Genomic DNA, 72,089 nt, shown 5'->3' with positions numbered 1-72,089 from the left:
TACAACAAGAACAACAAGAACAACAAGAACAACAAGAACAACAAGAACAACAAGAACAACAAGAACAACAAGAACAACAAGAACAACAAGAACAACAAGAACAACAAGAACAACAAGAACAACAAGAACAACAAGAACAACAAGAACAACAAGAACAACAAGAACAACAAGAACAACAAGAACAACAAGATCAACAAAAACCACAAGAACAACAAGAACAACAAGAACAACAAGAACAACAAGAACAACAAGAAGAACAACAAGAACAACAAGAACAACAAGGACAACAAGAACAACAAGAACAACAAGAACAACAAGAACAACAAGAACTACAACAACAACTACTACAACAAGAACAGCAAGAGCAACAAGAACAACAAGAACAACAAGAACAACAAGAACAACAAGAACAACAAGAACAACAAGAACAACAAGAACAACAAGAACAACAAGGACAACAAGAACAACAAGAACAACAAGAACAACAAGAACATCAAGAACAACATGAACAACAAGTACAACAAGAACAACAAGAACAACAAGAACAACAAGAAGAACAACAAGAACAACAAGAACAACAAGAACAACAAGAAGAACAACAAGAACAAGAAGAACAACAAGAAGAACAACAAGAACAACAACAAGAACAACAACAACAACAACTAGAACAAGAAGAACAACAAGAACACCAAGAACACCAAGAACAACAAGAACAACAAGAACAACGAGAACAACAAGAACAACGAGAACAACGAGAACAACGAGAACAACGAGAACAACGAGAACAACGAGAACAACGAGAACAACGAGAACAACGAGAACAACCAGAACAACAAGAACAACAAGAACAGCAAGAACAACAAGAACAACAAGAACTACAACAACAACAAGGACAACAACAACAACTACAACAAGAACAGCAAGAACAACAAGAACGACAAGAACAACAAGAACAACATGAACAACAAGTACAACAAGAACAACAAGAACAACAAGAACAACAACAAGAACAACAAGAACAACAATAACAACAAGAAGAACAACAAGAACAACAAGAAGAACAACAAGAACAAGAAGAACAACAAGAAGAACAACAAGAACAACAACAAGAACAACAACAACAACAACTAGAACAAGAAGAACAACAAGAACACCAAGAACACCAAGAACAACAAGAACAACAAGAACAACGAGAACAACGAGAACAACGAGAACAACGAGAACAACGAGAACAACGAGAACAACGAGAACAACGAGAACAACGAGAACAACGAGAACAACCAGAACAACAAGAACAGCAAGAACAACAAGAACAACAAGAACAACAAGAGCAACAAGAACAACAAGAACAACAAGAACAACAAGAACGACAAGAACGACAAGAACAACAAGAACAACATGAACAACAATTACAACAAGAACAACAAGAACAACAAGAACAACAAGAACAACAAGAAGAACAACAAGAACAACAAGAACAACAAGAAGAACAACAAGAACAACATGAAGAACAACAAGAACAAGAAGAACAACAAGAACAACAACAAGAACAACAACAACAACAACTAGAACAAGAAGAACAACAAGAACACCAAGAACACCAAGAACAACAAGAACAACAAGAACAACGAGAACAGCGAGAACAACGAGAACAACGAGAACAACGAGAACAACGAGAACAACGAGAACAACGAGAACAACCAGAACAACAAGAACAACAAGAACAGCAAGAACAACAAGAACTACAACAACAACAAGGACAACAACAACAACTACAACAAGAACAGCAAGAACAACAACAACAAGAACAACAAGATCAACAAAAACCACAAGAACAACAAGAACAACAAGAACAACAAGGACAACAAGAACAACAAGAACAACAAGAACAACAAGAACAACAAGAAGAACAACAAGAACAACAAGAACAACTAGAACAACAAGAACAACAAGAAGAACAACAAGAACAACAAGAAGAACAACAAGAACAAGAAGAACAACAAGAAGAACAACAAGAACAACAACAAGAACAACAACAACAACAACTAGAACAAGAAGAACAACAAGAACACCAAGAACACCAAGAACAACAAGAACAACAAGAACAACGAGAACAACAAGAACAACGAGAACAACGAGAACAACGAGAACAACGAGAACAACGAGAACAACGAGAACAACGAGAACAACCAGAACAACAAGGACAACAAGATCAACGAAAACAACAAGATCAACAAGAGCAACAAGAACAGCAAGGACAACAAGAACAACAAGAACAACAAGAACAACAAGAACAACAAGAACAACAAGAACAACAAGAACAACAAGAACTACAACAACAACAAGGACAACAACAACAACTACAACAAGTACAGCAAGAACAACAACAACAACAACAAGAACAACAAGAACAACAATTACAACAAGAACAACGAGAACAACGAGAACAACGAGAACAACGAGAACAACGAGAACAACGAGAACAACGAGAACAACGAGAACAACGAGAACAACGAGAACAACGAGAACAACGAGAACAACGAGAACAACGAGAACAACGAGAACAACGGGAACAACGAGAACAACGAGAACAACGAGAACAACGAGAACAACGAGAACAACAACGAGAACAACGAGAACAACAAGAGCAACAAGAACAACTAGAACAACAAGAACAACAAGAACAACAGGAACAACAAGTACACCAAGATCAACAAGATCAACAAGAACAACAAGAACAACAAGATCAACAATAACAACAAGATCAACAAGAGCAACAAGAACAACAAGAACAACAAGGACAACAAGATCAACAAGAACAACAAGAACAACAAGAACAACGAGAACAACGAGAACAACGAGAACAACGAGAACAACGAGAACAACGGGAACAACGAGAACAACGAGAACAACGAGAACAACGAGAACAACAAGAACAACAACGAGAACAACGAGAACAACAAGAACAACAAGAACAACAAGAAGAACAACAAGAACAACAACAAGAACAACAACAACAACAACTAGAACAAGAAGAACAACAAGAACACCAAGAACAACAAGAACAACAGGAACAACAAGTACACCAAGATCAACAAGATCAACAAGAACAACAAGAACAACAAGATCAACAAAAACAACAAGATCAACAAGAGCAACAAGAACAACAAGAACAACAAGGACAACAAGATCAACAAGAACAACAAGAACAACAAGAACAACGAGAACAACGAGAACAACGAGAACAACGAGAACAACGAGAACAACGGGAACAACGAGAACAACGAGAACAACGAGAACAACGAGAACAACAAGAACAACAACGAGAACAACGAGAACAACAAGAACAACAAGAACAACAGGAACAACAAGTACACCAAGATCAACAAGATCAACAAGAACAACAAGAACAACAAGATCAACAAAAACAACAAGATCAACAAGAGCAACAAGAACAACAAGAACAACAAGGACAACAAGATCAACAAGAACAACAAGAACAACAAGAACAACGAGAACAACGAGAACAACGAGAACAACGAGAACAACGAGAACAACGGGAACAACGAGAACAACGAGAACAACGAGAACAACGAGAACAACAAGAACAACAACGAGAACAACGAGAACAACAAGAACAACAAGAACAACAAGAAGAACAACAAGAACAACAACAAGAACAACAACAACAACAACTAGAACAAGAAGAACAACAAGAACACCAAGAACAACAAGAACAACAGGAACAACAAGTACACCAAGATCAACAAGATCAACAAGAACAACAAGAACAACAAGATCAACAAAAACAACAAGATCAACAAGAGCAACAAGAACAACAAGAACAACAAGGACAACAAGATCAACAAGAACAACAAGAACAACAAGAACAACGAGAACAACGAGAACAACGAGAACAACGAGAACAACGAGAACAACGGGAACAACGAGAACAACGAGAACAACGAGAACAACGAGAACAACAAGAACAACAACGAGAACAACGAGAACAACAAGAACAACAAGAACAACAAGAACAACAAGAACAACAAGAACAACAAGAACAACAAGAACAACAAGAACAACAAGAACAACAAGAACAACAAGAACAACAAGAACAACAAGAACAACAAGATCAACAACAACAACAAGAACAACAACAACAAGAACAACAAGAACAACAAGAACAACAAAAACAACAACAACAACAAGAACAACAAGAACAACAAGAAAAACAAGAACAACAAGCCCAACAAGAGCAAAAAGAGCAACAAGAGCAACAAGAGCAACAAGAGCAACAAGAGCAACAAGATCAACAAGAGCAACAAGAGCAACAAGAGCAACAAGAACAACAAGAACAACAAGAACAACAACAACAACAACAACAACAAGAGCAACAACAGCAACAAGAGCAACAAGAGCAACAAGAGTAACAAGAGCAACAAGAGCAACAAGAGCAACAAGAACAACAAGAACAACAAGATCAACAAGAACAACAAGAACAACAAGAGCAACAAGAACAACAAGAACAAGAACAGCAAGAATAACAACAACAACAAGAACAACAAGAATAACAAGAACAACAAGAACAACAAGTACAACAAGAACAACAAGAACAACAAGAACAACAAGAACAACAAGAACAACAAGAACTACAAGGACAACAACAACAACAACAATAACAACATGAACAGCAAGAACAGCAAGAACAGCAAGAACAACAAGAACAAGAACACCAAGAACAACAACAACAAGAACAACAAAAACAAGGACAACAACAACAACAAGAACAACAAGAACAACACGAACAACAACAACAAGAACAACAAGAACAACAAGAACAACAAGAACAACAAGAACAACAAGAACAACAAGAACAACAAGAAAAACAAGAACAACAAGCCCAACAAGAGCAAAAAGAGCAACAAGAGCAACAAGAGCAACAAGTGCAACAAGAGCAACAAGAACAACAAGAGCAACAAGAGCAACAAAAGCAACAAGAACAACAAGAACAACGAGAACAACGAGAACAACGAGAACAACGAGAACAACGAGAACAACGAGAACAACGAGAACAACATGAACAACAAGTACAACAAGAACAACAAGAACAACAAGAACAACAAGAACAACAAGAAGAACAACAAGAACAACAAGAACAACAAGAAGAACAACAAGAACAACAAGAACAACAAGAAGAACAACAAGAACAAGAAGAACAACAAGAAGAACAACAAGAACAACAACAAGAACAACAACAACAACAACTAGAACAAGAAGAACAACAAGAACACCAAGAACACCAAGAACAACAAGAACAACAAGAACAACGAGAACAGCGAGAACAACGAGAACAACGAGAACAACGAGAACAACGAGAACAACGAGAACAACCAGAACAACAAGAACAACAAGAACAGCAAGAACAACAAGAACTACAACAACAACAAGGACAACAACAACAACTACAACAAGAACAGCAAGAACAACAACAACAACAAGAACAACAAGAACAACAAGATCAACAAAAACCACAAGAACAACAAGAACAACAAGAACAACAAGGACAACAAGAACAACAAGAACAACAAGAACAACAAGAACAACAAGAACTACAACAACAACAACTACAACAAGAACAGCAAGAACAACAAGAACAACAAGAACAACAAGAACAACAAGAACAACAAGAACAACAAGAACAACAAGAACAACAAGAACAACAAGAACAACAAGAACAACAAGAACAACAAGAACAACAAGAACAACAAGAACAACAAGAACAACAAGAGCAACAAGAGCAACAAGAACAACAAGAACAACAAGATCAACAAGAACAACAAGAACAACAAGAGCAACAAGAACAACAAGAACAAGAACAGCAAGAATAACAACAACAACAAGAACAACAAGAACAACAAGAACAACAAGAACAACAAGAACAACAAGAACAACAAGGACAACAACAACAACAACAATAACAACATGAACAGCAAGAACAGCAAGAACAGCAAGAACAGCAAGAACAGCAAGAACAGCAAGAACAACAAGAACAAGAACAGCAAGAACAACAACAACAAGAACAACAAAAACAAGGACAACAACAACAACAAGAACAACAAGAACAACACGAACAACAACAACAAGAACAACAAGAACAACAAGAACAACAAGAACAACAAGAACAACAAGAAAAACAAGAACAACAAGCCCAACAAGAGCAAAAAGAGCAACAAGAGCAACAAGAGCAACAAGTGCAACAAGAGCAACAAGATCAACAAGAGCAACAAGAGCAACAAGAGCAACAAGAACAACAAGAACAACGAGAACAACGAGAACAACGAGAACAACGAGAACAACGAGAACAACGAGAACAACGAGAACAACGAGAACAACGAGAACAACGAGAACAACGAGAACAACAAGAACAACGAGAACAACAAGAACAGCAAGAACAACAAGATCAACAAGAACAACAACAAGAACAACAAGAGCAACAAGATCAACAAAAACAAATAGAACAACAAGAATAACAAGGCCAACAAGAACAAGAAGAACAGCAAGAACAACAAGAACAACAAGAACAACAAGAACAACAAGAACAACAAGAACAACAAGAACAACGAGAACAACGAGAACAACGAGAACAACGAGAACAACGAGAACAACGAGAACAACGAGAACAACGAGAACAACGAGAACAACGAGAACAACGAGAACAACGAGAACAACGAGAACAACGAGAACAACGAGAACAACGAGAACAACAACGAGAACAACGAGAACAACGAGAACAACGAGAACAACAAGAACAACAAGAACAACAAGAACAACAAGAACAGCAAGAACAGCAAGAACAGCAAGAACAACAACAACAACAACAAGAACAACAATTACAACAAGAACAACGAGAACAACGAGGACAACGAGAACAACGAGAACAACGAGAACAACGAGAACAACGAGAACAACGAGAACAACGAGAACAACGAGAACAACGAGAACAACGAGAACAACGAGAACAACGAGAACAACGAGAACAACGAGAACAACGAGAACAACAAGAACAACAACGAGAACAACGAGAACAACGAGAACAACGAGAACAACGAGAACAACGAGAACAACGAGAACAACGAGAACAACGAGAACAACGAGAACAACGAGAACAACGAGAACAACGAGAACAACGAGAACAACAAGAACAACAACGAGAACAACGAGAACAACGAGAACAACGAGAACAACCAGAACAACTAGAACAACAAGAGCAACTAGAACAACAAGAGCAACAAGAACTACCAGAACAACAAGAACAACAGGAACAACAAGAACAACAAGGACAACAACAACAAGAACAACAAGAACAAGAACAGCAAGAACAACAACAACAACAAGAACAACAACAAGAACAACAAGAACACCAAGAACACCAAGAACAACAAGAACAACAAGAACAACGAGAACAACGAGAATAACGAGAACAACAAGAACAACAAGAACAACAAGAACAACAAGAACAACAAGAACAACAAGAACAACAAGAACAACAAGAACAACAAGAACAACAAGAACAACAACAACAACAACAACAACAACAAGAACAACAAGATCAACATGACCAGCAAGAACAACAAGAACAACAAGAACAACAAGAACAACAAGAACAAGAACAGCAAGAACAACAAGAACAACAAGAACAACTAGAACAACAAGTACAACAAGACAAAATGAACAGCAAGAACAACAAGAACAACAAGAACAAGAACAACAAGAACAACCGGAACAACAAGAACAACAAGAACAACCAGAACAACAACAACAAGGACCACTAGAACAACAACAAGAACAACAACAAGAACAACATCAACAACAAAAACAACAAGAACAACAAGAACAACAAGAACAACAAGAACAACAAGAACAACAAGAACACCAAGAACAACAAGAACAACAAGAACAACGAGAACAACGAGAACAACGAGAACAACGAGAACAACGAGAACAACGAGAACAACGAGAACAACGAGAACAACGAGAACAACGAGAACAACGAGAACAACGAGAACAACGAGAACAACGGGAACAACGAGAACAACGAGAACAACGAGAACGACGAGAACAACGAGAACAACGAGAACAACAAGAACAACAACGAGAACAACGAGAACAACGAGAACAACGAGAACAACGAGAACAACGAGAACAACGAGAACAACGAGAACAACGAGAACAACGAGAACAACAAGAACAACAAGAACAACGAGAACAACGAGAACAACGAGAACAACGAGAACAACGAGAACAACGGGAACAACGAGAACAACGAGAACAACGAGAACAACGAGAACAACGAGAACAACGAGAACAACGAGAACAACGAGAACAACGAGAACAACGAGAACAACGAGAACAACGAGAACAACAAGAACAGCAAGAACAACAAGAACAGCAAGAACAACAAGATCAACAAGAACAGCAAGATCAACAAGAACAGCAAGAACAACAAGAACAACAAGGCCAACAAGAACAAGAAGAACAGCAAGAACAACAAGAACAACAAGAACAACAAGAACAACAAGAACAACGAGAACAACGAGAACAACGAGAACAACGAGAACAACGAGAACAACGAGAACAACGAGAACAACGAGAACAACGAGAACAACGAGAACAACGAGAACAACGAGAACAACGAGAACAACGAGAACAACGAGAACAACGAGAACAACAACGAGAACAACAACGAGAACAACGAGAACAACGAGAACAACGAGAACAACAAGAACAACAAGAACAACAAGAACAGCAAGAACAGCAAGAACAACAACAACAACAACAAGAACAACAATTACAACAAGAACAACGAGAACAACGAGGACAACGAGAACAACGAGAACAACGAGAACAACGAGAACAACGAGAACAACGAGAACAACGAGAACAACGAGAACAACGAGAACAACGAGAACAACGAGAACAACGAGAACAACGAGAACAACGAGAACAACGAGAACAACGAGAACAACGAGAACAACAAGAACAACAACGAGAACAACGAGAACAACGAGAACAACGAGAACAACGAGAACAACGAGAACAACGAGAACAACGAGAACAACGAGAACAACGAGAACAACGAGAACAACGAGAACAACGAGAACAACGAGAACAACGAGAACAACAAGAACAACTAGAACAACAAGAGCAACAAGAACTACCAGAACAACAAGAACAACAAGAACAACAAGAACAACAAGAACAACAAGAACAACAAGAACAACAAGAACAACAAGAACAACAAGAACAACAAGAACAAGAACAACAAGAACAAGAACAACAAGAACAACAAGAACAACCGGAACAACAAGAACAACAAGAACTACCAGAACAACAAGAACAACAAGAACAACAAGAACAACAAGGACAACAACAACAACAACAACAACAACAAGATCAACATGACCAGCAAGAACAACAAGAACAACAAGAACAACAAGAACAACAAGAACAACAAGAACAAGAACAACAAGAACAACAAGAACAACAAGAACAACAACAACAACAGGAACAACAAGAACCACAACGACAAGAACAACAACAACAAGAACAACAAAAACAAGAACAACAAGAACAACAACAAGAACAACAAGAGCAACAAGAACAACAAGATCAACAAGAACAACAACAACAACAGCAACAAGAGCAACAACAACAACAACAGCAACAAGAGCAACAAAAGCAACAAGAGCAACAAGAACGACAAGAACAACAAGAACAACAAGATCAACAAGAGCAACAAGAGCAGCAAGAACAACAACAACGGCAAGGACAACAACAACAACAACAACAACAAGAACAGAAAGAACAACAAGGACAACAAGAACAAGAACTGCAAGAGCAACAACAACAAGAACCACATGAACAACAACAACAAGAACAACAGGAACAACAACAACAACAGGAACAACAAGAACCACAACGACAAGAACAACAACAACAAGAACAACAAAAACAAGAACAACAAGAACAACAACAAGAACAACAAGAGCAACAAGAACAACAAGAGCAACAAGAGCAACAAGAACAACAAGATCAACAAGAACAACAAGAACAACAAGAACAACAAGGACAACAACAACAACAACAAGGACAACTAGAACAACAACAAGAAGAACAACAAGAACAACATGAACAGCAAAAACAACAAGAACAACAAGAACAACAAGAACAACAAGAACAACAAGAACAACAAGAACAACAAGAACAACAAGAACAACAAGAACAACAAGAACAACAAGAACAACAAGAACAACAAGAACAACAAGAACAACAAGAACAACAAGAACAACAAGAACAACAAGAACAACAAGAACAACAAGGACAACAACAACAAAAACAACAACAAGAACAACAAGAACAAGAAGAACAAGAAGAAGAAGAAGAACAAGAAGAACAAGAAGAACAACAAGAGCAACAAGAACATCTAGAACAACAAGAACAACAAGAACAACCGGAACAACAAGAACAACAAGAACAAGAACAACAAGAACAAGAAGAACAAGAACAGCAAGAACAACAAGAACAACAAGAACAACTAGAACAACAAGTACAACAAGACAACATGAACAGCAAGAACAACAAGAACAACAAGAACAAGAACAACAAGAACAACCGGAACAACAAGAACAACAAGAACAACCAGAACAACAACAACAAGGACCACTAGAACAACAACAAGAACAACAACAAGAACAACATGAACAACAAAAACAACAAGTACAACAAGAACAACAAGAACAACAAGAACAACAAGAACACCAAGAACAACAAGAACAACAAGAAAAACAAGAACAACAAGCCCAACAAGAGCAAAAAGAGCAACAAGAGCAACAAGAGCAACAAGAGCAACAAGAGCAACAAGAGCAACAAGAACAACAAGAACAACAAGAACAACAAGAACAACGAGAACAACGAGAACAACAAGAACAACAAGAACAACAAGAACAACAAGAACAACAAGAACATCAAGAACAGCAAGAACAGCAAGAACAGCAAGAACAACAACAACAACAACAACAACAACAACAAGAACAACAATTACAACAAGAACAACGAGAACAACGAGGACAACGAGAACAACGAGAACAACGAGAACAACGAGAACAACGAGAACAACGAGAACAACGAGAACAACGAGAACAACGAGAACAACGAGAACAACGAGAACAACGAGAACAACAAGAACAACAACGAGAACAACGAGAACAACGAGAACAACGAGAACAACGAGAACACGAGAACAACGAGAACAACGAGAACAACGAGAACAACGAGAACAACAAGAACAACAACGAGAACAACGAGAACAACGAGAACAACGAGAACAACCAGAACAACTAGAACAACAAGAGCAACTAGAACAACAAGAGCAACAAGAACTACCAGAACAACAAGAACAACAGGAACAACAGGAACAACAAGAACAACAAGGACAACAACAACAAGAACAACAAGAACAGCAAGAACAACAACAACAACAAGAACAACAACAAGAACAACAAGAACACCAAGAACACCAAGAACAACAAGAACAACAAGAACAACGAGAACAACGAGAATAACGAGAACAACAAGAACAACAAGAACAACAAGAACAACAAGAACAACAAGAACAACAAGAACAACAAGAACAACAAGAACAGCAAGAACAACAAGAACAACAAGAACAACAACAACAACAACAACAACAACAAGAACAACAAGATCAACATGACCAGCAAGAACAACAAGAACAACAAGAACAACAAGAACAACAAGAACAAGAACAGCAAGAACAACAAGAACAACAAGAACAACTAGAACAACAAGTACAACAAGACAAAATGAACAGCAAGAACAACAAGAACAACAAGAACAAGAACAACAAGAACAACCGGAACAACAAGAACAACAAGAACAACCAGAACAACAACAACAAGGACCACTAGAACAACAACAAGAACAACAACAAGAACAACATCAACAACAAAAACAACAAGAACAACAAGAACAACAAGAACAACAAGAACAACAAGAACAACAAGAACACCAAGAACAACAAGAACAACAAGAACAACAAGAACAACGAGAACAACGAGAACAACGAGAACAACGAGAACAACGAGAACAACGAGAACAACGAGAACAACGAGAACAACGAGAACAACGAGAACAACGAGAACAACGAGAACAACGAGAACAACGAGAACAACGAGAACAACGAGAACAACGGGAACAACGAGAACAACGAGAACAACGAGAACGACGAGAACAACGAGAACAACGAGAACAACAAGAACAACAACGAGAACAACGAGAACAACGAGAACAACGAGAACAACGAGAACAACGAGAACAACGAGAACAACGAGAACAACGAGAACAACAAGAACAACAACGAGAACAACAAGAACAACAACGAGAACAACGAGAACAACAAGAACAACAAGAACAACGAGAACAACGAGAACAACGAGAACAACGAGAACAACGAGAACAACGAGAACAACGAGAACAACGGGAACAACGAGAACAACGAGAACAACGAGAACGACGAGAACAACGAGAACAACGAGAACAACAAGAACAACAACGAGAACAACAAGAACAACAACGAGAACAACGAGAACAACAAGAACAACAAGAACAACAAGAACAACAAGAACAACAAGAACAACAAGAACAACAAGAACAACAAGAACAACAAGAACAACAAGAACAACAAGAACAACGAGAACAACGAGAACAACGAGAACAACGAGAACAACGAGAACAACGAGAACAACGAGAACAACGAGAACAACGAGAACAACGAGAACAACGAGAACAACGAGAACAACGAGAACAACGAGAACAACGAGAACAACGAGAACAACAACGAGAACAACGAGAACAACAACGAGAACAACGAGAACATCAAGAACATTAAGAACAACAAGAACAACAAGAACAACAAGAACAACAAGAACAACAAGAACAACAAGAACAACAAGAGCAACAAGAGCAACAAGAACAACAAGAACAACAAGAACAACAAGAACAACGAGAACAACGAGAACAACGAGAACAACGAGAACAACGAGAACAACGAGAACAACGAGAACAACGAGAACAACGAGAACAACGAGAACAACGAGAACAACGAGAACAACAAGAACAGCAAGAACAACAAGAACAGCAAGAACAACAAGATCAACAAGAACAGCAAGATCAACAAGAACAGCAAGAACAACAAGAACAACAAGGCCAACAAGAACAAGAAGAACAGCAAGAACAACAAGAACAACAAGAACAACAAGAACAACAAGAACAACAAGAACAACGAGAACAACGAGAACAACGAGAACAACGAGAACAACGAGAACAACGAGAACAACGAGAACAACGAGAACAACGAGAACAACGAGAACAACGAGAACAACGAGAACAACGAGAACAACGAGAACAACGAGAACAACGAGAACAACAACGAGAACAACGAGAACAACAACGAGAACAACGAGAACAACGAGAACAACGAGAACAACGAGAACAACAAGAACAACAAGAACAGCAAGAACAGCAAGAACAACAACAACAACAACAAGAACAACAATTACAACAAGAACAACGAGAACAACGAGGACAACGAGAACAACGAGAACAACGAGAACAACGAGAACAACGAGAACAACGAGAACAACGAGAACAACGAGAACAACGAGAACAACGAGAACAACGAGAACAACGAGAACAACGAGAACAACGAGAACAACGAGAACAACGAGAACAACAAGAACAACAACGAGAACAACGAGAACAACGAGAACAACGAGAACAACGAGAACAACGAGAACAACGAGAACAACGAGAACAACGAGAACAACGAGAACAACGAGAACAACGAGAACAACTAGAACAACAAGAGCAACAAGAACTACCAGAACAACAAGAACAACAAGAACAACAAGAACAACAAGAACAACAAGAACAACAAGAACAACAAGAACAACAAGAACAAGAACAACAAGAACAAGAACAACAAGAACAACAAGAACAACCGGAACAACAAGAACAACAAGAACTACCAGAACAACAAGAACAACAAGAACAACAAGAACAACAAGGACAACAACAACAACAACAACAACAACAAGAACAACAAGATCAACATGACCAGCAAGAACAACAAGAACAACAAGAACAACAAGAACAACAAGAACAACAAGAACAAGAACAACAAGAACAACAAGAACAACAAGAACAAGAAGAACAACAAGAAGAACAACAAGAACAACAAGAACAACAACAAGAACAACAACAACAACAACTAGAACAAGAAGAACAACAAGAACACCAAGAACACCAAGAACAACAAGAACAACAAGAGCAACAAGAACAACGAGAACAACGAGAACAACGAGAACAACGAGATCAACCAGAACAACAAGAACAACAAGAACAGCAAGAACACAAAGAACTACAACAACAACAAGGACAACAACAACAACTACAACAAGAACAGCAAGAACAACAACAACAACAAGAACAACAAGAACAACAAGATCAACAAAAACCACAAGAACAATAAGAACAACAAGAACAACAAGGACAACAAGAACAACAAGAACAACAAGAACAACAAGAACAACAAGAACAACAAGAACAACAAGAACAACAAGAACAACAAGAACAACAAGAACAACAAGAACAACAAGAACAACAAGAACAACAAGAAAAACAAGAACAACAAGCCCAACAAGAACAACAAGAACAGCAAGAACAGCAAGAACAGCAAGAACAACAACAACAACAACAACAACAACAAGAACAACAATTACAACAAGAACAACGAGAACAACGAGGACAACGAGAACAACGAGAACAACGAGAACAACGAGAACAACGAGAACAACGAGAACAACGAGAACAACGAGAACAACGAGAACAACGAGAACAACGAGAACAACGAGAACAACAAGAACAACAAGAAGAACAACAAGAACAACAAGAAGAACAACAAGAACAAGAAGAACAACAAGAAGAACAACAAGAAGAACAACAAGAACAACAACAAGAACAACAACAACAACAACTAGAACAAGAAGAACAACAAGAACACCAAGAACACCAAGAACAACAAGAACAACAAGAGCAACAAGAACAACGAGAACAACGAGAACAACGAGAACAACGAGAACAACCAGAACAGCAAGAACAACAAGAACAGCAAGAACACAAAGAACTACAACAACAACAAGGACAACAACAACAACTACAACAAGAACAGCAAGAACAACAACAACAACAAGAACAACAAGAACAACAAGATCAACAAAATCCACAAGAACAACAAGAACAACAAGAACAACAAGGACAACAAGAACAACAAGAACAACAAGAACAACAAGAACAACAAGAACAACAAGAACAACAAGAACTACAACAACAACAACTACAACAAGAACAGCAAGAACAACAACAAGAACAACAAGAACAACAAGAACAACAAGAACGACAAGAACAACAAGAACAACAAGAACAACAAGAACAACAAGAACAACAAGAACAAAAAGAAAAACAAGAACAACGAGAACAACGAGAACAACGAGAACAACGAGAACAACGAGAACAACGAGAACAACGAGAACAACGAGAACAACGAGAACAACGAGAACAACGAGAACAACGAGAACAACGAGAACAACGAGAACAACGAGAACAACGAGAACAACGAGAACAACGGGAACAACGAGAACAACGAGAACAACGAGAACGACGAGAACAACGAGAACAACGAGAACAACAAGAACAACAACGAGAACAACGAGAACAACGAGAACAACGAGAACAACGAGAACAACGAGAACAACGAGAACAACGGGAACAACGAGAACAACGAGAACAACGAGAACGACGAGAACAACGAGAACAACGAGAACAACAAGAACAACAACGAGAACAACAAGAACAACAACGAGAACAACGAGAACAACAAGAACAACAAGAACAACAAGAACAACAAGAACAACAAGAACAACAAGAACAACAAGAACAACAAGAACAACAAGAACAACAAGAACAACAAGAACAACAAGAACAACAAGAACAACAAGAACAACAAGAACAACAAGAACAACAAGAACAACAAGAACAACAAGAACAACAACGAGAACAGGAACAACAAGAACAACAAGAACAACAAGAGCAACAAGAACAATAAGAACAACAAGAACAGCAAGAACAACAAGAACAGCAAGAACAACAAGAACAACAAGAACAACAAGAACAACAAGCACAACAACAACAAGAACAACAACAAGAACAACAAGAACAGCAAGTGCAACAACAACAACAACAAGATCAACAACAACAACAAGAACAACAACAGCAAGAACAACAAGAACAACAAGAACAACAAGCCCAACAAGAAGAACAAGAACAACAAGAACAACAAGAACAACAACAACAACAAGAACAAGTAGAACAACAACAACAAGAGCAACAAGAACAACAAGAACAACAAGAACAACAAGAACAACAAGAACAACAAGAACAACAAGAACAACAAGAACAACAAGAACAACAAGAACAACAAGGACAACAACAACAACAACAATAACAACATGAACAGCAAGAACAGCATGAACAGCAAGAAAAACAAGAACAAGAACAGCAAGAACAACAACAACAACAAGAACAACAAAAACAAGGACAACAAGAACAACAAGAACAACAAGAACAACAAGAACAACAAGAACAACAAGAACAACAAAAACAACAAGAAAAACAAGAACAACAAGCCCAACAAGAGCAAAAAGAGCAACAAGAGCAACAAGAGCAACAAGTGCAACAAGAGCAACAAGATCAACAAGAGCAACAAGAGCAACAAGAGCAACAAGAACAACAAGAACAACAAGAACAACGAGAACAACGAGAACAACGAGAACAACGAGAACAACGAGAACAACGAGAACAACGAGAACAACGAGAACAACGAGAACAACGAGAACAACGAGAACAACAAGAACAACAACGAGAACAACGAGAACAACGAGAACAACGAGAACAACGAGAACAACGAGAACAACGAGAACAACGAGAACAACGAGAACAACGAAAACAACGAGAACAACAACGAGAACAACGAGAACATCAAGAACAACAAGAACAACAAGAACAACAAGAACAACAAGAACAACAAGAACAACAAGAACAACAAGAACAACAAGAACAACAAGAACAACAAGAACAACAAGAACAACAAGAGCAACAAGATCAACAAGAACAACAAGATCAACAAGAACAACAAGAACAACAAGAACAACAAGAACAACGAGAACAACGAGAACAACGAGAACAACGAGAACAACAAGAACAACAAGAACAACGAGAACAACGAGAACAACGAGAACAACGAGAACAACGAGAACAACGAGAACAACGAGAACAACGAGAACAACGAGAACAACGAGAACAACGAGAACAACAACGAGAACAACGAGAACAACAACGAGAACAACGAGACCATCAAGAACATCAAGAACAACAAGAACAACAAGAACAACAAGAACAACAAGAACAACAAGAACAACAAGAACAACAAGAACAACAAGAGCAACAAGAGCAACAAGAACAACAAGAACAACAAGAACAACAAGAACAACGAGAACAACGAGAACAACGAGAACAACGAGAACAACGAGAACAACGAGAACAACGAGAACAACGAGAACAACGAGAACAACGAGAACAACGAGAACAACAAGAACAGCAAGAACAACAAGAACAGCAAGAACAACAAGATCAACAAGAACAGCAAGAACAACAAGAACAACAAGAACAACAAGAACAACAAGAACAACAAGAACAGCAAGAACAACAACAACAAGAAGAACAACAAGAACAACAAGAACAACAAGAACAACAAGAACAACAAGAACAACAAGAACAACGAGAACAACGAGAACAACGAGAACAACGAGAACAACGAGAACAACGAGAACAACGAGAACAACGAGAACAACGAGAACAACGAGAGCAACGAGAACAACGAGAACAACGAGAGCAACGAGAACAACGAGAACAACGAGAACAACGAGAACAACAAGAACAACAACGAGAACAACGAGAACAACGAGAACAACGAGAACAACAAGAACAACGAGAACAGCAAGAACAACAAGAACAACAAGAACAACAAGAACAACCGGAACAACAAGAACAACAAGAACAACTAGAACAACAAGAACAACAGGAACAACAAGAGCAACAAGAACTACCAGAACAACAAGAACAACAAGAACAACAAGAACAACAAGAACAACAAGGACAACAACAACAACAACAACAACAACAACAAGATCAACATGACCAGCAAGAACAACAAGAACAACAAGAACAACAAGAACAAGAACAGCAAGATCAACAACAACAACAACAACAGCAACAAGAGCAACAACAACAACAACAGCAACAAGAGCAACAAAAGCAACAAGAGCAACAAGAACGACAAGAACAACAAGAACAACAAGATCAACAAGAGCAACAAGAGCAGCAAGAACAACAACAACGGCAAGGACAACAACAACAACAACAACAACAAGAACAGAAAGAACAACAAGGACAACAAGAACAAGAACTGCAAGAGCAACAACAACAAGAACCACATGAACAACAACAACAAGAACAACAAGAACAACAACAACAACAGGAACAACAAGAACCACAACGACAAGAACAACAACAACAAGAACAACAAAAACAAGAACAACAAGAACAACAACAAGAACAACAAGAGCAACAAGAACAACAAGATCAACAAGAACAACAACAACAACAGCAACAAGAGCAACAACAACAACAACAGCAACAAGAGCAACAAAAGCAACAAGAGCAACAAGAACGACAAGAACAACAAGAACAACAAGATCAACAAGAGCAACAAGAGCAGCAAGAACAACAACAACGGCAAGGACAACAACAACAACAACAACAACAAGAACAGAAAGAACAACAAGGACAACAAGAACAAGAACTGCAAGAGCAACAACAACAAGAACCACATGAACAACAACAACAAGAACAACAAGAACAACAACAACAACAGGAACAACAAGAACCACAACGACAAGAACAACAACAACAAGAACAACAAAAACAAGAACAACAAGAACAACAAGAGCAACAAGAACAACAAGAGCAACAAGAGCAACAAGAACAACAAGATCAACAAGAACAACAAGAACAACAAGAACAACAAGGACAACAACAACAAGAACAACAAGGACAACAACAACAACAACAAGGACAACTAGAACAACAACAAGAAGAACAACAAGAACAACATGAACAGCAAAAACAACAAGAACAACAAGAACAACAAGAACAACAAGAACAACAAGAACAACAAGAACAACAAGAACAACAAGAACAACAAGAACAACAAGAACAACAAGAACAACAAGAACAACAAGAAGAACAAGAACAACAAGAACAACAAGAACAACAACAACAACAAGAACAAGTAGAACAACAACAACAAGAGCAACAAGAACAACAAGAACAACAAGAACAACAAGAACAACAAGACAACATGAACAGCAAGAACAACAAGAACAACAAGAACAAGAACAACAAGAACAACCGGAACAACAAGAACAACAAGAACAACCAGAACAACAACAACAAGGACCACTAGAACAACAACAAGAACAACAACAAGAACAACATGAACAACAAAAACAACAAGTACAACAAGAACAACAAGAACAACAAGAACAACAAGAACAACGAGAACAACGAGAACAACGAGAACAACGAGAACAACGAGAACAACGATAACAACGAGAACAACGAGAACAACGAGAACAACGAGAACAACGAGAACAACGAGAACAACGAGAACAACGAGAACAACGAGAACAACGAGAACAACGAGAACAACGGGAACAACGAGAACAACGAGAACAACGAGAACGACGAGAACAACGAGAACAACGAGAACAACAAGAACAACAACGAGAACAACGAGAACAACGAGAACAACGAGAACAACGAGAACAACGAGAACAACGAGAACAACGGGAACAACGAGAACAACGAGAACAACGAGAACGACGAGAACAACGAGAACAACGAGAACAACAAGAACAACAACGAGAACAACGAGAACAACAAGAACAACAAGAACAACAAGAACAACAAGAACAACAAGATCAACAAGAACAACAAGAACAACAAGAACAACAAGAACAACAAGAACAACAAGAACAACAAGAACAACAAGAACAACCGGAACAACAAGAACAACAAGAACAACTAGAACAACAAGAACAACAGGAACAACAAGAACAACAAGATCAACATGACCAGCAAGAACAACAAGAACAACAAGAACAATAAGAACAACAAGAACAACAAGAACCACAAGAACAACAAGGACAAGAACAACAACTACAACAAGAACAGCAAGAACAACAACAACAACAAGAACAACAACAACAACAAGAACAACAACAAGAACAACAAGAACAACAAGAGCAACAAGAACAACAAGAACAACAAGATCAACAAAAACAACAAGAACAACAAGAACAACAAGAACAACAAGAACTACAACAACAACAAGGACAACAAGAACAACAACAACAACAACAAGAACAACTAGAACAACAACAACAAGAACAACAAGAACAACAAGAACAACAAGAATAACAAGAACAACAAGAACAACAAGGACAACAACAACAACAACCACAAGAACAACAAGAACAACAAGAACAACAAGAACAACAAGAACAACAAGAACAACAAGAACAACAAGAACAACAAGAACAACAAGAACAACAAGAACAACAAGAACAACAAGAACAACAAGAACAACAAGAGCAACAAGAACAACAAGAACAACAACGAGAACAGGAACAATAAGAACAACAAGAACAACAAGAGCAACAAGAACAATAAGAACAACAAGAACAGCAAGAACAACAAGAGCAACAAGAACAACAAGAACAAGAACAGCAAGAATAACAAGAACAACAAGAACAACAAGAACAACAAGAACAACAAGAACAACAAGAACAACAAGAACAACAAGAACAACAAGAACCACAAGAACAACAAGGACAAGAACAACAACTACAACAAGAACAGCAAGAACAACAACAACAACAAGAACAACAACAACAACAAGAACAACAACAAGAACAACAAGAACAACAAGAGCAACAAGAACAACAAGAACAACAAGATCAACAAAAACAACAAGAACAACAAGAACAACAAGAACAACAAGAACTACAACAACAACAAGGACAACAAGAACAACAAGAGCAACAAGAACAACAAGAACAACAACGAGAACAGGAACAATAAGAACAACAAGAACAACAAGAGCAACAAGAACAATAAGAACAACAAGAACAGCAAGAACAACAAGAACAGCAAGAACAACAAGAACAACAAGAACAACAAGAACAACATGCACAACAACAACAAGAACAACAACAAGAACAACAAGAACAGCAAGTGCAACAACAACAACAACAAGATCAACAACAACAACAAGAACAACAGCAAGAACAACAAGAACAACAAGAACAACAAGCCCAACAAGAAGAACAAGAACAACAAGAACAACAAGAACAACAACAACAAGAACAAGTAGAACAACAACAACAAGAGCAACAAGAACAACAAGAACAAGAACAGCAAGAATAACAAGAACAACAAGAACAACAAGAACAACAAGAACAACAAGAACAACAAGAACAACAAGAACAACAAGAACAACAAGAACAACAAGAACAACAAGAACAACAAGGACAACAACAACAACAACAATAACAACATGAACAGCAAGAACAGCATGAACAGCAAGAAAAACAAGAACAAGAACAGCAAGAACAACAACAACAACAAGAACAACAAAAACAAGGACAACAAGAACAACAAGAACAACAAGAACAACAAGAACAACAAGAACAACAAGAACAACAAGCCCAACAAGAGCAAAAAGAGCAACAAGAGCAACAAGAGCAACAAGTGCAACAAGAGCAACAAGATCAACAAGAGCAACAAGAGCAACAAGAGCAACAAGAACAACAAGAACAACAAGAACAACAAGAACAACGAGAACAACGAGAACAACGAGAACAACGAGAACAACGAGAACAACGAGAACAACGAGAACAACGAGAACAACGAGAACAACGAGAACAACAAGAACAAGAAGAACAACAAGAACAACAAGAACAACAAGAACAACAAGAACAACAAGAACAACAAGAACAACAAGAACAACAAAAACAACAAGAACAACAAGAACTACAACAACAACAAGGACAACAAGAACAACAACAACAACAACAAGAACAACTAGAACAACAACAACAAGAACAACAAGAACAACAAGAACAACAAGAATAACAAGAACAACAAGAACAACAAGGACAACAACAACAACAACCACAAGAACAACAAGAACAACAAGAACAACAAGAGCAACAAGAACAACAAGAACAACAAGAACAACAAGAACAACAGGAACAACAAGAACAACAAGAACAACAAGAACAACAAGAACAACAAGAACAACAAGAACAACAAGAACAACAAGAACAACAAGAGCAACAAGAGCAACAAGAACAACAAGAACAACAACGAGAACAGGAACAATAAGAACAACAAGAACAACAAGAGCAACAAGAACAATAAGAACAACAAGAACAGCAAGAACAACAAGAGCAACAAGAACAACAAGAACAAGAACAGCAAGAATAACAAGAACAACAAGAACAACAAGAACAACAAGAACAACAAGAACAACAAGAACAACAAGAACAACAAGAACAACAAGAACCACAAGAACAACAAGGACAAGAACAACAACTACAACAAGAACAGCAAGAACAACAACAACAACAAGAACAACAACAACAACAAGAACAACAACAAGAACAACAAGAACAACAAGAGCAACAAGAACAACAAGAACAACAAGATCAACAAAAACAACAAGAACAACAAGAACAACAAGAACAACAAGAACTACAACAACAACAAGGACAACAAGAACAACAACAACAACAACAAGAACAACTAGAACAACAACAACAAGAACAACACGAACAACAAGAACAACAAGAATAACAAGAACAACAAGAACAACAAGGACAACAACAACAACAACCACAAGAACAACAAGAACAACAAGAACAACAAGAACAACAAGAACAACAAGAACAACAAGAACAACAAGAACAACAAGAACAACAAGAACAACAAGAACAACAAGAACAACAAGAACAACAAGAACAACAAGAACAACAAGAACAACAAGAACAACAAGAACAACAAGAACAACAAGAACAACAAGAACAACAAGAACAACAAGAACAACAAGAACAACAAGAACAACAAGAACAACAAGAACAACAAGAACAACAAGAGCAACAAGAACAACAAGAACAACAACGAGAACAGGAACAATAAGAACAACAAGAACAACAAGAGCAACAAGAACAATAAGAACAACAAGAACAGCAAGAACAACAAGAACAGCAAGAACAACAAGAACAACAAGAACAACGAGAACAACGAGAACAACGAGAACAACGAGAACAACGAGAACAACAAGAACAACAAGAACAACAAGAACAACAAGAACAACAAGAACAACAAGAACAACAAGAACAACAAGAACAACAAGAACAACAAGAACAACAAGAACAACAAGAACAACAAGAACAACAAGAACAACGAGAACAACGAGAACAACGAGAACAACGAGAACAACGAGAACAACGAGAACAACGAGAACAACGAGAACAACGAGAACAACGAGAACAACGAGAACAACGAGAACAACGAGAACAACGAGAACAACGAGAACAACGAGAACAACGAGAACAACGAGAACAACGAGAACAACGAGAACAACGAGAACAACGAGAACAACGAGAACAACGAGAACAACGAGAACAACGAGAACAACGAGAACAACAACGAGAACAACGAGAACATCAAGAACATCAAGAACAACAAGAACAACAAGAACAACGAGAACAACGAGAACAACGAGAACAACGAGAACAACGAGAACAACGAGAACAACGAGAACAACGAGAACAACGAGAACAACGAGAACAACAACGAGAACAACGAGAACATCAAGAACATCAAGAACAACAAGAACAACAAGAACAACAAGAACAACAAGAACAACAAGAACAGCAAGAACAACAAGAACAACAAGAACAACAAGAACAACAAGAACAACAAGAACAGCAAGAACAACAACAACAACAACAACAACAACAAGAACAACAATTACAACAAGAACAACGAGAACAACGAGAACAACGAGAACAACGAGAACAACGAGAACAACGAGAACAACGAGAACAACGAGAACAACGAGAACAACGAGAACAACGAGAACAACGAGAACAACGAGAACAACGAGAGCAACGAGAACAACGAGAACAAGGGGAGCAACGAGAACAACGAGAACAACGAGAACAACAAGAACAACAACGAGAACAACGAGAACAACGAGAACAACGAGAACAACAAGAACAACAAGAACAACAAGGACAACAACAACAACAACAACAACAACAACAACAACAACAACAACAACAAGATCAACATGACCAGCAAGAACAACAAGAACAACAAGAACAACAAGAACAAGAACAGCAAGATCAACAACAACAACAACAACAGCAACAAGAGCAACAACAACAACAACAGCAACAAGAGCAACAAAAGCAACAAGAGCAACAAGAACGACAAGAACAACAAGAACAACAAGATCAACAAGAGCAACAAGAGCAGCAAGAACAACAAGAACAGCAAGAACACAAAGAACTACAACAACAACAAGGACAACAACAACAACTACAACAAGAACAGCAAGAACAACAACAACAACAAGCACAACAAGAACAACAAGATCAACAAAATCCACAAGAACAACAAGAACAACAAGAACAACAAGGACAACAAGAACAACAAGAACAACAAGAACAACAAGAACAACAAGAACAACAAGAACAACAAGAACTACAACAACAACAACTACAACAAGAACAGCAAGAACAACAACAAGATCAACAAGAACAACAAGAACAACAAGAACGACAAGAACAACAAGAACAACAAGAACAACAAGAACAACAAGAACAACAAGAACAACAAGAACAAAAAGAAAAACAAGAACAACGAGAACAACGAGAACAACGAGAACAACGAGAACAACGAGAACAACGAGAACAACGAGAACAACGAGAACAACGAGAACAACGAGAACAACGAGAACAACGAGAACAACGAGAACAACGAGAACAACGGGAACAACGAGAACAACGAGAACAACGAGAACGACGAGAACAACGAGAACAACGAGAACAACAAGAACAACAACGAGAACAACGAGAACAACGAGAACAACGAGAACAACGAGAACAACGAGAACAACGAGAACAACGAGAACAACGGGAACAACGAGAACAACGAGAACAACGAGAACGACGAGAACAACGAGAACAACAAGAACAACAACGAGAACAACAAGAACAACAACGAGAACAACGAGAACAACAAGAACAACAAGAACAACAAGAACAACAAGAACAACAAGAACAACAAGAACAACAAGAACAACAAGAACAACAAGAACAACAAGAACAACAAGAACAACAAGAACAACAAGAACAACAAGAACAACAAGAACAACAACGAGAACAGGAACAACAAGAACAACAAGAACAACAAGAGCAACAAGAACAATAAGAACAACAAGAACAGCAAGAACAACAAGAACAGCAAGAACAACAAGAACAACAAGAACAACAAGAACAACAAGCACAACAACAACAAGAACAACAACAAGAACAACAAGAACAGCAAGTGCAACAACAACAACAACAAGATCAACAACAGCAAGAACAACAAGAACAACAAGAACAACAAGCCCAACAAGAAGAACAAGAACAACAAGAACAACAAGAACAACAACAACAACAAGAACAAGTAGAACAACAACAACAAGAGCAACAAGAACAACAAGAACAAGAACAGCAAGAATAACAAGAACAACAAGAACAACAAGAACAACAAGAACAACAAGAACAACAAGAACAACAAGAACAACAAGAACAACAAGAACAACAAGAACAACAAGGACAACAACAACAACAACAATAACAACATGAACAGCAAGAACAGCATGAACAGCAAGAAAAACAAGAACAAGAACAGCAAGAACAACAACAACAACAAGAACAACAAAAACAAGGACAACAAGAACAACAAGAACAACAAGAACAACAAGAACAACAAGAACAACAAAAACAACAAGAAAAACAAGAACAACAAGCCCAACAAGAGCAAAAAGAGCAACAAGAGCAACAAGAGCAACAAGTGCAACAAGAGCAACAAGATCAACAAGAGCAACAAGAGCAACAAGAGCAACAAGAACAACAAGAACAACAAGAACAACGAGAACAACGAGAACAACGAGAACAACGAGAACAACGAGAACAACGAGAACAACGAGAACAACGAGAACAACGAGAACAACAAGAACAGCAAGAACAACAAGAACAGCAAGAACAACAAGATCAACAAGAACAACAACAAGAACAACAAGAGCAACAAGATCAACAAAAACAAATAGAACAACAAGAAGAACAAGGCCAACAAGAACAAGAAGAACAACAAGAACAACAAGAACAACAAGAACAACAAGAACAACAAGAACAACAAGAACAACAAGAACAACGAGAACAACGAGAACAACGAGAACAACGAGAACAACGAGAACAACGAGAACAACGAGAACAACGAGAACAACGAGAACAACGAGAACAACGAGAACAACGAGAACAACGAGAACAACGAGAACAACAACGAGAACAACGAGAACATCAAGAACAACAAGAACAACAAGAACAACAAGAACAACAAGAACAACAAGAACAACAAGAACAACAAGAACAACAAGAACAACAAGAACAACAAGAACAACAAGAACAACAAGAGCAACAAGATCAACAAGAACAACAAGATCAACAAGAACAACAAGAACAACAAGAACAACAAGAACAACGAGAACAACGAGAACAACGAGAACAACGAGAACAACAAGAACAACAAGAACAACGAGAACAACGAGAACAACGAGAACAACAAGAGCAACAAGAACAACAAGAACAACAAGAACAACAAGAACAACAAGAACAACAAGAACAACAAGAACAACAAGAACAACAAGAGCAACAAGAGCAACAAGAACAACAAGAACAACAAGAACAACAAGAACAACGAGAACAACGAGAACAACGAGAACAACGAGAACAACGAGAACAACGAGAACAACGAGAACAACGAGAACAACGAGAACAACGAGAACAACAAGAACAGCAAGAACAACAAGAACAGCAAGAACAACAAGATCAACAAGAACAGCAAGAACAACAAGAACAACAAGAACAACAAGAACAACAAGAACAACAAGAACAGCAAGAACAACAACAACAAGAAGAACAACAAGAACAACAAGAACAACAAGAACAACAAGAACAACAAGAACAACAAGAACAACGAGAACAACGAGAACAACGAGAACAACGAGAACAACGAGAACAACGAGAACAACGAGAACAACGAGAACAACGAGAGCAACGAGAACAACGAGAACAACGAGAGCAACGAGAACAACGAGAACAACGAGAACAACGAGAACAACAAGAACAACAACGAGAACAACGAGAACAACGAGAACAACGAGAACAACAAGAACAACGAGAACAGCAAGAACAACAAGAACAACAAGAACAACAAGAACAACCGGAACAACAAGAACAACAAGAACAACTAGAACAACAAGAACAACAGGAACAACAAGAGCAACAAGAACTACCAGAACAACAAGAACAACAAGAACAACAAGAACAACAAGGACAACAACAACAACAACAACAACAACAACAACAAGATCAACATGACCAGCAAGAACAACAAGAACAACAAGAACAACAAGAACAAGAACAGCAAGATCAACAACAACAACAACAACAACAGCAACAAGAGCAACAACAACAACAACAGCAACAAGAGCAACAAAAGCAACAAGAACAACAACAACAACAAGAACAACAAAAACAAGGACAACAAGAACAACAAGAACAACAAGAACAACAAGAACAACAAGAACAACAAAAACAACAAGAAAAACAAGAACAACAAGCCCAACAAGAGCAAAAAGAGCAACAAGAGCAACAAGAGCAACAAGTGCAACAAGAGCAACAAGATCAACAAGAGCAACAAGAGCAACAAGAGCAACAAGAACAACAAGAACAACAAGAACAACGAGAACAACGAGAACAACGAGAACAACGAGAACAACGAGAACAACGAGAACAACGAGAACAACGAGAACAACGAGAACAACAAGAACAGCAAGAACAACAAGAACAGCAAGAACAACAAGATCAACAAGAACAACAACAAGAACAACAAGAGCAACAAGATCAACGAAAACAAATAGAACAACAAGAAGAACAAGGCCAACAAGAACAAGAAGAACAACAAGAACAACAAGAACAACAAGAACAACAAGAACAACAAGAACAACAAGAACAACGAGAACAACGAGAACAACGAGAACAACGAGAACAACGAGAACAACGAGAACAACGAGAACAACGAGAACAACGAGAACAACGAGAACAACGAGAACAACGAGAACAACGAGAACAACAACGAGAACAACGAGAACATCAAGAACAACAAGAACAACAAGAACAACAAGAACAACAAGAACAACAAGAACAACAAGAACAACAAGAACAACAAGAACAACAAGAACAACAAGAACAACAAGAGCAACAAGATCAACAAGAACAACAAGATCAACAAGAACAACAAGAACAACAAGAACAACAAGAACAACGAGAACAACGAGAACAACGAGAACAACGAGAACAACGAGAACAACAAGAACAACAAGAACAACGAGAACAACGAGAACAACGAGAACAACGAGAACAACGAGAACAACGAGAACAACGAGAACAACGAGAACAACGAGAACAACGAGAACAACGAGAACAACGAGAACAACGAGAACAACTACGAGAACAACGAGAACAACAACGAGAACAACGAGACCATCAAGAACATCAAGAACAACAAGAACAACAAGAACAACAAGAACAACAAGAACAACAAGAACAACAAGAACAACAAGAACAACAAGAGCAACAAGAGCAACAAGAACAACAAGAACAACAAGAACAACAAGAACAACGAGAACAACGAGAACAACGAGAACAACGAGAACAACGAGAACAACGAGAACAACGAGAACAACGAGAACAACGAGAACAACGAGAACAACGAGAACAACAAGAACAGCAAGAACAACAAGAACAGCAAGAACAACAAGATCAACAAGAACAGCAAGAACAACAAGAACAACAAGAACAACAAGAACAACAAGAACAACAAGAACAGCAAGAACAACAACAACAAGAAGAACAACAAGAACAACAAGAACAACAAGAACAACAAGAACAACAAGAACAACAAGAACAACGAGAACAACGAGAACAACGAGAACAACGAGAACAACAACGAGAACAACGAGAACAACAACGAGAACAACGAGACCATCAAGAACATCAAGAACAACAAGAACAACAAGAACAACAAGAACAACAAGAACAACAAGAACAACAAGAACAACAAGAACAACAAGAGCAACAAGAGCAACAAGAACAACAAGAACAACAAGAACAACAAGAACAACGAGAACAACGAGAACAACGAGAACAACGAGAACAACGAGAACAACGAGAACAACGAGAACAACGAGAACAACGAGAACAACGAGAACAACGAGAACAACAAGAACAGCAAGAACAACAAGAACAGCAAGAACAACAAGATCAACAAGAACAGCAAGAACAACAAGAACAACAAGAACAACAAGAACAACAAGAACAACAAGAACAGCAAGTGCAACAACAACAACAACAAGATCAACAACAACAACAAGAACAACAGCAAGAACAACAAGAACAACAAGAACAACAAGCCCAACAAGAAGAACAAGAACAACAAGAACAACAACAACAACAAGAACAAGTAGAACAACAACAACAAGAGCAACAAGAACAACAAGAACAAGAACAGCAAGAATAACAAGAACAACAAGAACAACAAGAACAACAAGAACAACAAGAACAACAAGAACAACAAGAACAACAAGAACAACAAGAACAACAAGAACAACAAGAACAACAAGAACAACAAGGACAACAACAACAACAACAATAACAACATGAACAGCAAGAACAGCATGAACAGCAAGAAAAACAAGAACAAGAACAGCAAGAACAACAACAACAACAAGAACAACAAAAACAAGGACAACAAGAACAACAAGAACAACAAGAACAACAAGAACAACAAGAACAACAAGAACAACAAGAACAACAAGCCCAACAAGAGCAAAAAGAGCAACAAGAGCAACAAGAGCAACAAGTGCAACAAGAGCAACAAGATCAACAAGAGCAACAAGAGCAACAAGAGCAACAAGAACAACAAGAACAACAAGAACAACAAGAACAACGAGAACAACGAGAACAACGAGAACAACGAGAACAACGAGAACAACGAGAACAACGAGAACAACGAGAACAACGAGAACAACGAGAACAACGAGAACAACAAGAACAAGAAGAACAACAAGAACAACAAGAACAACAAGAACAACAAGAACAACACGAACAACAAGAACAACAAGAACAACAAAAACAACAAGAACAACAAGAACTACAACAACAACAAGGACAACAAGAACAACAACAACAACAACAAGAACAACTAGAACAACAACAACAAGAACAACAAGAACAACAAGAACAACAAGAATAACAAGAACAACAAGAACAACAAGGACAACAACAACAACAACCACAAGAACAACAAGAACAACAAGAACAACAAGAGCAACAAGAACAACAAGAACAACAAGAACAACAAGAACAACAGGAACAACAAGAACAACAAGAACAACAAGAACAACAAGAACAACAAGAACAACAAGAACAACAAGAACAACAAGAACAACAAGAGCAACAAGAGCAACAAGAACAACAAGAACAACAACGAGAACAGGAACAATAAGAACAACAAGAACAACAAGAGCAACAAGAACAATAAGAACAACAAGAACAGCAAGAACAACAAGAGCAACAAGAACAACAAGAACAAGAACAGCAAGAATAACAAGAACAACAAGAACAACAAGAACAACAAGAACAACAAGAACAACAAGAACAACAAGAACAACAAGAACAACAAGAACCACAAGAACAACAAGGACAAGAACAACAACTACAACAAGAACAGCAAGAACAACAACAACAACAAGAACAACAACAACAACAAGAACAACAACAAGAACAACAAGAACAACAAGAGCAACAAGAACAACAAGAACAACAAGATCAACAAAAACAACAAGAACAACAAGAACAACAAGAACAACAAGAACTACAACAACAACAAGGACAACAAGAACAACAACAACAACAACAAGAACAACTAGAACAACAACAACAAGAACAACACGAACAACAAGAACAACAAGAACAACAAGAACAACAAGAACAACAAGAACAACAAGAACAACAAGAACAACAAGAACAACAAGAACAACAAGAACAACAAGAACAACAAGAACAACAAGAACAACAAGAGCAACAAGAACAACAAGAACAACAACGAGAACAGGAACAATAAGAACAACAAGAACAACAAGAGCAACAAGAACAATAAGAACAACAAGAACAGCAAGAACAACAAGAACAGCAAGAACAACAAGAACAACAAGAACAACAAGAACAACAAGCACAACAACAACAAGAACAACAACAAGAACAACAAGAACAGCAAGTGCAACAACAACAACAACAAGATCAACAACAACAACAAGAACAACAGCAAGAACAACAAGAACAACAAGAACAACAAGCCCAACAAGAAGAACAAGAACAACAAGAACAACAAGAACAACAACAACAACAAGAACAAGTAGAACAACAACAACAAGAGCAACAAGAACAACAAGAACAAGAACAGCAAGAATAACAAGAACAACAAGAACAACAAGAACAACAAGAACAACAAGAACAACAAGAACAACAAGAACAACAAGAACAACAAGAACAACAAGAACAACAAGAACAACAAGGACAACAACAACAACAACAATAACAACATGAACAGCAAGAACAGCATGAACAGCAAGAAAAACAAGAACAAGAACAGCAAGAACAACAACAACAACAAGAACAACAAAAACAAGGACAACAAGAACAACAAGAACAACAAGAACAACAAGAACAACAAGAACAACAAGAACAACAAGAACAACAAGAACAACAAGCCCAACAAGAGCAAAAAGAGCAACAAGAGCAACAAGAGCAACAAGTGCAACAAGAGCAACAAGATCAACAAGAGCAACAAGAGCAACAAGAGCAACAAGAACAACAAGAACAACAAGAACAACAAGAACAACGAGAACAACGAGAACAACGAGAACAACGAGAACAACGAGAACAACGAGAACAACGAGAACAACGAGAACAACGAGAACAACAAGAACAACAAGAACAACAAGAACAACAAGAACAACAAGAACAACAAGAACAACAAGAACAACAAGAACAACAAGAACAACAAGAACAACAAGAACAACAAGAACAACAAGAACAACAAGAACAACGAGAACAACGAGAACAACGAGAACAACGAGAACAACGAGAACAACGAGAACAACGAGAACAACGAGAACAACGAGAACAACGAGAACAACGAGAACAACGAGAACAACGAGAACAACGAGAACAACGAGAACAACGAGAACAACGAGAACAACGAGAACAACGAGAACAACGAGAACAACGAGAACAACGAGAACAACGAGAACAACGAGAACAACGAGAACAACGAGAACAACGAGAACAACGAGAACAACGAGAACAACGAGAACAACAACGAGAACAACGAGAACATCAAGAACATCAAGAACAACAAGAACAACAAGAACAACGAGAACAACGAGAACAACGAGAACAACGAGAACAACGAGAACAACGAGAACAACGAGAACAACGAGAACAACGAGAACAACGAGAACAACGAGAACAACGAGAACAACAACGAGAACAACGAGAACATCAAGAACATCAAGAACAACAAGAACAACAAGAACAACAAGAACAACAAGAACAACAAGAACAGCAAGAACAACAAGAACAACAAGAACAACAAGAACAACAAGAACAACAAGAACAGCAAGAACAACAACAACAACAACAACAACAACAAGAACAACAATTACAACAAGAACAACGAGAACAACGAGAACAACGAGAACAACGAGAACAACGAGAACAACGAGAACAACGAGAACAACGAGAACAACGAGAACAACGAGAACAACGAGAACAACGAGAGCAACGAGAACAACGAGAACAAGGGGAGCAACGAGAACAACGAGAACAACGAGAACAACAAGAACAACAACGAGAACAACGAGAACAACGAGAACAACGAGAACAACAAGAACAACAAGAACAACAAGGACAACAACAACAACAACAACAACAACAACAACAACAACAACAACAACAACAACAACAAGATCAACATGACCAGCAAGAACAACAAGAACAACAAGAACAACAAGAACAAGAACAGCAAGATCAACAACAACAACAACAACAGCAACAAGAGCAACAACAACAACAACAGCAACAAGAGCAACAAAAGCAACAAGAGCAACAAGAACGACAAGAACAACAAGAACAACAAGATCAACAAGAGCAACAAGAGCAGCAAGAACAACAAGAACAGCAAGAACACAAAGAACTACAACAACAACAAGGACAACAACAACAACTACAACAAGAACAGCAAGAACAACAACAACAACAAGAACAACAAGAACAACAAGATCAACAAAATCCACAAGAACAACAAGAACAACAAGAACAACAAGGACAACAAGAACAACAAGAACAACAAGAACAACAAGAACAACAAGAACAACAAGAACAACAAGAACTACAACAACAACAACTACAACAAGAACAGCAAGAACAACAACAAGAACAACAAGAACAACAAGAACAACAAGAACGACAAGAACAACAAGAACAACAAGAACAACAAGAACAACAAGAACAACAAGAACAACAAGAACAAAAAGAAAAACAAGAACAACGAGAACAACGAGAACAACGAGAACAACGAGAACAACGAGAACAACGAGAACAACGAGAACAACGAGAACAACGAGAACAACGAGAACAACGAGAACAACGAGAACAACGAGAACAACGAGAACAACGGGAACAACGAGAACAACGAGAACAACGAGAACGACGAGAACAACGAGAACAACGAGAACAACAAGAACAACAACGAGAACAACGAGAACAACGAGAACAACGAGAACAACGAGAACAACGAGAACAACGAGAACAACGAGAACAACGGGAACAACGAGAACAACGAGAACAACGAGAACGACGAGAACAACGAGAACAACGAGAACAACAAGAACAACAACGAGAACAACAAGAACAACAACGAGAACAACGAGAACAACAAGAACAACAAGAACAACAAGAACAACAAGAACAACAAGAACAACAAGAACAACAAGAACAACAAGAACAACAAGAACAACAAGAACAACAAGAACAACAAGAACAACAAGAACAACAAGAACAACAAGAACAACAAGAACAACAACGAGAACAGGAACAACAAGAACAACAAGAACAACAAGAGCAACAAGAACAATAAGAACAACAAGAACAGCAAGAACAACAAGAACAGCAAGAACAACAAGAACAACAAGAACAACAAGAACAACAAGCACAACAACAACAAGAACAACAACAAGAACAACAAGAACAGCAAGTGCAACAACAACAAGAAGAACAACAAGAACAACAAGAACAACAAGAACAACAAGAACAACAAGAACAACAAGAACAACGAGAACAACGAGAACAACGAGAACAACGAGAACAACGAGAACAACGAGAACAACGAGAACAACGAGAACAACGAGAACAACGAGAACAACGAGAGCAACGAGAACAACGAGAACAACGAGAGCAACGAGAACAACGAGAACAACGAGAACAACGAGAACAACAAGAACAACAACGAGAACAACGAGAACAACGAGAACAACGAGAACAACAAGAACAACGAGAACAGCAAGAACAACAAGAACAACAAGAACAACAAGAACAACCGGAACAACAAGAACAACAAGAACAACTAGAACAACAAGAACAACAGGAACAACAAGAGCAACAAGAACTACCAGAACAACAAGAACAACAAGAACAACAAGAACAACAAGAACAACAAGGACAACAACAACAACAACAACAACAACAACAAGATCAACATGACCAGCAAGAACAACAAGAACAACAAGAACAACAAGAACAAGAACAGCAAGATCAACAACAACAACAACAACAACAGCAACAAGAGCAACAACAACAACAACAGCAACAAGAGCAACAAAAGCAACAAGAACAACAACAACAACAAGAACAACAAAAACAAGGACAACAAGAACAACAAGAACAACAAGAACAACAAGAACAACAAGAACAACAAGAACAACAAAAACAACAAGAAAAACAAGAACAACAAGCCCAACAAGAGCAAAAAGAGCAACAAGAGCAACAAGAGCAACAAGTGCAACAAGAGCAACAAGATCAACAAGAGCAACAAGAGCAACAAGAGCAACAAGAACAACAAGAACAACAAGAACAACGAGAACAACGAGAACAACGAGAACAACGAGAACAACGAGAACAACGAGAACAACGAGAACAACGAGAACAACGAGAACAACAAGAACAGCAAGAACAACAAGAACAGCAAGAACAACAAGATCAACAAGAACAACAACAAGAACAACAAGAGCAACAAGATCAACAAAAACAAATAGAACAACAAGAAGAACAAGGCCAACAAGAACAAGAAGAACAACAAGAACAACAAGAACAACAAGAACAACAAGAACAACAAGAACAACAAGAACAACGAGAACAACGAGAACAACGAGAACAACGAGAACAACGAGAACAACGAGAACAACGAGAACAACGAGAACAACGAGAACAACGAGAACAACGAGAACAACGAGAACAACGAGAACAACAACGAGAACAACGAGAACAACGAGAACAACGAGAACAACAAGAACAGCAAGAACAACAAGAACAGCAAGAACAACAAGATCAACAAGAACAACAACAAGAACAACAAGAGCAACAAGATCAACAAAAACAAATAGAACAACAAGAAGAACAAGGCCAACAAGAACAAGAAGAACAACAAGAACAACAAGAACAACAAGAACAACAAGAACAACAAGAACAACAAGAACAACGAGAACAACGAGAACAACGAGAACAACGAGAACAACGAGAACAACGAGAACAACGAGAACAACGAGAACAACGAGAACAACGAGAACAACGAGAACAACGAGAACAACGAGAACAACGAGAACAACGAGAACAACAACGAGAACAACGAGAACAACAACGAGAACAACGAGACCATCAAGAACATCAAGAACAACAAGAACAACAAGAACAACAAGAACAACAAGAACAACAAGAACAACAAGAACAACAAGAACAACAAGAGCAACAAGAGCAACAAGAACAACAAGAACAACAAGAACAACAAGAACAACGAGAACAACGAGAACAACGAGAACAACGAGAACAACGAGAACAACGAGAACAACGAGAACAACGAGAACAACGAGAACAACGAGAACAACGAGAACAACAAGAACAGCAAGAACAACAAGAACAGCAAGAACAACAAGATCAACAAGAACAGCAAGAACAACAAGAACAACAAGAACAACAAGAACAACAAGAACAACAAGAACAGCAAGAACAACAACAACAAGAAGAACAACAAGAACAACAAGAACAACAAGAACAACAAGAACAACGAGAACAACGAGAACAACGAGAACAACGAGAACAACGAGAACAACGAGAACAACGAGAACAACGAGAACAACGAGAACAACGAGAACAACGAGAGCAACGAGAACAACGAGAACAACGAGAGCAACGAGAACAACGAGAACAACGAGAACAACGAGAACAACAAGAACAACAACGAGAACAACGAGAACAACGAGAACAACGAGAACAACAAGAACAACGAGAACAGCAAGAACAACAAGAACAACAAGAACAACAAGAACAACCGGAACAACAAGAACAACAAGAACAACTAGAACAACAAGAACAACAGGAACAACAAGAGCAACAAGAACTACCAGAACAACAAGAACAACAAGGACAACAACAACAACAACAACAACAACAACAAGATCAACATGACCAGCAAGAACAACAAGAACAACAAGAACAACAAGAACAAGAACAGCAAGATCAACAACAACAACAACAACAGCAACAAGAGCAACAACAACAACAACAGCAACAAGAGCAACAAAAGCAACAAGAGCAACAAGAACGACAAGAACAACAAGAACAACAAGATCAACAAGAGCAACAAGAGCAGCAAGAACAACAACAACGGCAAGGACAACAACAACAACAACAACAACAAGAACAGAAAGAACAACAAGGACAACAAGAACAAGAACTGCAAGAGCAACAACAACAAGAACCACATGAACAACAACAACAAGAACAACAAGAACAACAACAACAACAGGAACAACAAGAACCACAACGACAAGAACAACAACAACAAGAACAACAAAAACAAGAACAACAAGAACAACAACAAGAACAACAAGAGCAACAAGAACAACAAGATCAACAAGAACAACAACAACAACAGCAACAAGAGCAACAACAACAACAACAGCAACAAGAGCAACAAAAGCAACAAGAGCAACAAGAACGACAAGAACAACAAGAACAACAAGATCAACAAGAGCAACAAGAGCAGCAAGAACAACAACAACGGCAAGGACAACAACAACAACAACAACAACAAGAACAGAAAGAACAACAAGGACAACAAGAACAAGAACTGCAAGAGCAACAACAACAAGAACCACATGAACAACAACAACAAGAACAACAAGAACAACAACAACAACAGGAACAACAAGAACCACAACGACAAGAACAACAACAACAAGAACAACAAAAACAAGAACAACAAGAACAACAACAAGAACAACAAGAGCAACAAGAACAACAAGAGCAACAAGAGCAACAAGAACAACAAGATCAACAAGAACAACAAGAACAACAAGAACAACAAGGACAACAACAACAAGAACAACAAGGACAACAACAACAACAACAAGGACAACTAGAACAACAACAAGAAGAACAACAAGAACAACATGAACAGCAAAAACAACAAGAACAACAAGAACAACAAGAACAACAAGAACAACAAGAACAACAAGAACAACAAGAACAACAAGAACAACAAGAACAACAAGAACAACAAGAACAACAAGAACAACAAGAACAACAAGAACAACAAGAACAACAAGAACAACAAGAACAACAAGAACAACAAGAACAACAAGGACAACAACAACAAAAACAACAACAAGAACAACAAGAACGAGAAGAACAAGAAGAAGAAGAAGAACAAGAAGAACAAGAAGAACAACAAGAGCAACAAGAACATCTAGAACAACAAGAACAACAAGAACAACCGGAACAACAAGAACAACAAGAACAAGAACAACAAGAACAAGAAGAACAAGAACAGCAAGAACAACAAGAACAACAAGAACAACTAGAACAACAAGTACAACAAGACAACATGAACAGCAAGAACAACAAGAACAACAAGAACAAGAACAACAAGAACAACCGGAACAACAAGAACAACAAGAACAACCAGAACAACAACAACAAGGACCACTAGAACAACAACAAGAACAACAACAAGAACAACATGAACAACAAAAACAACAAGTACAACAAGAACAACAAGAACAACAAGAACAACAAGAACACCAAGAACAACAAGAACAACAAGAACAACAAGAACAACGAGAACAACGAGAACAACGAGAACAACGAGAACAACGAGAACAACGATAACAACGAGAACAACGAGAACAACGAGAACAACGAGAACAACGAGAACAACGAGAACAACGAGAACAACGAGAACAACGAGAACAACGAGAACAACGGGAACAACGAGAACAACGAGAACAACGAGAACGACGAGAACAACGAGAACAACGAGAACAACAAGAACAACAACGAGAACAACGAGAACAACGAGAACAACGAGAACAACGAGAACAACGAGAACAACGAGAACAACGGGAACAACGAGAACAACGAGAACAACGAGAACGACGAGAACAACGAGAACAACGAGAACAACAAGAACAACAACGAGAACAACGGGAACAACAAGAACAACAAGAACAACAAGAACAACAAGAACAACAAGAACAACCGGAACAACAAGAACAACAAGAACAACTAGAACAACAAGAACAACAGGAACAACAAGAACAACAAGATCAACATGACCAGCAAGAACAACAAGAACAACAAGAACAATAAGAACAACAAGAACAACAAGAACCACAAGAACAACAAGGACAAGAACAACAACTACAACAAGAACAGCAAGAACAACAACAACAACAAGAACAACAACAACAACAAGAACAACAACAAGAACAACAAGAACAACAAGAGCAACAAGAACAACAAGAACAACAAGATCAACAAAAACAACAAGAACAACAAGAACAACAAGAACAACAAGAACTACAACAACAACAAGGACAACAAGAACAACAACAACAACAACAAGAACAACTAGAACAACAACAACAAGAACAACAAGAACAACAAGAACAACAAGAATAACAAGAACAACAAGAACAACAAGAACAACAAGGACAACAACAACAACAACCACAAGAACAACAAGAACAACAAGAACAACAAGAACAACAAGAACAACAAGAACAACAAGAACAACAAGAACAACAAGAACAACAAGAACAACAAGATCAACAAGAACAACAAGAACAACAAGAACAACAAGAACAACAAGAACAACAAGAGCAACAAGAACAACAAGAACAACAACGAGAACAGGAACAATAAGAACAACAAGAACAACAAGAGCAACAAGAACAATAAGAACAACAAGAACAGCAAGAACAACAAGAGCAACAAGAACAACAAGAACAAGAACAGCAAGAATAACAAGAACAACAAGAACAACAAGAACAACAAGAACAACAAGAACAACAAGAACAACAAGAACAACAAGAACAACAAGAACAACAAGAACAACAAGAACAACAAGAACCACAAGAACAACAAGGACAAGAACAACAACTACAACAAGAACAGCAAGAACAACAACAACAACAAGAACAACAACAACAACAAGAACAACAACAAGAACAACAAGAACAACAAGAGCAACAAGAACAACAAGAACAACAAGATCAACAAAAACAACAAGAACAACAAGAACAACAAGAACAACAAGAACTACAACAACAACAAGGACATCAAGAACAACAAGAGCAACAAGAGCAACAAGTGCAACAAGAGCAACAAGATCAACAAGAGCAACAAGAGCAACAAGAGCAACAAGAACAACAAGAACAACAAGAACAACAAGAACAACGAGAACAACGAGAACAACGAGAACAACGAGAACAACGAGAACAACGAGAACAACGAGAACAACGAGAACAACGAGAACAACGAGAACAACAAGAACAACAAGAACAACAAGAACAACAAGAATAACAAGAACAACAAGAACAACAAGGACAACAACAACAACAACCACAAGAACAACAAGAACAACAAGAACAACAAGAACAACAAGAACAACAAGAACAACAAGAACAACAAGAACAACAAGAACAACAAGAACAACAAGAACAACAAGAACAACAAGAACAACAAGAACAACAAGAACAACAAGAACAACAAGAACAACAAGAACAACAAGAACAACAAGAGCAACAAGAGCAACAAGAACAACAAGAACAACAACGAGAACAGGAAGAATAAGAACAACAAGAACAACAAGAGCAACAAGAACAATAAGAACAACAAGAACAGCAAGAACAACAAGAGCAACAAGAACAACAAGAACAAGAACAGCAAGAATAACAAGAACAACAAGAACAACAAGAACAACAAGAACAACAAGAACAACAAGAACAACAAGAACAACAAGAACAACAAGAACAACAAGAACCACAAGAACAACAAGGACAAGAACAACAACTACAACAAGAACAGCAAGAACAACAACAACAACAAGAACAACAACAACAACAAGAACAACAACAAGAACAACAAGAACAACAAGAGCAACAAGAACAACAAGAACAACAAGATCAACAAAAACAATAAGAACAACAAGAACAACAAGAACAACAAGAACTACAACAACAACAAGGACAACAAGAACAACAACAACAACAACAAGAACAACTAGAACAACAACAACAAGAACAACACGAACAACAAGAACAACAAGAATAACAAGAACAACAAGAACAACAAGGACAACAACAACAACAACCACAAGAACAACAAGAACAACAAGAACAACAAGAACAACAAGAACAACAAGAACAACAAGAACAACAAGAACAACAAGAACAACAAGAACAACAAGAACAACAAGAACAACAAGAACAACAAGAACAACAAGAACAACAAGAACAACAAGAACAACAAGAACAACAAGAACAACAAGAACAACAAGAACAACAAGAACAACAAGAACAACAAGAACAACAAGAGCAACAAGAACAACAAGAACAACAACGAGAACAGGAACAATAAGAACAACAAGAACAACAAGAGCAACAAGAACAATAAGAACAACAAGAACAGCAAGAACAACAAGAACAGCAAGAACAACAAGAACAACAAGAACAACAAGAACAACAAGCACAACAACAACAAGAACAACAACAAGAACAACAAGAACAGCAAGTGCAACAACAACAACAACAAGATCAACAACAACAACAAGAACAACAGCAAGAACAACAAGAACAACAAGAACAACAAGCCCAACAAGAAGAACAAGAACAACAAGAACAACAAGAACAACAACAACAACAAGAACAAGTAGAACAACAACAACAAGAGCAACAAGAACAACAAGAACAAGAACAGCAAGAATAACAAGAACAACAAGAACAACAAGAACAACAAGAACAACAAGAACAACAAGAACAACAAGAACAACAAGAACAACAAGAACAACAAGGACAACAACAACAACAACAATAACAACATGAACAGCAAGAACAGCATGAACAGCAAGAAAAACAAGAACAAGAACAGCAAGAACAACAACAACAACAAGAACAACAAAAACAAGGACAACAAGAACAACAAGAACAACAAGAACAACAAGAACAACAAGAACAACAAGAACAACAAGCCCAACAAGAGCAAAAAGAGTAACAAGAGCAACAAGAGCAACAAGTGCAACAAGAGCAACAAGATCAACAAGAGCAACAAGAGCAACAAGAGCAACAAGAACAACAAGAACAACAAGAACAACAAGAACAACGAGAACAACGAGAACAACGAGAACAACGAGAACAACGAGAACAACGAGAACAACGAGAACAACGAGAACAACGAGAACAACGAGAACAACAAGAACAGCAAGAACAACAAGAACAGCAAGAACAACAAGAACAGCAAGAACAACAAGAACAACAACAAGAACAACAAGAGCAACAAGATCAACAAAAACAAATAGAACAACAAGAAGAACAAGGCCAACAAGAACAAGAAGAACAACAAGAACAACAAGAACAACAAGAACAACAAGAACAACAAGAACAACAAGAACAACAAGAACAACAAGAACAACAAGAACAACAAGAACAACAAGAACAACAAGAACAACAAGAACAACAAGAACAACGAGAACAACGAGAACAACGAGAACAACGAGAACAACGAGAACAACGAGAACAACGAGAACAACGAGAACAACGAGAACAACGAGAACAACGAGAACAACGAGAACAACGAGAACAACGAGAACAACGAGAACAACGAGAACAACGAGAACAACGAGAACAACGAGAACAACGAGAACAACGAGAACAACGAGAACAACGAGAACAACAACGAGAACAACGAGAACATCAAGAACAACAAGAACAACAAGAACAACGAGAACAACGAGAACAACGAGAACAACGAGAACAACGAGAACAACGAGAACAACGAGAACAACGAGAACAACGAGAACAACGAGAACAACGAGAACAACAACGAGAACAACGAGAACATCAAGAACATCAAGAACAACAAGAACAACAAGAACAACAAGAACAACAAGAACAACAAGAACAGCAAGAACAACAAGAACAACAAGAACAACAAGAACAACAAGAACAACAAGAACAGCAAGAACAACAACAACAACAACAACAACAACAAGAACAACAATTACAACAAGAACAACGAGAACAACGAGAACAACGAGAACAACGAGAACAACGAGAACAACGAGAACAACGAGAACAACGAGAACAACGAGAACAACGAGAACAACGAGAACAACGAGAACAACGAGAACAACGAGAACAACGAGAGCAACGAGAACAACGAGAACAACGGGAGCAACGAGAACAACGAGAACAACGAGAACAACAAGAACAACAACGAGAACAACGAGAACAACGAGAACAACGAGAACAACAAGAACAACAAGAACAACAAGGACAACAACAACAACAACAACAACAACAACAACAACAACAACAAGATCAACATGACCAGCAAGAACAACAAGAACAACAAGAACAACAAGAACAAGAACAGCAAGATCAACAACAACAACAACAACAGCAACAAGAGCAACAACAACAACAACAGCAACAAGAGCAACAAAAGCAACAAGAGCAACAAGAACGACAAGAACAACAAGAACAACAAGATCAACAAGAGCAACAAGAGCAGCAAGAACAACAACAACGGCAAGGACAACAACAACAACAACAACAACAAGAACAGAAAGAACAACAAGGACAACAAGAACAAGAACTGCAAGAGCAACAACAACAAGAACCACATGAACAACAACAACAAGAACAACAAGAACAACAACAACAACAGGAACAACAAGAACCACAACGACAAGAACAACAACAACAAGAACAACAAAAACAAGAACAACAAGAACAACAACAAGAACAACAAGAGCAACAAGAACAACAAGAGCAACAAGAGCAACAAGAACAACAAGATCAACAAGAACAACAAGAACAACAAGAACAACAAGGACAACAACAACAACAGGAACAACAAGAACCTCAACGACAAGAACAACAACAACAAGAACAACAAGAACAACATGAACAGCAAAAACAACAAGAACAACAAGAACAACAAGAACAACAAGAACAACAAGAACAACAAGAACAACAAGAACAACAAGAACAACAAGAGCAACAAGAACAACAAGAACAACAAGAACAACAAGAACAACAAGAACAACAAGAACAACAAGAACAACAAGAACAACAAGAACAACAAGGACAACAACAACAATAACAACAACAAGAACAACAAGAACAAGAAGAACAAGAAGAACAAGAAGAACAAGAAGAACAAGAAGAACAAGAAGAACAACAAGAGCAACAAGAACATCTAGAACAACAAGAACAACAAGAACAACCGGAACAACAAGAACAACAAGAACAAGAACAACAAGAACAACAAGAACAAGAACAGCAAGAACAACAAGAACAACAAGAACAACTAGAACAACAAGTACAACAAGACAACATGAACAGCAAGAACAACAAGAACAACAAGAACAAGAACAACAAGAACAACCGGAACAACAAGAACAACAAGAACAACCAGAACAACAACAACAAGGACCACTAGAACAACAACAAGAACAACAACAAGAACAACATGAACAACAAAAACAACAAGAACAACAAGAACAACAAGAACAACAAGAACACCAAGAACAACAAGAACAACAAGAACAACAAGAACAACAAGAACAACAAGAACAACAAGAACAACAAGAACAACAAGAACAACAAGAACAACAAGAACAACAAGAACAACAAGAACAACAAGAACAACAAGAACAACAAGAACAACAAGAACAACAAGAACAACAAGAACAACCGGAACAACAAGAACAACAAGAACAACTAGAACAACAAGAACAACAGGAACAACAAGAACAACAAGATCAACATGACCAGCAAGAACAACAAGAACAACAAGAACAATAAGAACAACAAGAACAACAAGAACCACAAGAACAACAAGGACAAGAACAACAACTACAACAAGAACAGCAAGAACAACAACATCAACAAGAACAACAACAACAACAAGAACAACAACAAGAACAACAAGAACAACAAGAGCAACAAGAACAACAAGAACAACAAGATCAACAAAAACAACAAGAACAACAAGAACAACAAGAACAACAAGAACAACAAGAACAACAAGAACAACAAGAACTACAACAACAACAAGGACAACAAGAACAACAACAACAACAACAAGAACAACTAGAACAACAACAACAAGAACAACAAGAACAACAAGAACAACAAGAATAACAAGAACGACAAGAACAACAAGGACAACAACAACAACAACCACAAGAACAACAAGAACAACAAGAACAACAAGAACAACAAGAGCAACAAGAACAACAAGAACAACAACGAGAACAGGAACAACAAGAACAACAAGAACAACAAGAGCAACAAGAACAATAAGAACAACAAGAACAGCAAGAACAACAAGAACAGCAAGAACAACAAGAACAACAAGAACAACAAGAACAACAAGCACAACAACAACAAGAACAACAACAAGAACAACAAGAACAGCAAGTGCAACAACAACAACAACAAGATCAACAACAACAACAAGAACAACAACAGCAAGAACAACAAGAACAACAAGAACAACAAGCCCAACAAGAAGAACAAGAACAACAAGAACAACAAGAACAACAACAACAACAAGAACAAGTAGAACAACAACAACAAGAGCAACAAGAACAACAAGAACAAGAACAGCAAGAATAACAAGAGCAACAAGAACAACAAGAACAACAAGAACAACAAGAACAACAAGAACAACAAGAACAACAAGAACAACAAGAACAACAAGAACAACAAGGACAACAACAACAACAACAATAACAACATGAACAGCAAGAACAGCATGAACAGCAAGAAAAACAAGAACAAGAACAGCAAGAACAACAACAACAACAAGAACAACAAAAACAAGGACAACAAGAACAACAAGAACAACAAGAACAACAAGAACAACAAGAACAACAAGAAAAACAAGAACAACAAGCCCAACAAGAGCAAAAAGAGCAACAAGAGCAACAAGAGCAACAAGTGCAACAAGAGCAACAAGATCAACAAGAGCAACAAGAGCAACAAGAGCAACAAGAACAACAAGAACAACAAGAACAACAAGAACAACAAGAACAACGAGAACAACGAGAACAACGAGAACAACGAGAACAACGAGAACAACGAGAACAACGAGAACAACGAGAACAACGAGAACAACGAGAACAACAAGAACAGCAAGAACAACAAGAACAGCAAGAACAACAAGATCAACAAGAACAACAACAAGAACAACAAGAGCAACAAGATCAACAAAAACAAATAGAACAACAAGAAGAACAAGGCCAACAAGAACAAGAAGAACAACAAGAACAACAAGAACAACAAGAACAACAAGAACAACAAGAACAACAAGAACAACAAGAACAACAAGAACAACAAGAACAGCAAGAACAACAAGAACAGCAAGAACAACAAGATCAACAAGAACAACAACAAGAACAACAAGAGCAACAAGATCAACAAAAACAAATAGAACAACAAGAAGAACAAGGCCAACAAGAACAAGAAGAACAACAAGAACAACAAGAACAACAAGAACAACAAGAACAACAAGAACAACAAGAACAACAAGAACAACAAGAACAACAAGAACAACAAGAACAACAAGAACAACAAGAACAACAAGAACAACAAGAACAACGAGAACAACGAGAACAACGAGAACAACGAGAACAACGAGAACAACGAGAACAACGAGAACAACGAGAACAACGAGAACAACGAGAACAACGAGAACAACGAGAACAACGAGAACAACGAGAACAACGAGAACAACGAGAACAACAACGAGAACAACGAGAACATCAAGAACATCAAGAACAACAAGAACAACAAGAACAACAAGAACAACAAGAACAACAAGAACAGCAAGAACAACAAGAACAACAAGAACAACAAGAACAACAAGAACAACAAGAACAGCAAGAACAACAACAACAACAACAACAACAACAACAAGAACAACAATTACAACAAGAACAACGAGAACAACGAGAACAACGAGAACAACGAGAACAACGAGAACAACGAGAACAACGAGAACAACGAGAACAACGAGAACAACGAGAACAACGAGAACAACGAGAGCAACGAGAACAATGAGAACAACGAGAGCAACGAGAACAACGAGAACAACGAGAACAACGAGAACAACGAGAACAACGAGAACAACGAGAACAACGAGAACAACGAGAACAACGAGAACAACGAGAACAACGAGAACAACGAGAACAACAAGAACAACGAGAACAACAAGAACAACAAGAACAACAAGATCATCAAGAACAACAAGAACAACAAGAACAACAAGAACAACAAGAACAACAAGAACAACTAGAACAACAAGAACAACAGGAACAACAAGAGCAACAAGAACTACCAGAACAACAAGAACAACAAGAACAACAAGAACAACAAGGACAACAACAACAACAACAACAACAACAACAACAACAACAACAAGATCAACATGACCAGCAAGAACAACAAGAACAACAAGAACAACAAGAACAAGAACAGCAAGATCAACAACAACAACAACAACAGCAACAAGAGCAACAACAACAACAACAGCAACAAGAGCAACAAAAGCAACAAGAGCAACAAGAACGACAAGAACAACAAGAACAACAAGATCAACAAGAGCAACAAGAGCAGCAAGAACAACAACAACGGCAAGGACAACAACAACAACAACAAGAACAGAAAGAACAACAAGGACAACAAGAACAAGAACTGCAAGAGCAACAACAACAAGAACCACATGAACAACAACAACAAGAACAACAAGAACAACAACAACAACAGGAACAACAAGAACCACAACGACAAGAACAACAAAAACAAGAACAACAAGAACAACAACAAGAACAACAAGAGCAACAAGAACAACAAGAGCAACAAGAGCAACAAGAACAACAAGATCAACAAGAACAACAAGAACAACAAGAACAACAAGGACAACAACAACAAGAACAACAAGGACAACTAGAACAACAAGAACAACATGAACAGCAAAAACAACAAGAACAACAAGAACAACAAGAACAACAAGAACAACAAGAACAACAAGAACAACAAGAACAACAAGAACAACAAGAACAACAAGAACAACAAGAACAACAAGAACAACAAGAACAACAAGAACAACAAGAACAACAAGAACAACAAGAACAACAAGGACAACAACAACAATAACAACAACAAGAACAACAAGAACAAGAAGAACAAGAAGAACAAGAAGAGCAAGAAGAACAACAAGAGCAACAAGAACATCTAGAACAACAAGAACAACAAGAACAACCGGAACAACAAGAACAACAAGAACAAGAACAACAAGAACAACAACAACAACAAGAACAACAAGGACAACATCAACAACAACAACAAGGACAACAAGAACAACAAGAACAACAAGAACAACAAGAACAACAAGATCAACAAGAACAACAAGAACAACAAGAACAACAAGAACAACAAGAACAACAAGAACAACAAGATCAACAAGAACAACAAGAACAACAAGAACAACAAGAACAACAAGAACAACAAGAACAACAAGAACAACAAGAACAACAAGAACAACAAGAACAACAAGAGCAACAAGAACAACAAGAACAACAAGAACAACAAGATCAACAAGAACAACAAGAACAACAAGAACAACAAGAACAACAAGAACAACAAGGACAACAACAACAAGAACAACAAGGACAACAACAACAAGAACAACAAGGACAACAACAACAACAACAAGGACAACTAGAACAACAACAAGAAGAACAACAAGAACAACATGAACAGCAAAAACAACAAGAACAACAAGAACAACAAGAACAACAAGAACAACAAGAACAACAAGAACAACAAGAACAACAAGAACAACAAGAACAACAAGAACAACAAGAACAACAAGAACAACAAGAACAACAAGAACAACAAGAACAACAAGAACAACAAGAACAACAAGAACAACAAGGACAACAACAACAATAACAACAACAAGAACAACAAGAACAAGAAGAACAAGAAGAACAACAAGAACAACAAGAGCAACAAGAACAACAAGAACAACAAGAACAACAAGAACAACAAGAACAACAAGAACAACCAGAACAACAAGAACAACAAGAACAAGAACAACAAGAACAACAACAAGAACAACAACAACAACAACAACAACAACAAGAACAACAAAAACAACAAGAACAACAAGAACAACAAGAACAACAAGAACAACAAGAACAACAAGAACAACAAGAACAACAAGAACAACAAGAACAACAAGAACAACAAGAACAACAAGAGCAACAAGAACAACAAGAACAACAAGAACAACAAGAACAACAAGATCAACAAGAACAACAAGATCAACAAGAACAACAAGAACAACAAGAACAACAAGGGCAACAACAACAAGAACAACAAGGACAACAACAAGAACAACAAGGACAACAAGGACAACAACAAGAACAACAACAAGAACAACATGAACAACAAGAACAACATGAACAGCAAAAACAACAAGAACAACAAGAACAACAAGAACAACAAGAACAACAAGAACAACAAGAACAACAAGAACAACAAGAACAACAAGAACAACAAGAACAACAAGAACAACAAGAACAACAAGAACAACAAGAACAACAAGAACAACAAGAACAACAAGAACAGCAAGAACAACAACAAGAACAACAAGAGCAACAAGATCAACAAAAACAAATAGAACAACAAGAAGAACAAGGCCAACAAGAACAAGAAGAACAACAAGAACAACAAGAACAACAAGAACAACAAGAACAACAAGAACAACAAGAACAACAAGAACAACAAGAACAACAAGAACAACAAGAACAACAAGAACAACAAGAACAACAAGAACAACAAGAACAACGAGAACAACGAGAACAACGAGAACAACGAGAACAACGAGAACAACGAGAACAACGAGAACAACGAGAACAACGAGAACAACGAGAACAACGAGAACAACGAGAACAACGAGAACAACGAGAACAACGAGAACAACGAGAACAACGAGAACAACAACGAGAACAACGAGAACATCAAGAACATCAAGAACAACAAGAACAACAAGAACAACAAGAACAACAAGAACAACAAGAACAGCAAGAACAACAAGAACAACAAGAACAACAAGAACAACAAGAACAACAAGAACAGCAAGAACAACAACAACAACAACAACAACAACAACAAGAACAACAATTACAACAAGAACAACGAGAACAACGAGAACAACGAGAACAACGAGAACAACGAGAACAACGAGAACAACGAGAACAACGAGAACAACGAGAACAACGAGAACAACGAGAACAACGAGAGCAACGAGAACAATGAGAACAACGAGAGCAACGAGAACAACGAGAACAACGAGAACAACGAGAACAACGAGAACAACGAGAACAACGAGAACAACGAGAACAACGAGAACAACGAGAACAACGAGAACAACGAGAACAACGAGAACAACAAGAACAACGAGAACAACAAGAACAACAAGAACAACAAGATCATCAAGAACAACAAGAACAACCGGAACAACAAGAACAACAAGAACAACTAGAACAACAAGAACAACAGGAACAACAAGAGCAACAAGAACTACCAGAACAACAAGAACAACAAGAACAACAAGAACAACAAGGACAACAACAACAACAACAACAACAACAACAACAACAACAACAAGATCAACATGACCAGCAAGAACAACAAGAACAACAAGAACAACAAGAACAAGAACAGCAAGATCAACAACAACAACAACAACAGCAACAAGAGCAACAACAACAACAACAGCAACAAGAGCAACAAAAGCAACAAGAGCAACAAGAACGACAAGAACAACAAGAACAACAAGATCAACAAGAGCAACAAGAGCAGCAAGAACAACAACAACGGCAAGGACAACAACAACAACAACAACAACAAGAACAGAAAGAACAACAAGGACAACAAGAACAAGAACTGCAAGAGCAACAACAACAAGAACCACATGAACAACAACAACAAGAACAACAAGAACAACAACAACAACAGGAACAACAAGAACCACAACGACAAGAACAACAAAAACAAGAACAACAAGAACAACAACAAGAACAACAAGAGCAACAAGAACAACAAGAGCAACAAGAGCAACAAGAACAACAAGATCAACAAGAACAACAAGAACAACAAGAACAACAAGGACAACAACAACAAGAACAACAAGGACAACTAGAACAACAACAAGAAGAACAACAAGAACAACATGAACAGCAAAAACAACAAGAACAACAAGAACAACAAGAACAACAAGAACAACAAGAACAACAAGAACAACAAGAACAACAAGAACAACAAGAACAACAAGAACAACAAGAACAACAAGAACAACAAGAACAACAAGAACAACAAGAACAACAAGAACAACAAGGACAACAACAACAATAACAACAACAAGAACAACAAGAACAAGAAGAACAAGAAGAACAAGAAGAGCAAGAAGAACAACAAGAGCAACAAGAACATCTAGAACAACAAGAACAACAAGAACAACCGGAACAACAAGAACAACAAGAACAAGAACAACAAGAACAACAACAACAACAAGAACAACAAGGACAACATCAACAACAACAACAAGGACAACAAGAACAACAAGAACAACAAGAACAACAAGAACAACAAGATCAACAAGAACAACAAGAACAACAAGAACAACAAGAACAACAAGAACAACAAGAACAACAAGATCAACAAGAACAACAAGAACAACAAGAACAACAAGAACAACAAGAACAACAAGAACAACAAGAACAACAAGAACAACAAGAACAACAAGAACAACAAGAGCAACAAGAACAACAAGAACAACAAGAACAACAAGATCAACAAGAACAACAAGAACAACAAGAACAACAAGAACAACAAGAACAACAAGGACAACAACAACAAGAACAACAAGGACAACAACAACAAGAACAACAAGGACAACAACAACAACAACAAGGACAACTAGAACAACAACAAGAAGAACAACAAGAACAACATGAACAGCAAAAACAACAAGAACAACAAGAACAACAAGAACAACAAGAACAACAAGAACAACAAGAACAACAAGAACAACAAGAACAACAAGAACAACAAGAACAACAAGAACAACAAGAACAACAAGAACAACAAGAACAACAAGAACAACAAGAACAACAAGAACAACAAGAACAACAAGAACAACAAGAACAACAAGGACAACAACAACAATAACAACAACAAGAACAACAAGAACAAGAAGAACAAGAAGAACAACAAGAACAACAAGAGCAACAAGAACAACAAGAACAACAAGAACAACAAGAACAACAAGAACAACAAGAACAACCAGAACAACAAGAACAACAAGAACAAGAACAACAAGAACAACAACAAGAACAACAACAACAACAACAACAACAACAAGAACAACAAAAACAACAAGAACAACAAGAACAACAAGAACAACAAGAACAACAAGAACAACAAGAACAACAAGAACAACAAGAACAACAAGAACAACAAGAACAACAAGAACAACAAGAGCAACAAGAACAACAAGAACAACAAGAACAACAAGAACAACAAGATCAACAAGAACAACAAGATCAACAAGAACAACAAGAACAACAAGAACAACAAGGGCAACAACAACAAGAACAACAAGGACAACAACAAGAACAACAAGGACAACAAGGACAACAACAAGAACAACAACAAGAACAACATGAACAACAAGAACAACATGAACAGCAAAAACAACAAGAACAACAAGAACAACAAGAACAACAAGAACAACAAGAACAACAAGAACAACAAGAACAACAAGAACAACAAGAACAACAAGAACAACAAGAACAACAAGAACAACAAGAACAACAAGAACAACAAGAACAACAAGAACAACAAGAACAACAAGAACAACAAGAACAACAAGGACAACAACAACAATAACAACAACAAGAACAACAAGAACAACAAGAACAACAAGAGCAACAAGGACAACAACAACAAGAACAACAAGGGCAACAACAACAACAAGGACAACTAGAACAACAACAAGAAGAACAACAAGAACAACATGAACAGGAAAAACAACAAGAACAACAAGAACAACAAGAGCAACAAGAACAACAAAAACAACAAGAACAACAAGAACAACAAGAACAACAATAACAACAACAACAACAACGACAACAACGACAACAAGAACAACAACAACAACAAGAACAAGAACAACGGGAACAACAACAACAAGAACAACAAGAACAAGAACAACGGGAACAACAACGACGAGAGCAACAAGAGCAACAAGAACAACAAGAGCAACAAGAACAACAAGAGCAACAAGAACAACAAGATCAACAAGAGCAACAAGAGCAACAAGAGCAACAAGAACAACAAGAACAACAAGAACAACAAGAACAACGAGAACAACGAGAACAACGAGAACAACGAGAACAACGAGAACAACGAGAACAACGAGAACAACGAGAACAACAACAACAACAAGAACAAGAACAACGGGAACAACAACAACAAGAACAACAAGAACAAGAACAACGGGAACAACAACGACGAGAGCAACAAGAGCAACAAGAACAACAAGAGCAACAAGAACAACAAGAGCAACAAGAACAACAAGATCAACAAGAGCAACAAGAGCAACAAGAGCAACAAGAACAACAAGAACAACAAGAACAACAAGAACAACGAGAACAACGAGAACAACGAGAACAACGAGAACAACGAGAACAACGAGAACAACGAGAACAACGAGAACAACAAGAACAACAAGAACAACAAGAACAACGAGAACAACGAGAACAACAAGAACAGCAAGAACAACAAGATCAACAAGAACAACAACAAGAACAACAAGAGCAACAAGATCAACAAAAACAACAAGAACAACAAGAACAACAAGAGCAACAAGATCAACAAGAACAACAAGATCAACAAGAACAACAAGAACAACAAGAACAACAAGAACAACGAGAACAACGAGAACAACGAGAACAACGAGTACAACAAGAACAACAAGAACAACGAGAACAACGAGAACAACGAGAACAACGAGAACAACGAGAACAACGAGAACAACGAGAACAACGAGAACAACGAGGACAACGAGAACAACGAGAACAACGAGAACAACGAGAACAACGAGAACAACGAGAACAACGAGAACAACGAGAACAACGAGAACAACGAGAACAACGAGAACAACGAGAACAACGAGAACAACGAGAACAACAACGAGAACAACGAGAACAACAACGAGAACAACGAGAACATCAAGAACATCAAGAACAACAAGAACAACAAGAACAACAAGAACAACAAGAACAACAAGAACAACAAGAACAACAAGAACAACAAGAACAACAAGAGCAACAAGAGCAACAAGAACAACGAGAACAACGAGAACAACGAGAACAACGAGAACAACGAGAACAACGAGAACAACGAGAACAACGAGAACAACGAGAGCAACGAGAACAACGAGAACAACGAGAGCAACGAGAACAACGAGAACAACGAGAACAACGAGAACAACAAGAACAACAACGAGAACAACGAGAACAACGAGAACAACGAGAACAACAAGAACAACGAGAACAACAAGAACAACAAGAACAACAAGAACAACCGGAACAACAAGAACAACAAGAACAACTAGAACAACAAGAACAACAGGAACAACAAGAGCAACAAGAACTACCAGAACAACAAGAACAACAAGAACAACAAGAACAACAAGGACAACAACAACAACAACAACAACAACAACAACAACAAGATCAACATGACCAGCAAGAACAACAAGAACAACAAGAACAACAAGAACAAGAACAGCAAGATCAACAACAACAACAACAACAACAGCAACAAGAGCAACAACAACAACAACAGCAACAAGAGCAACAAAAGCAACAAGAGCAACAAGAACGACAAGAACAACAAGAACAACAAGATCAACAAGAGCAACAAGAGCAGCAAGAACAACAACAACGGCAAGGACAACAACAACAACAACAACAACAAGAACAGAAAGAACAACAAGGACAACAAGAACAAGAACTGCAAGAGCAACAACAACAAGAACCACATGAACAACAACAACAAGAACAACAAGAACAACAACAACAACAGGAACAACAAGAACCACAACGACAAGAACAACAACAACAAGAACAACAAAAACAAGAACAACAAGAACAACAACAAGAACAACAAGAGCAACAAGAACAACAAGAGCAACAAGAGCAACAAGAAGAACAAGAAGAACAACAAGAGCAACAAGAACATCTAGAACAACAAGAACAACAAGAACAACCGGAACAACAAGAACAACAAGAACAAGAACAACAAGAACAAGAACAACAAGAACAACAAGAACAAGAACAGCAAGAACAACAAGAACAACAAGAACAACTAGAACAACAAGTACAACAAGACAACATGAACAGCAAGAACAACAAGAACAACAAGAACAAGAACAACAAGAACAACCGGAACAACAAGAACAACAAGAACAACCAGAACAACAACAACAAGGACCACTAGAACAACAACAAGAACAACAACAAGAACAACATGAACAACAAAAACAACAAGAACAACAAGAACAACAAGAACAACAAGAACAACAAGAACAACAAGAACAACAAGAACAACAAGAACAACAAGAACAACAAGAACAACGAGAACAACGAGAACAACGAGAACAACGAGAACAACGAGAACAACGATAACAACGAGAACAACGAGAACAACGAGAACAACGAGAACAACGAGAACAACGAGAACAACGAGAACAACGAGAACAACGGGAACAACGAGAACAACGAGAACAACGAGAACGACGAGAACAACGAGAACAACAAGAACAACAACGAGAACAACGAGAACAACGAGAACAACAAGAACAACAAGAACAACAAGAACAACAAGAACAACAAGAACAACAAGAACAACAAGAACAACAAGAACAACAAGAACAACAAGAACAACAAGAACAACAAGAACAACAAGAACAACCGGAACAACAAGAACAACAAGAACAACTAGAACAACAAGAACAACAGGAACAACAAGAACAACAAGATCAACATGACCAGCAAGAACAACAAGAACAACAAGAACAATAAGAACAACAAGAACAACAAGAACCACAAGAACAACAAGGACAAGAACAACAACTACAACAAGAACAGCAAGAACAACAACAACAACAAGAACAACAACAACAACCAGAACAACAACAAGAACAACAAGAACAACAAGAGCAACAAGAACAACAAGAACAACAAGATCAACAAAAACAACAAGAACAACAAGAACAACAAGAACAACAAGAACTACAACAACAACAAGGACAACAAGAACAACAACAACAACAACAAGAACAACTAGAACAACAACAACAAGAACAACAAGAACAACAAGAACAACAAGAATAACAAGAACAACAAGAACAACAAGGACAACAACAACAACAACCACAAGAACAACAAGAACAACAAGAACAACAAGAACAACAAGAACAACAAGAACAACAAGAACAACAAGAACAACAAGAACAACAAGAACAACAAGAACAACAAGAACAACAAGAACAACAAGAACAACAAGAACAACAAGAACAACAAGAACAACAAGAACAACAAGAACAACAAGAACAACAAGAACAACAAGAACAACAAGAGCAACAAGAACAACAAGAACAACAACGAGAACAGGAACAATAAGAACAACAAGAACAACAAGAGCAACAAGAACAATAAGAACAACAAGAACAGCAAGAACAACAAGAACAGCAAGAACAACAAGAACAACAAGAACAACAAGAACAACAAGCACAACAACAACAAGAACAACAACAAGAACAACAAGAACAGCAAGTGCAACAACAACAACAACAAGATCAACAACAACAACAAGAACAACAGCAAGAACAACAAGAACAACAAGAACAACAAGCCCAACAAGAAGAACAAGAACAACAAGAACAACAAGAACAACAACAACAACAAGAACAAGTAGAACAACAACAACAAGAGCAACCAAAACAACAAGAACAAGAACAGCAAGAATAACAAGAACAACAAGAACAACAAGAACAACAAGAACAACAAGAACAACAAGAACAACAAGAACAACAAGAACAACAAGAACAACAAGAACAACAAGAACAACAAGAACAACAAGGACAACAACAACAACAACAATAACAACATGAACAGCAAGAACAGCATGAACAGCAAGAAAAACAAGAACAAGAACAGCAAGAACAACAACAACAACAAGAACAACAAAAACAAGGACAACAAGAACAACAAGAACAACAAGAACAACAAGAACAACAAGAACAACAAGAACAACAAGAACAACAAGAACAACAAGAACAACAAGAACAACAAGAACAACAAGAAAAACAAGAACAACAAGCCCAACAAGAGCAAAAAGAGCAACAAGAGCAACAAGAGCAACAAGTGCAACAAGAGCAACAAGATCAACAAGAGCAACAAGAGCAACAAGAGCAACAAGAACAACAAGAACAACAAGAACAACAAGAACAACGAGAACAACGAGAACAACGAGAACAACGAGAACAACGAGAACAACGAGAACAACGAGAACAACAAGAACAGCAAGAACAACAAGAACAGCAAGAACAACAAGATCAACAAGAACAACAACAAGAACAACAAGAGCAACAAGATCAGCAAAAACAAATAGAACAACAAGAAGAACAAGGCCAACAAGAACAAGAAGAACAACAAGAACAACAAGAACAACAAGAACAACAAGAACAACAAGAACAACAAGAACAACAAGAACAACAAGAACAACAAGAACAACAAGAACAACAAGAACAACAAGAACAACAAGAACAACAAGAACAACAAGAACAACAAGAACAACAAGAACAACAAGAACAACGAGAACAACGAGAACAACGAGAACAACGAGAACAACGAGAACAACGAGAACAACGAGAACAACGAGAACAACGAGAACAACGAGAACAACGAGAACAACGAGAACAACGAGAACAACGAGAACAACGAGAACAACGAGAACAACAACGAGAACAACGAGAACAACAACGAGAACAACGAGAACATCAAGAACATCAAGAACAACGAGAACAACGAGAACAACGAGAACAACGAGAACAACGAGAACAACGAGAACAACGAGAACAACGAGAACAACGAGAACAACGAGAACAACGAGAACAACGAGAACAACGAGAACAACGAGAACAACGAGAACAACGAGAACAACGAGAGCAACGAGAACAACGAGAACAACGGGAGCAACGAGAACAACGAGAACAACAAGAACAACAAGAACAACAAGAACAACAAGAACAACAAGAACAACAAGAACAACAAGAACAACAAGGACAACAACAACAATAACAACAACAAGAACAACAAGAACAAGAAGAACAAGAAGAACAAGAAGAACAAGAAGAACAAGAAGAACAACAAGAGCAACAAGAACATCTAGAACAACAAGAACAACAAGAACAACCGGAACAACAAGAACAACAAGAACAAGAACAACAAGAACAACAAGAACAAGAACAGCAAGAACAACAAGAACAACAAGAACAACTAGAACAACAAGTACAACAAGACAACATGAACAGCAAGAACAACAAGAACAACAAGAACAAGAACAACAAGAACAACCGGAACAACAAGAACAACAAGAACAACCAGAACAACAACAACAAGGACCACTAGAACAACAACAAGAACAACAACAAGAACAACATGAACAACAAAAACAACAAGAACAACAAGAACAACAAGAACAACAAGAACAACAAGAACACCAAGAACAACAAGAACAACAAGAACAACAAGAACAACAAGAACAACAAGAACAACAAGAACAACAAGAACAACAAGAACAACAAGAACAACAAGAACAACAAGAACAACAAGAACAACAAGAACAACAAGAACAACAAGAACAACAAGAACAACAAGAACAACAAGAACAACAAGAACAACCGGAACAACAAGAACAACAAGAACAACTAGAACAACAAGAACAACAGGAACAACAAGAACAACAAGATCAACATGACCAGCAAGAACAACAAGAACAACAAGAACAATAAGAACAACAAGAACAACAAGAACCACAAGAACAACAAGGACAAGAACAACAACTACAACAAGAACAGCAAGAACAACAACAACAACAAGAACAACAACAACAACAAGAACAACAACAAGAACAACAAGAACAACAAGAGCAACAAGAACAACAAGAACAACAAGATCAACAAAAACAACAAGAACAACAAGAACAACAAGAACAACAAGAACAACAAGAACAACAAGAACTACAACAACAACAAGGACAACAAGAACAACAACAACAACAACAACAACAACAACTAGAACAACAACAACAAGAACAACAAGAACAACAAGAACAACAAGAATAACAAGAACAACAAGAACAACAAGGACAACAACAACAACAACCACAAGAACAACAAGAACAACAAGAACAACAAGAACAACAAGAACAACAAGAACAACAAGAACAACAAGAACAACAAGAACAACAAGAACAACAAGAACAACAAGAACAACAAGAACAACAAGAACAACAAGAACAACAAGAGCAACAAGAACAACAAGAACAACAAGAACAACAAGAACAACAAGAACAACAAGAACAACAAGAACAACAAGAAAAACAAGAACAACAAGCCCAACAAGAGCAAAAAGAGCAACAAGAGCAACAAGAGCAACAAGTGCAACAAGAGCAACAAGATCAACAAGAGCAACAAGAGCAACAAGAGCAACAAGAACAACAAGAACAACAAGAACAACAAGAACAACAAGAACAACGAGAACAACGAGAACAACGAGAACAACGAGAACAACGAGAACAACGAGAACAACGAGAACAACGAGAACAACGAGAACAACGAGAACAACAAGAACAGCAAGAACAACAAGAACAGCAAGAACAACAAGATCAACAAGAACAACAACAAGAACAACAAGAGCAACAAGATCAACAAAATCAAATAGAACAACAAGAAGAACAAGGCCAACAAGAACAAGAAGAACAACAAGAACAACAAGAACAACAAGAACAACAAGAACAACAAGAACAACAAGAACAACAAGAACAACAAGAACAACAAGAACAACAAGAACAACAAGAACAACAAGAACAACAAGAACAGCAAGAACAACAAGAACAGCAAGAACAACAAGATCAACAAGAACAACAACAAGAACAACAAGAGCAACAAGATCAACAAAAACAAATAGAACAACAAGAAGAACAAGGCCAACAAGAACAAGAAGAACAACAAGAACAACAAGAACAAGAAGAACAACAAGAACAACAAGAACAACAAGAACAACAAGAACAACAAGAACAACAAGAACAACAAGAACAACAAGAACAACGAGAACAACGAGAACAACGAGAACAACGAGAACAACGAGAACAACGAGAACAACGAGAACAACGAGAACAACGAGAACAACGAGAACAACGAGAACAACGAGAACAACGAGAACAACGAGAACAACGAGAACAACGAGAACAACGAAAACAACGAGAACAACGAGAACAACAACGAGAACAACGAGAACATCAAGAACATCAAGAACAACAAGAACAACAAGAACAACAAGAACAACAAGAACAACAAGAACAGCAAGAACAACAAGAACAACAAGAACAACAAGAACAACAAGAACAACAAGAACAACAACAACAACAACAACAACAACAAGAACAACAATTACAACAAGAACAACGAGAACAACGAGAACAACGAGAACAACGAGAACAACGAGAACAACGAGAACAACGAGAACAACGAGAACAACGAGAACAACGAGAACAACGAGAACAACGAGAGCAACGAGAACAATGAGAACAACGAGAGCAACGAGAACAACGAGAACAACGAGAACAACGAGAACAACAAGAACAACAACGAGAACAACGAGAACAACGAGAACAACGAGAACAACAAGAACAACGAGAACAACAAGAACAACAAGAACATCAAGAACAACAAGAACAACAAGAACAACAAGAACAACCGGAACAACAAGAACAACAAGAACAACTAGAACAACAAGAACAACAGGAACAACAAGAGCAACAAGAACTACCAGAACAACAAGAACAACAAGAACAACAAGAACAACAAGGACAACAACAACAACAACAACAACAACAACAACAACAACAACAAGATCAACATGACCAGCAAGAACAACAAGAACAACAAGAACAACAAGAACAAGAACAGCAAGATCAACAACAACAACAACAACAACAGCAACAAGAGCAACAACAACAACAACAGCAACAAGAGCAACAAAAGCAACAAGAGCAACAAGGACGACAAGAACAACAAGAACAACAAGATCAACAAGAGCAACAAGAGCAGCAAGAACAACAACAACGGCAAGGACAACAACAACAACAACAACAAGAACAGAAAGAACAACAAGGACAACAAGAACAAGAACTGCAAGAGCAACAACAACAAGAACCACATGAACAACAACAACAAGAACAACAAGAACAACAACAACAACAGGAACAACAAGAACCACAACGACAAGAACAACAACAACAAGAACAACAAAAACAAGAACAACAAGAACAACAACAAGAACAACAAGAGCAACAAGAACAACAAGAGCAACAAGAGCAACAAGAACAACAAGATCAACAAGAACAACAAGAACAACAAGAACAACAAGGACAACAACAACAAGAACAACAAGGACAACAACAACAAGGACAACTAGAACAACAACAAGAAGAACAACAAGAACAACATGAACAGCAAAAACAACAAGAACAACAAGAACAACAAGAACAACAAGAACAACAAGAACAACAAGAACAACAAGAACAACAAGAACAACAAGAACAACAAGAACAACAAGAACAACAAGAACAACAAGAACAACAAGAACAACAAGAACAACAAGAACAACAAGAACAACAAGAACAACAAGAACAACAAGAACAACAAGAACAACAAGAACAACAAGGACAACAACAACAATAACAACAACAAGAACAACAAGAACAAGAAGAACAAGAAGAACAAGAAGAGCAAGAAGAACAACAAGAGCAACAAGAACATCTAGAACAACAAGAACAACAAGAACAACCGGAACAACAAGAACAACAAGAACAAGAACAACAAGAACAACAACAACAACAAGAACAACAAGGACAACATCAACAACAACAACAAGGACAACAAGAACAACAAGAACAACAAGAACAACAAGATCAACAAGAACAACAAGAACAACAAGAACAACAAGAACAACAAGAACAACAAGAACAACAAGAACAACAAGAACAACAAGAACAACAAGAACAACAAGAACAACAAGAACAACAAGAACAACAAGAACAACAAGGACAACAACAACAATAACAACAACAAGAACAACAAGAACAAGAAGAACAAGAAGAACAAGAAGAACAAGAAGAACAAGAAGAACAACAAGAGCAACAAGAACATCTAGAACAACAAGAACAACAAGAACAACCGGAACAACAAGAACAACAAGAACAAGAACAACAAGAACAACAAGAACAAGAACAGCAAGAACAACAAGAACAACAAGAACAACTAGAACAACAAGTACAACAAGACAACATGAACAGCAAGAACAACAAGAACAACAAGAACAAGAACAACAAGAACAACCGGAACAACAAGAACAACAAGAACAACCAGAACAACAACAACAAGGACCACTAGAACAACAACAAGAACAACAACAAGAACAACATGAACAACAAAAACAACAAGAACAACAAGAACAACAAGAACAACAAGAACAACAAGAACAACAAGAACAACAAGAACACCAAGAACAACAAGAACAACAAGAACAACAAGAACAACAAGAACAACAAGAACAACAAGAACAACAAGAACAACAAGAACAACAAGAACAACAAGAACAACAAGAACAACAAGAACAACAAGAACAACAAGAACAACAAGAACAACCGGAACAACAAGAACAACAAGAACAACTAGAACAACAAGAACAACAGGAACAACAAGAACAACAAGATCAACATGACCAGCAAGAACAACAAGAACAACAAGAACAATAAGAACAACAAGAACAACAAGAACCACAAGAACAACAAGGACAAGAACAACAACTACAACAAGAACAGCAAGAACAACAAGAACAGCAAGAACAACAACAACAACAAGAACAACAACAAGAACAACAAGAACAACAAGAGCAACAAGAACAACAAGAACAACAAGATCAACAAAAACAACAAGAACAACAAGAACAACAAGAACAACAAGAACAACAAGAACAACAAGAACAACAAGAACTACAACAACAACAACAAGAACAACAAGAACAACAACAACAACAACAAGAACAACAAGAACAACAAGAACAACAAGAACAACAAGAACAACAAGAACAACAAGAATAACAAGAACAACAAGAACAACAAGGACAACAACAACAACAACCACAAGAACAACAAGAACAACAAGAACAACAAGAACAACAAGAACAACAAGAACAACAAGAACAACAAGAACAACAAGAACAACAAGAACAACAAGAACAACAAGAACAACAAGAACAACAAGAACAACAAGAGCAACAAGAACAACAAGAACAACAACGAGAACAGGAACAACAAGAACAACAAGAACAACAAGAGCAACAAGAACAATAAGAACAACAAGAACAGCAAGAACAACAAGAACAGCAAGAACAACAAGAACAACAAGAACAACAAGAACAACAAGCACAACAACAACAAGAACAACAACAACAACAACAAGAACAGCAAGTGCAACAACAACAACAACAAGATCAACAACAACAACAAGAACAACAACAGCAAGAACAACAAGAACAACAAGAACAACAAGCCCAACAAGAAGAACAAGAACAACAAGAACAACAAGAACAACAACAACAACAAGAACAAGTAGAACAACAACAACAAGAGCAACAAGAACAACAAGAACAAGAACAGCAAGAATAACAAGAGCAACAAGAACAACAAGAACAACAAGAACAACAAGAACAACAAGAACAACAAGAACAACAAGAACAACAAGAACAACAAGAACAACAAGGACAACAACAACAACAACAATAACAACATGAACAGCAAGAACAGCATGAACAGCAAGAAAAACAAGAACAAGAACAGCAAGAACAACAACAACAACAAGAACAACAAAAACAAGGACAACAAGAACAACAAGAACAACAAGAACAACAAGAACAACAAGAACAACAAGAAAAACAAGAACAACAAGCCCAACAAGAGCAAAAAGAGCAACAAGAGCAACAAGAGCAACAAGTGCAACAAGAGCAACAAGATCAACAAGAGCAACAAGAGCAACAAGAGCAACAAGAACAACAAGAACAACAAGAACAACAAGAACAACAAGAACAACAAGAACAACGAGAACAACGAGAACAACGAGAACAACGAGAACAACGAGAACAACGAGAACAACGAGAACAACGAGAACAACGAGAACAACGAGAACAACAAGAACAGCAAGAACAACAAGAACAGCAAGAACAACAAGATCAACAAGAACAACAACAAGAACAACAAGAGCAACAAGATCAACAAAAACAAATAGAACAACAAGAAGAACAAGGCCAACAAGAACAAGAAGAACAACAAGAACAACAAGAACAACAAGAACAACAAGAACAACAAGAACAACAAGAACAGCAAGAACAACAAGAACAGCAAGAACAACAAGATCAACAAGAACAACAACAAGAACAACAAGAGCAACAAGATCAACAAAAACAAATAGAACAACAAGAAGAACAAGGCCAACAAGAACGAGAAGAACAACAAGAACAACAAGAACAACAAGAACAACAAGAACAACAAGAACAACAAGAACAACAAGAACAACAAGAACAACAAGAACAACAAGAACAACAAGAACAACGAGAACAACGAGAACAACGAGAACAACGAGAACAACGAGAACAACGAGAACAACGAGAACAACGAGAACAACGAGAACAACGAGAACAACGAGAACAACGAGAACAACGAGAACAACAACGAGAACAACGAGAACATCAAGAACATCAAGAACAACAAGAACAACAAGAACAACAAGAACAACAAGAACAACAAGAACAGCAAGAACAACAAGAACAACAAGAACAACAAGAACAACAAGAACAACAAGAACAGCAAGAACAACAACAACAACAACAACAACAACAACAACAACAACAAGAACAACAATTACAACAAGAACAACGAGAACAACGAGAACAACGAGAACAACGAGAACAACGAGAACAACGAGAACAACGAGAACAACGAGAACAACGAGAACAACGAGAACAACGAGAACAATGAGAACAACGAGAACAACGAGAGCAACGAGAACAATGAGAACAACGAGAGCAACGAGAACAACGAGAACAACGAGAACAACGAGAACAACAAGAACAACAACGAGAACAACGAGAACAACGAGAACAACGAGAACAACAAGAACAACGAGAACAACAAGAACAACAAGAACATCAAGAACAACAAGAACAACAAGAACAACAAGAACAACCGGAACAACAAGAACAACAAGAACAACTAGAACAACAAGAACAACAGGAACAACAAGAGCAACAAGAACTACCAGAACAACAAGAACAACAAGAACAACAAGGACAACAACAACAACAACAACAACAACAACAAGATCAACATGACCAGCAAGAACAACAAGAACAACAAGAACAACAAGAACAACAAGAACAAGAACAGCAAGATCAACAACAACAACAACAACAGCAACAAGAGCAACAACAACAACAGCAACAAGAGCAACAAAAGCAACAAGAGCAACAAGAACGACAAGAACAACAAGAACAACAAGATCAACAAGAGCAACAAGAGCAGCAAGAACAACAACAACGGCAAGGACAACAACAACAACAACAACAAGAACAGAAAGAACAACAAGGACAACAAGAACAAGAACTGCAAGAGCAACAACAACAAGAACCACATGAACAACAACAACAAGAACAACAAGAACAACAACAACAACAGGAACAGCAACAACCACAACGACAAGAACAACAACAACAAGAACAACAAAAACAAGAACAACAAGAACAACAACAAGAACAACAAGAGCAACAAGAACAACAAGAGCAACAAGAGCAACAAGAACAACAAGATCAACAAGAACAACAAGAACAACAAGAACAACAAGGACAACAACAACAAGAACAACAAGGACAACAACAACAAGGACAACTAGAACAACAACAAGAAGAACAACAAGAACAACATGAACAGCAAAAACAACAAGAACAACAAGAACAACAAGAACAACAAGAACAACAAGAACAACAAGAACAACAAGAACAACAAGAACAACAAGAACAACAAGAACAACAAGAACAACAAGAACAACAAGAACAACAAGAACAACAAGAACAACAAGAACAACAAGAACAACAAGAACAACAAGAACAACAAGAACAACAAGAACAACAAGAACAACAAGAACAACAAGGACAACAACAACAACAACAATAACAACATGAACAGCAAGAACAGCATGAACAGCAAGAAAAACAAGAACAAGAACAGCAAGAACAACAACAACAACAAGAACAACAAAAACAAGGACAACAAGAACAACAAGAACAACAAGAACAACAAGAACAACAAGAACAACAAGAAAAACAAGAACAACAAGCCCAACAAGAGCAAAAAGAGCAACAAGAGCAACAAGAGCAACAAGTGCAACAAGAGCAACAAGATCAACAAGAGCAACAAGAGCAACAAGAGCAACAAGAACAACAAGAACAACAAGAACAACAAGAACAACAAGAACAACAAGAACAACGAGAACAACGAGAACAACGAGAACAACGAGAACAACGAGAACAACGAGAACAACGAGAACAACGAGAACAACGAGAACAACGAGAACAACAAGAACAGCAAGAACAACAAGAACAGCAAGAACAACAAGATCAACAAGAACAACAACAAGAACAACAAGAGCAACAAGATCAACAAAAACAAATAGAACAACAAGAAGAACAAGGCCAACAAGAACAAGAAGAACAACAAGAACAACAAGAACAACAAGAACAACAAGAACAACAAGAACAACAAGAACAACAAGAACAGCAAGAACAACAAGAACAGCAAGAACAACAAGATCAACAAGAACAACAACAAGAACAACAAGAGCAACAAGATCAACAAAAACAAATAGAACAACAAGAAGAACAAGGCCAACAAGAACGAGAAGAACAACAAGAACAACAAGAACAACAAGAACAACAAGAACAACAAGAACAACAAGAACAACAAGAACAACAAGAACAACAAGAACAACAAGAACAACAAGAACAACGAGAACAACGAGAACAACGAGAACAACGAGAACAACGAGAACAACGAGAACAACGAGAACAACGAGAACAACGAGAACAACGAGAACAACGAGAACAACGAGAACAACGAGAACAACGAGAACAACAACGAGAACAACGAGAACATCAAGAACATCAAGAACAACAAGAACAACAAGAACAACAAGAACAACAAGAACAACAAGAACAGCAAGAACAACAAGAACAACAAGAACAACAAGAACAACAAGAACAACAAGAACAGCAAGAACAACAACAACAACAACAACAACAACAACAACAACAACAAGAACAACAATTACAACAAGAACAACGAGAACAACGAGAACAACGAGAACAACGAGAACAACGAGAACAACGAGAACAACGAGAACAACGAGAACAACGAGAACAACGAGAACAACGAGAACAACGAGAACAATGAGAACAACGAGAACAACGAGAGCAACGAGAACAATGAGAACAACGAGAGCAACGAGAACAACGAGAACAACGAGAACAACGAGAACAACAAGAACAACAACGAGAACAACGAGAACAACGAGAACAACGAGAACAACAAGAACAACGAGAACAACAAGAACAACAAGAACATCAAGAACAACAAGAACAACAAGAACAACAAGAACAACCGGAACAACAAGAACAACAAGAACAACTAGAACAACAAGAACAACAGGAACAACAAGAGCAACAAGAACTACCAGAACAACAAGAACAACAAGAACAACAAGGACAACAACAACAACAACAACAACAACAACAAGATCAACATGACCAGCAAGAACAACAAGAACAACAAGAACAACAAGAACAAGAACAGCAAGATCAACAACAACAACAACAACAGCAACAAGAGCAACAACAACAACAGCAACAAGAGCAACAAAAGCAACAAGAGCAACAAGAACGACAAGAACAACAAGAACAACAAGATCAACAAGAGCAACAAGAGCAGCAAGAACAACAACAACGGCAAGGACAACAACAACAACAACAACAAGAACAGAAAGAACAACAAGGACAACAAGAACAAGAACTGCAAGAGCAACAACAACAAGAACCACATGAACAACAACAACAAGAACAACAAGAACAACAACAACAACAGGAACAGCAACAACCACAACGACAAGAACAACAACAACAAGAACAACAAAAACAAGAACAACAAGAACAACAACAAGAACAACAAGAGCAACAAGAACAACAAGAGCAACAAGAGCAACAAGAACAACAAGATCAACAAGAACAACAAGAACAACAAGAACAACAAGGACAACAACAACAAGAACAACAAGGACAACAACAACAAGGACAACTAGAACAACAACAAGAAGAACAACAAGAACAACATGAACAGCAAAAACAACAAGAACAACAAGAACAACAAGAACAACAAGAACAACAAGAACAACAAGAACAACAAGAACAACAAGAACAACAAGAACAACAAGAACAACAAGAACAACAAGAACAACAAGAACAACAAGAACAACAAGAACAACAAGAACAACAAGAACAACAAGAACAACAAGAACAACAAGAACAACAAGAACAACAAGAACAACAAGAACAACAAGAACAACAAGAACAACAAGAACAACAAGAACAACAAGAACAACAAGAACAACAAGGACAACAACAACAATAACAACAACAAGGACAACAAGAACAAGAAGAACAAGAAGAACAAGAAGAGCAAGAAGAACAACAAGAGCAACAAGAACATCTAGAACAACAAGAACAACAAGAACAACCGGAACAACAAGAACAACAAGAACAAGAACAACAAGAACAACAACAACAACAAGAACAACAAGGACAACATCAACAACAACAACAAGGACAACAAGAACAACAAGAACAACAAGAACAACAAGATCAACAAGAACAACAAGAACAACAAGAACAACAAGAACAACAAGAACAACAAGATCAACAAGAACAACAAGAACAACAAGAACAACAAGAACAACAAGAACAACAAGAACAACAAGAACAACAAGAACAACAAGAACAACAAGAGCAACAAGAACAACAAGAACAACAAGAACAACAAGATCAACAAGAACAACAAGAACAACAAGAACAACAAGAACAACAAGAACAACAAGGACAACAACAACAAGAACAACAAGGACAACAACAACAACAACAAGGACAACTAGAACAACAACAAGAAGAACAACAAGAACAACATGAACAGCAAAAACAACAAGAACAACAAGAACAACAAGAACAACAAGAACAACAAGAACAACAAGAACAACAAGAACAACAAGAACAACAAGAACAACAAGAACAACAAGAACAACAAGAACAACAAGAACAACAAGAACAACAAGAACAACAAGAACAACAAGAACAACAAGAACAACAAGAACAACAAGAACAACAAGAACAACAAGGACAACAACAACAATAACAACAACAAGAACAACAAGAACAAGAAGAACAAGAAGAACAACAAGAACAACAAGAGCAACAAGAACAACAAGAACAACAAGAACAACAAGAACAACAAGAACAACCAGAACAACAAGAACAACAAGAACAAGAACAACAAGAACAACAACAAGAACAACAACAACAACAAGAACAACAAGAACAACAAGAACAACAAGAGCAACAAGAACAACAAGAACAACAAGAACAACAAGAACAACAAGATCAACAAGAACAACAAGAACAACAAGAACAACAAGAACAACAAGAACAACAAGGGCAACAACAACAAGAACAACAAGGACAACAACAACAACAACAAGGACAACTAGAACAACAACAAGAAGAACAACAAGAACAACATGAACAGCAAAAACAACAAGAACAACAAGAACAACAAGAACAACAAGAACAACAAGAACAACAAGAACAACAAGAACAACAAGAACAACAAGAACAACAAGAACAACAAGGACAACAACAACAATAACAACAACAAGAACAACAAGAACAAGAAGAACAAGAAGAACAACAAGAACAACAAGAGCAACAAGAACAACACGAACAACAAGAACAACAAGAACAACAAGAACAACAAGAACAACCAGAACAACAAGAACAACAAGAACAAGAACAACAAGAACAACAACAAGAACAACAACAACAACAACAACAACAACAACAAGAACAACAAAAACAACAAGAACAACAAGAACAACAAGAACAACAAGAACAACAAGAACAACAAGAACAACAAGAACAACAAGAACAACAAGAACAACAAGAACAACAAGAACAACAAGAACAACAAGAACAACAAGAACAACAAGAACAACAAGAACAACAAGAACAACAAGAGCAACAAGAACAACAAAAACAACAAGAACAACAAGAACAACAAGAACAACAATAACAACAACAACAACAACGACAACAACGACAACAAGAACAACAACAACAACAAGAACAAGAACAACGGGAACAACAACAACAAGAACAACAAGAACAAGAACAACGGGAACAACAACGACGAGAGCAACAAGAGCAACAAGAACAACAAGAACAATAAGAACAACGAGAACAACAAGAACAAGTACAACAAGATCAACAAGAACAACAAGAACAACAAGAACAACAAGAACAACAAGAGCAACAAGAACAACAAGAACAACAAGAACAACAAGAACAACAAGAACAACAAGAACATGAAGAACAACAAGAACAACAAGAACAACAAGAACAACAAGATCAACAAAAACAACAAGAACAACAAGAACAACAAGAACAACAAGAACAACAAGAACAACAAGAACAACAAGAACTACAACAACAACAAGGACAAGAACAACAACTACAACAAGAACAGCAAGAACAACAACAAGAACAACAACAAGAACAACAACAAGAACAACAACAACAACTAGAACAAGAAGAACAACAAGAACAACAAGAAGAATAACAAGAACAAGAAGAACAACAAGAAGAACAACAAGAACAACAACAAGAACAACAACAACAAC

This window comes from Megalopta genalis, chromosome 8, assembly GCF_051020955.1.
Source record: "Megalopta genalis isolate 19385.01 chromosome 8, iyMegGena1_principal, whole genome shotgun sequence".
In the NCBI taxonomy this organism is placed as follows: Eukaryota; Metazoa; Arthropoda; class Insecta; order Hymenoptera; family Halictidae; genus Megalopta; species Megalopta genalis.
This window is presented reverse-complemented; position numbering follows the sequence as displayed.